Here is a 72089-nt window from a genome sequence, read left to right as displayed (position 1 = left end):
CAGCATTACAAACGCATACGTATAGTTTACAGAGTATGAAATCCATAACTTAGAAAGTGTAGGCTGATTTCGTAGAAACCGTCCTAGGGGAAGACCAATATGGGTTCCGTGTAACTGTAGAAACACTCGAAGCAATACTTATCCTACGACTTGTTTAGCAGATAGTCTCTGTATGTCCATCTTTTTAGAATTGCTTGTGTGGTTCGGCTGTTCGACAAAAGATGTCAAATTAAATACCTTTCAGCCGTCAATTTTCAACCTTATTTTATTTACCAACCAGTTTCAGCGTTTTACTAAGCCATCTTCAGGTCCCTGACCGACATGCAGGAAGAATCTACCTCGGTTGTGTTCAAAACAGGAGCCAATATTTGCCACAGTGATCACTTCAGCCATCACCATCACTAGTCGGCAGGTGATGGTTGAAGTGATCACTGTAGCAAATATCTACCTATACCAGTATTGCTGGCCCCTGTTTTGAACACAACCGAGGTAGATTCCTCCTGCACGTTGGTCAGGGACCTGAAGATGGCGTAGTAAAACGCTGAAACTGGTTCCCAAATAAAGTAAGGTTGAAAATTGACGGCTGAAACCTATGTAGCAGATAGGTTGAAGAAAGGTAAACCGAAATGTATAGCTTTTGTAGCTTTAGAAGTAGTTTATAAGAGTGTTCATTGAAATACATTCTTTGAGATTATAAAGTTGACAGGGTTAAAATACTGGGTGCAAAACTTTATCTACAAATGGAACAGAACCCACAGAATTACAAGGGTCAATAAAGATGAATGATAGGGTGGCAGTAGCTGAGAAGACTTGAGGCAGAGTTTTAGCTTACCCCTGTGCTATTTAATTTGTACATAGAGGAAACAGTAAGGGGAACTAACGAGGAAGTTGGAAAGATAACTAGATAACAGCGAGAGGAAATAAAAACTTTGAGGTTTGCCCACGATACTGTAACTATGTCAGAGATGGCAAAGGACTTGGACGATTCAGCTGAACGGAAAGGATACTGTTTTCGGAAAAGATTATAAGATTGACATCAACAAAAGTATATCGAGTGTAATGGAGTGTAGTCGAATTAAATCAGGTAATGCTGAGGGAATTAGATTAGAAAATAAGACACTGAAATCAGTAGATAAATTTTGCTGTTTGGATGGTAAAATAACTGACAATGGCTGAAGTTATGGGGATGTAGAATGCACTCTAGCAACAGCAAGGAAAGCGTTTCTGAAAGATATAAATTTGGTATTATGCTATATAAATTTAATTGTTATAAAGTCATTTCCGAAAATGATTTTGCCTGGAGTGTTGCCTCGTATGTATGTGAAATGTGGGCAAGAAACAGTGTAGACACCAGGAGAATAAAAGATTTTTAAATATGGTGTTACATAAGAATGCTGTCGATTAGATGGGTACTGAACCGAATCGGAGAGAAAAAAAGTACGCCACAACTTCACTGAAAGAAAGGTTACCGTTGACAGATTAAAGCCAAAGCATCAAGAACCTGTCAGTTTTGTGGTGTATGGACCACTCGCCTCGCAGACCTGCAACCTCTCTCACTCCTTTGATATGCAAACGGCCGAACCCAGAACGGGTTACATCAGCAGATGACAGAACTTCAATCTCGCTGGCCGACCATAGGCCAACAGGCGACACCGCGAGTGCCGCTGTAGGTCGCCAGCCCCACAGACTGTGCGCTTCTCTGGGTCACGTGACTGCAAATAGTTCTTCTAGTATCATACACGACCTGGGCATTTGGGGCGGCGCGACGCCACACCAATCGTCCGCGTCGGTAGCCACGCGGTCAGCATGACGGATTGCTAATCTAAGGAGCCCGGGTTCGATTCCCATTCCACTATTGAGATAGATGTATGGACACATCTCGAAACTCAATACATTCAAAACAACGCCACTCCAAGGCAGATTTCCGTCGAACTCCGGACCATGTGCCAGCTACAACCACAGGTCTTCAGTCAGTCTCGTTCGTAACCGTCGCTACGTTCGACGCCGTAGGGTTCCCCAGCCACCACCAACCGAAGGAATTCCCAGTGTCTGTCACCGCCATCACCAGGACTTAGCCTGTGCACCAGAAACGAGTGACCGAGCGGTTCTAGGCGCTTCAGTCCGGAACCGCGCGACCGCTACGGTCGCAGGCTCGAAACCTCACACGGGCATGGATGTGTGTGATGTCCTTAGGTTAGTTAGGTTTAAGTAGGTCTAGGTTCTACGGAACTGATGACCTCAAATGTTAAGTCCCATAGTGCTCAGAGCCATTTGAACCATTTGAACCATCAAAAACGACCAGGACTTGGATATCAGTCATCGACCTTATCTTCGTACATTGTTCTACTACCAAGTGAGTCTTATAGTGTGTCTTGATCTGCAACCGAGTGAATATCAGACTTTGACTGTTTCATCATTAAGACCTTGAGGCTAAGTTCTAACTTGTGCAAATGCAGTTCTTTTCACGAACCTTCCCAAACTACTGAAAGTGATTAGCTTTTCTCCAAAGAGGGGTTTTGGTTCATGCATTTACTAATAAAACTGTTCTACTTTGAATACTTAAGCTGTGTCCTCGTTGTCTCTCAGCCAGCACGAGACATATCAAATTCGGTAATGAAAGGAAATGTAGGGAGTAAAAATTATGGATGGAAATAAAGGCTTGACTACAGCAAGCAGGTCCAAGCGGATGTAGAGTGCAGTAACTGTGCAGGGATGATGAAACTTGCGCAGGGCAGACTAGCGTGGAAAGCTGAATTGAACAAGTCTTCGAACTGAAGACGACGATAAAAACTGAGCCGTTCAGGGAACGACTCTGGCTTTTGATTCCTGAAAATTGTCGCTGCAAGGTCGGTTGTGGCTAAGGATTCTCTTGGGAAAACGAGTAAGTGGACGTAGGGAGTAAAAATTATGTATGGAAATAAAGGCTTGACTGCAGCAAGCAGGTCCAAGCGGATGTAGAGTGCAGTAACTGTGCAGAGATGATGAGACTTGCGCAGGGCAGACTAGCGTGGAGAGCTGAATCGAACCAGTCTTCGAACTGAAGACGACGATAAAACCTGAGCCATTCAGGGAACGACTCTGGCTTTCGATTCCTGAGATTTGTCGCCGCAAGGTCGATTGTGGCTAAGGATTCTCTTGGGGAAACGAGTAAGTGGACGTAGCGACGACTGGAACTTAGTGTCAGGTCAGTCAGCCGGTGGACGCAAAAGACGGAGGTGCAACTTCAGTGCGCCTCGGGAAATCAACAGGCTTATCACATTCAATTGCTTTCCAATATTTTGTGTACTGCTACCACCAGGGCTAGACCTAAGCTGGTTGAATATACACACACGTGTAAAAGTATTCATGTATGTTTGTAATTTATGTGCTTGAGGAGCTGATTTTGAAGTTTAGTTGATAAAAAATGGAATTAATTGCTACCATTTCTAAATGTCATTCAGTGCTCTTGAAGATGAAGATTGATTTGTCTTGTCACTAATTTTACCTAAGCGCACCTTCCTATTAAGATGCAGCACTTCGTACGACTGTAATTTAGTTCTTGCTACGAAGTGTAATTTTCCAAATGTTTTCACTGACAAATTTGATTTGTTACATATTATGTTTAAAACCGTCATGTTCCACTCGCCATGTCCAGGCACTCTACCGTTTCAAAAACAACAATAAGATAGCTATTTTAATTTTACTTTGTTGTTCGAATTTTCTCCAGCCGATTCTTTCGGAAACTGTACTAGATTGTTAAGACCATAGTCATTTCATACTCTGCATGTTGCATTGTGATAGATGCAAAGTATTGCACCTTTCCACTGTAATATTGGGGGTCACATTGTAGGCCCCAGGTTGCAGAAATCTCCATGTATAGGCTGCCTCTCGCCTTTGCTTGGTTTAAAGCAAATAAAGGTTTTCCGTTGAAGTTGAAAGTTTCTGCATTGCCTAACAAAGAAGCGAATCACACAGTAGGGGAGAAGGAAACGACATGAACCTTCGAGGATTGAGAGGATATTTCATATTACTCCAGTGATTAAAAACTCGAATCAAATTTAAAAAGAACTTGACAGCATGAGTCTTCTTATCAGTATGACGTTGTACATCGTCTGGCCTGGATTCAAGCACTGATTCGGTTGGGAAAGACGTTGTATTATCTCCCGAGGCAATCTGGCCCACAATCGTTGTAAATGATCCTAGATATTCTGGATACTACTACTGGGAGGAGCTGACGTTCAAATTGGTCTCACACATGTTCTATCGGGGACAAATGTGGGGATCTTGCAATCTACGAGAGTACTTCAACATGACGCAGAGATAGAGGCACGAGTCGTGTGTGAACGAGCATTGTTCTCTTGAGCAATGGCACCATGATACTGTCCGTGAAAGGTAACACATGAGAACTCAGTATGTCCTTGATGTGCCGTCATGTCGCCACAGTTCCCTCAATTACTAGCTGTCACGACCCGAAGTCATACCCGAATGCTCCCCACACCATGATACCAGGAATAACACCGTTGTGCCTCGCCATAACATTGGAAGAGTGGAACCATTTCTCAGGTCGCCGCCTCAGTCGCTGACGATGGTCATCCGAGTTAGTGAAGAACCGCGATAAATTTCTGAACGCAATGTGACGCCATCCATCAGAGTTCATGTTTCCCGGTAACATCACCACTCCAAACGTAGTTGTTAGTGTTGTGGTGTTAACTGCATCCTACGAATGGGAGGGTAATTCCCTGGTCCGGGAGTTCTAATCTCCGATCGATGTTGTAGGATGAGAGAGAATGTCGCAGGGAGTCCATTACTTGTTATCGGATGGAAGGCGCGGTTGGGAAGTCATTGCAGTGTGCTTGGTGCATAATACGACGATCGTCCCGTGTGTTGGTCAGTCGTGGTCGATCTGAACCTTGACGACGAGTATACTATCCTCACGTTCCCGTCCAGTCCAAAATCGAGCCACTGTGATATCCAAACGCCCCAAAAATCTGGATATTGCACGATTCTATTAGCAGACCAAATGGAAAAACAAAGTTAGGTCCGTTTCAATCTCTGTCAGATGCTGATAACGCCATCTCAAAAGAGTACACGGAATGTAAGTGTCCTTCACAGTATAACTCAACATATGACCCTCTCCATGCTCCTTACAAACCCTACCCACCCTGGTAACAACAGTAAACACGAATGCACTTTGGTGGCCATTCTACCTGTCACAGAGAATTGCATTTATAATTATTTACGTATCCGTCGATGTTGTGTACGTATAGGAAGTTACACTCGCATCCGAACACATCTTGTGGGTGACTCACTATTTTTTTCGGACAATGTATATTAGTGGTTGTGTGGGTCGCAATGCTATGGTTACTCTGTCATGATATGCTTCAGATTTTGCATCATTTCTCTATCAAGTAAAAATTATGGTGCTTCATCTGTCCACTATGAGGATCTTTGGAGGTGATTAGCGATTATACGACATCAGAGATGGATCAGAACCCAATGCTGTATTTACCAATTTAGTCATTCTCTGCAGGTGGAATCTATACGATGATGCTCTGTCCAACGCTATTCCCTGTTATTTTGGTCTGTTATAGTTTCTTGCAAATTCATACGTTGTTGTAACGTAACCGTTACTGAGATATGGTACCAGATGTAACATATACAGAGTAGGTTAGGTGAGGGTAAAGGCCCGCACTTTTCAGTTTTTCTAATATTGTGATGAACGATAGATAGATTTTTTCGAGATTTTTAGCTGACGCCGTCGTGTTGGTTACTTATAACTCATCAGAATTCCAGCTCTGTCTGATTATTAATTTTTACCCCAGAAAATGAGGTAAAGCCCCGCAATGCCAGTGAGAAGTCTGATTCTGACTCTGAAGAATACTCTTCTGGCTGTTTCAGCTGTTTTCTTCCTTTTTTGGCAATGATGTACTCTGAAGTGACAAAAGTCGTGGGATACCTCCGAATAGCCTGTCGGACTTCCTTTTGCCCGGTGTAGGGCAACAATTCGACGGGGCATGGACTCAGCAAGTCGTTGGAAGTCCCCTGCAGGAACAATGAAACATGCTGTCTCTACAGCCATCCATAACTGCGAAAACATTGCCAGAGCAGGATGTTGTGCACGAACTGAGCCGGCCGGTGTGGCCGAGCAGTTGTAGGCGCTTCAGTCTGGAACCGCGCGATCGCTACGGTCGCAGGTTCGAATCCTGCCTCGGGCATGGATGTGTGTGATGTCCTTAGGTTAGTTAGGTTTAACTAGTTCTAAGTTCTAGGGGACTGATGACCTAAGATGTTAAGTCCCATAGTGCTCCGAGCCATTTGAACCATTTTTGAACCATAAAAAGCATCTATATCTGTTTATATATTCTGTAAACCACTGCGATGTGAGTGGCAGATGTTATTTAACTTGACACCAGATGTCGCAGTTTATTTCTGATCAAATCACGTATGGAACGCGGGAATATTAACTTCTTAAAGACCTGTCTGCGTAATGTGAGTAGTTTAATCTTGTGTACACGATCCCTGTGCGAGAAATAAGTAAGGGGGAAAATGATATCTCTAGGTTCATCACTTCATACTGGTTCTTGAAATTTTCTAAGTAGGCTTTCGCGGGATAAGCTGTATCTATTTCAAGAGCCTGCTAATTCTGCTTCTTCAACATTTCCATGATGCTCTCCCATTAGTCAAACAAACCATTGCGATCCGTGCCACCGTTCTTTGTATAGGTCAATACACTCTGTTAATATTATTTGCTACAGGTCTCATACACCTGAGCAATATTCTAAGATGTGGCGTACCAGTGATTTGCAAGCTGTCTCCTTTGTAGACTAACTGCATTTTGCCAGTATCCTCCTACTGAACCTGTCTTACCAACAACTTACGCCATGTCGTCAATCTATTTCCTAGAAATTGTTACATCCAAGTGTTTATGTGAACTGACTGATCATAACTGTGAATCATTGATATTGTAGTCTACATCTACATCTATACTCCGCAAGCCACCCAACGGTGTGTGGCGGAGGGCACTTTACGTGCCACTGTCATTACCTCCCTTTCCTGTTCCAGTCGCGTATGGTTCGCGGGAAGAACGACTGTCTGAAAGCCTCCGTGCGCGCTCTAATCTCTCTAATTTTACATTCGTGATCTCCTCGGGAGGTATAACTAGGGGGAAGTAATATATTCGATACCTCATCCAGAAACGCACCCTCTCGAAACCTGGCGAGCAAGCTACACCGCGATGCAGAGCGCCTCTCTTGCAGAGTCTGCCACTTGAGTTTGTTAAACATCTCCGTAACGCTATCACGGTTACCAAATAACCCTGTGACGAAACGCGCCGCCCTTCTTTGGATCTTGTCTATCTCCTCCGTCAACCCGATCTGGTACGGATCCCACACTGATGAGCAATACTCAAGTATAGGTCGAACGAGTGTTTTGTAAGCCACCTCCTTTGTTGATGGACTACATTTTCTAAGGACTCTCCCAATGAATCTCAACCTGGTACCCGCCTTACCAACAACTAATTTTATATGATCATTCCACTTCAAATCGTTCCGCACGCATACTCCCAGGTATTTTACAGAAGTAACTGCTACCAGTGTTTGTTCCGCTATCATATAATCATACAATAAAGGATCCTTCTTTCTATGTATTCGCAATACATTACATTTGTCTATGTTAAGGGTCAGTTGCCACTCCCTGCACCAAGTGCCTATCCGCTGCAGATCTTCCTGCATTTCGCTACAATTTTCTAATGCTGCAACTTCTCTGTATACTACAGCATCATCCGCGAAAAGCCGCATGGAACTTCCGACACTATCTACTAGGTCATTTATATATATTGTGAAAAGCAATGGTCCCATAACACTCCCCTGTGGCACGCCAGAAGTTACTTTAGCGTCTGTAGACGTCTCTCCATTGAGAACAACATGCTGTGTTCTGTTTGCTAAAAACTCTTCAATCCAGCCACACAGCTGGTCTGATATTCCGTAGGCTCTTACTTTGTTTATCAGGCGACAGTGCGGAACTGTATCGAACGCCTTCCGGAAGTCAAGAAAAATAGCATCTACCTGGGAGCCTGTATCTAATATTTTCTGAGTCTCATGAACAAATAAAGCGAGTTGGGTCTCACACGATCGCTGTTTCCGGAATCCTACAGAGTAGATTAAAAACATGTTCAAAATTTCTACAACAGATCGACGTCAGAGATATAGGTCTATAGTTTTGTGCATCTGTTCGACGACCCTTCTTGAAGACTGGGACTACCTGTGCTGTTTTCCAATCATTTGGAACCTTCCGTTCCTCTAGAGACTTGCGGTACACGGCTGTTAGAAGGGGGGCAAGTTCTTTCGCGTACTCTGTGTAGAATCGAATTGGTATCCCGTCAGGTCCAGTGGACTTTCCTCTGTTGAGTGATTCCAGTTGCTTTTCTATTCCTTGGACACTTATTTCGATGTCAGCCAGTTTTTCGTTTGTGCGAGGATTTACAGAAGGAACTGCAGTGCGGTCTTCCTATGTGAAACAGCTTTGGAAAAAGGTGTTTAGTATTTCAGCTTTACGCGTGTCATCCTCTGTTTTAATGCCATCATCATCCCGGAGTGTCTGGATATGCTGTTTCGAGCCACTTACTGATTTAACGTAAGACCAGAACTTCCTAGGATTTTCTGTCAAGTCGGTACATAGAATTTTACTTTCGAATTCACTGAACGCTTCACGCATAGCCCTCCTTACGCTAACTTTGACATCGTTTAGCTTCTGTTTGTCTGAGAGGTTTTGGCTGCGTTTAAACTTAGAGTGAAGCTCTCTTTGCTTTCGCAGTAGTTTCCTAACTTTGTTGTTGTACCACGGTGGGTTTTTCCCGTCCCTCACAGTTTTACTCGGCACGTACCTGTCTAAAACGCATTTTACGATTGCCTTGAACTTTTTCCATAGTCATAGTCATAGTCATAGTCATAGGATACTACGTCTTTTTCTCATTTTGGCCGGCCGAAGTGGCCGTGCGGTTAAAGGCGCTGCAGTCTGGAACCGCAGGACCGCTACGGTCGCAGGTTCGAATCCTGCCTCGGGCATGGATGTTTGTGATGTCCTTAGGTTAGTTAGGTTTAACTAGTTCTAAGTTCTAGGGGACTAATGACCTCAGCAGTTGAGTCCCATAGTGCTCAGAGCCATTTGAACCATTTTTTTTCTCATTTTGTGTAGTGCATGATTGTACCTTTCTGTACATTCAAAACAAGTTGCCAAACTTTGCACCACTTTGGAATATTACCTGGAAATGATTGAGTAAATCTGCAGCGTTTTTCAAACGGTATTCCATTATATATTACTTCATCATTCGCAAAAAAGCCTGAGGTTAGTGATGATATTTCCTGGAAGGTCATTCATACACAACATGAACAGTAAGTGTCCGAACAAACTTCCCTGGAGCACGCCTTAAGTGACATATCTCTGTTGACGACTCTCCATCCAAGATAACACGCTGTGTCCTCCGCATAAAAAAACCCTTATCTGGTCACCAATATTGTTTAATACCCCATACAGCAGAATTTTTGTTAATAAACGTTATTGTGATACATAGTCAAATGTTTTTCGGAAGTCAGTGCTGCGTACACATGATTGCCTCCATTCATGGCTTTCAGGATGTCACGAGAGAAAAGTGCCAGTTGAGTTTCGTACGACAGATGTTTTCGGAATCCGTGGTGGTTAGCATGGAGGAGGTAATTCTGTTCGAGATATTTCATTAGGTTTGAGTTCAGAATATGTTCTAGGATTCTACAAAAAATAATGTTAATGACATTGGGCAGTGATTTTGTGGATAACGTCTGTTACCGTTTTTGCAGCAGGATGTGTCCCGTTCTTTTTCCAGTCACTGGACACAATTGTTTCTTTCAGGGGATCTGCGATGTATTTTGGTTACAATGGGGGCTAACACAGTTGCAAGTTCTGTATAGACTCTGACAGAAATCCCATCGCGCCGTCGAGCCACGTGTTATTTAGCTGACGCTAACATCCATATTACTCACCTTTGCAGTTGTCCGAGAAGTAAACTAAGGCAGGACATCTATATCTTCCGTAGTACAGAAATGATTGCAAACGGAGTTCATTATTTATACTTTTGTTTTTAAATCCTCAATTTCGGTTCGTGTGCTCTTCATGAGAATGTGGACCTAACTTGGACGATGTCCCTGGCAGCCTTTAAATAAGACAAAAATTTCTTTGAGTTTTGGAGATATTTTTGTAAGATTCTGTTACGGTAATCACTGAAGGCTTCCGGTATTACTCTCTTCAAAGCCAAACCCATTTCATTCAAAATTCCTCCATCTATAGCCGTATGTTGCGATTTACATCTGTTATACGGAAATCACTCTTTCTCTAGAAGTTTCTTTACGGTGACTAATACGATAGAGGGTCCTTCCCATCATGAACCGTTATATACATTGACGGAAAAGAAAGGAGTTGTGCGAGATAAAGCAAGGTTGGTAGGAAATATGACATCTATTCACATTTCGCGCAGGTTGCATAAGAGTGGAGTAAATAGGACCACTATGAGAATGCGAATCAGGTTTGCCTTAAATACGTGCTGTAATGGTCGTGAGCGTTAATTAACTTTGAGATTGGACGTAGTTTATTGATGTTAGTCAATAATGCCTTTAAGCCGACGAAGAAGACGAATTCGTGTAGTAGGACTACGAGAAGTTGAATGTCCGCGATACTGCAGAAAGACTTGGCAGAAATGTAGCGGTGGTCACGGAAAGGTATGGTGGCAATACGACCGGGCTCCGGTCGACCACGTGACACTTTCGAGATGGAAGACGGTCGTGTTCGGCGAATCTCTTTGGCGCATTGTACTGCGTCTGTAGTAGCAATCCGTGCGGCAGTTGGCACCACAGTATTGTCCTGCCATTCACGAATAGCATTCCAGGGGGTGTTTTCCAAGAGGATAACGCTCACCCACGTACCTTTGTTGCAACCCATAATGCTCTACAGAGTGTCGACTTGTTGCCTCGGCTTGCTCGATCACAAGATCTATCTCCAGTCGAGTACGTATAGGGCATCGTCGGATGACAACTTCAGCGTCATCCACAACCAGCATTAACAGTCTTTCTATTGACCGACCAAGTGCAACAGGCATGGAAGTCTACCCCAAAAACTGACATCCGGAACCTGTACGACACAGTGAATGGACGCTTGAATGCTTAATTCAACATTCTGGTGGTTTCACCGGTTATTAATGTACCAGAATTTCACATTTGCAATGGCCTTTCTCGCGCTTACGTTAATCTGTGAACTGCAACGTTAATCACTTACATATGTTACTTAGATGAATGTATTCAGAAAATTTCATTACTCTGTATTAATTATTTCTTTGTGTTGGGATTTTTTCCCGTCATTGTAGCTTACCAATCATGTAAATATACTTACTTATTTTAGATGCCCTTCTACTGCTAATAAATGTGTGATATGTACAGTAAAAGGTATGTTACAGACTGAATTTAAATTCCGAATACTTTAGCAGAACATCTCCGAGTGTGTAGTATTATGATGCATTTGAAGAAAATGTAAAATTAAGCATACTTTCAATGAATTCATTCCTTCTGAGAAAATGTAAAATCAAGCATACTTTCAATGAATTCATTTACTGATGCACTACTTTTGTACAGAAAGGAGTAGGTGTTGTTACAATGAAAAGACGAACAGAACAAGTTGCATGATTTAGATCACACATTTTATTTTGCTTCTTTAGACTATACACCACTGAGTACAGTTTGTCACGCCATAATATGTCCTTTCCTTATGCATACACAGTTTGGGACTTGATTCCTTAGGGAGAAATTAAAATTAGTGAAAAGGATAAATAAGTGATTGCGGCTGGTTTATCGGCGTCGGCGGCCGAACCTGAGGAAGACGTGGTCCACATCGGGTCGCTTGTCCTCCACGAACAGCTCGGGATCCCGCACTGCTGCTGCGAACACACAACCAACGTCACGCTCCTGGCTGTACTGCTGTCAGAAAACCTCTTACAGAGACGCAGGCCATGTCTGATCAACTGTACAGAGCATCATGTCAACTATATTGACAATAATAAAAACTAAAAAACTATATTAGTGCAGTCTGGGAGCTCAACTGCTTGCGTATGAAATCACCCCATCATCTTAATGTTTAAGCCGATAGACTAGCTAATAACTTGTTTAGGGTTGAACAGTTTGACAGTGGTATTTTATCCCGTTCCCAGAATGAAGCCTGTGACTAATACTAAATCTACAAGGGCTTGCTGAAAATGAATGCCTCCGAAACTCTTATGTGAAAATTCTTAAAACACCCTAAACAAAACAATCGTTAGTAACATTATAAATATTTATTCTTCATGTCTACATACTTATTTCTCAACATGACCACCCTGGCGATGAACGCATTTGTCCCAACGAGAGACCAGTTTGTTGATACCGTTACTGTAGAATGGTTGACTTAGTTGACGGAGCCAAACTCTGTGATTGAACCGCTTCATCATTGTCAAGTGAAGTGCTCGAAAGTGGTTTGAAAACAGACGAAAATCGATTGGGTCCAAGTCTGGACTGTAGAGGGGATGACAGATGACAGTGAACCCAAGGAGTCGGCTTGTTGCACATTTCGCAGAGCTGGTGTGTGGTGTGTGTGCTCCATGTGTGGAGGAATTCTTCGAACTAGAAACTCGATTGTAGCAAGCTGTTTCTCACGAACCGATGTAGTTACGTTTCACACCGCCACGTTACACTCTACAATTCGTAGTGCTCTAGCGGCAGAGGGCTACAAATATGAGGACACGAAGAATAAAGATGTGAAATGTTAACAACGTTTGTTTTATAAAAAAACTTTTAGAGTTTCGTCATAAAAAATTGGGAAGCATTACTTTTCAGCGTGCCCTCGTATGCTCCCGATTCTCATCAACACAGGAAGAATTCAGCCTAGTGAATAGTAAAGCAACACAGCGACTGTCCTATAAATACGTTCCTGAGTGCTGTATGACAGTTAACAACACAGTTCTTATTTAATTATTTACTACAGATGCAAAACTGACTCCTATTCCCCATTAGTATGATTGAATTTCACTCTTATCTGTACCACAGTTCCAGGCTGTTTGCACTGAAAAGCTCCGGAAAAACTAAATACATTTACACTGAAGGATATCCAGAACGGGGCAGTATTAGTTACATCTCCTATGGTGACGCAAACCAAATATGCAAATTTCTCCCAGCACACTTAATCGATCACACATAAAATCGTTTGTACATTATGCGTAATGCCTCTTTTCTCCTTGTAAACACACACATACACACACACACACACACACATACACGCACACACACACACAGATGTGTACGTAGATGGCGACAGATAGGTAGCTGGACAAATAGATAGGCAGGCAGACAGAGACGAATTTATTTTAGTGACTTGTTACAGAGTTCTTTTTTTCAACAGTTTTTATTGTGTGGTATGCTTGGGAATGTTGCTTCAGTGATTTTCAGTGTTTCTACATAGGTAATCTTAGGAAGACTCAGTGTGTTTTGTAACATATGATAACAGGGAAATGGTTCCACCTCAGTAATACGAATTTCCATGGCATTACATATGTCATTATTGACCTCCTCGATGTTTCAAACAGATGGGCACAATTTCAGATATTGTTTCTTATGTGGTTATTATAAGTTTCAGAACGTTTCTTTCTTTTGTTATACAGGGTGATTCAAAAAGAATACCACAACTTTAAAAATGTGTATTTAATGAAAGAAACATAATATAACCTTCTATTATACATCATTACAAAGAGTATTTAAAAAGGTTTTTTTTCACTCAAAAACAAGTTCAGAGATGTTCAATATGGCCCCCTCCAGACACTCGAGCAATATCAACCCGATACTCCAACTCGTTCCACACTCTCTGTAGCATATCAGGCGTAACAGTTTGGATAGCTGCTGTTATTTCTCGTTTCAAATCATCAATGGTGGCTGGGAGAGGTGGCCGAAATACCATATCCTTAACATACCCCCATAAGAAAAAATCGCAGGGGGTAAGATCAGGGCTTCTTGGAGGCCAGTGATGAAGTGCTCTGTCACGGGCTGCCTGGCGGCCGATCCATCGCCTCGGGTAGTTGACGTTCAGGTAGTTACGGACAGATAAGTGCCAATGTGGTGTCGCTCCATCCTACTGAAATATGAATTGTTGTGCTTCTTGTTCGAGCTGAGGGAACAGCCAATTCTCTAACATCTCCAGATACTGTAGTCCAGTTACAGTAGCACCTTCGAAGAAAAAGGGACCAAAAACTTTATTGGCTAAAATGGCACAGAAAACGTTCACCTTAGGCGAGTCACGTTCATACTGAGTTGTTTCCCGCGGATTCTCAGTGCCCCATATACAGACATTGTGACGGTTGACTTTCCCGTTAGTGTGGAAAGTTGCTTCATCACTAAACACAATCTTTGAAACGAAAGATTCATCTGTTTCCATTTGAGCAAGGATAAAATCACAGAAATCGATTCTTTTAATCTTATCAGCTGCAGACAGTGCTTGAACCAATTTCAGACGATAAGGTTTCATAACTAACCTTTTTCGTAGGACTCTCCATACAGTTGATTGTGGAATTTGCAGCTCTCTGCTAGCTCTGCGAGTCGATTTTCCTGGGCTGCGAACAAATGCTTGCTGGATGCGTGCTACATTTTCATCACTCGTTCTCGGCCGTCCAGAACTTTTCCCTTTGCACAAACACCCATTCTCTGTAAACTGTTTATACCAACGTTTAATACACCACCTATCAGGAGGTTTAACACCATACTTCGTTCGAAATGCACGCTGAACAACTGTCGTCGATTCACTTCTGCCGTACTCAATAACACAAAAAGCTTTCTGTTGAGCGGTCGCCATCTTAGCATCAACTGACGCTGACGCCTAGTCAACAGCGCCTCAAGCGAACAAATGTACAACTAAATGAAACTTTATAGCTCCCTTAATTCGCCGACAGATAGTGCTTAGCTCTGCCTTTTGTCGTTGCAGAGTTTTAAATTCCTAAAGTTGTGGTATTCTTTTTGAATCACCCTGTATATTGCGTGAAATTTGTTTAATTTTATTAAGAGCAACAGTTTAGTTATATAAATGGCATTTATTTTAGCATAATTTCAAAGCATCGTTTACAGAGACGTTATACATATGGTCTAACGGGCTGGGAGGTTATCGCCGCTTGCCGAATCTCAGGAAGACGTGGCCGACGTCTTCTCGCTTGATGCCGGCTGGCAGCGGGCGGACCGATTGTCGGTGCGCCTCCGCAGCTGCAAGCACAGGACACGCCACTGCTACCAATATCTCATCGGTTCTTACGTACCATGCAATACTTCAATGCGTTATAATCATTGAGATAAACTGAAAAAGTGCAAAAGCTATGGCTGGGAACTGAGGAAACAGAACTGTATTTCGAACAAGCCGGCAGTTTTACACGAGTGCGTTCGATTCCCAAGGAGTGCAGAATGCAGGGAGGAGGAAGTCCACACGAGGACGCGTGATATACCTTGAAGGCGAGAGTTTTCTGCGAGCATCACCTCGCCTGTTGTGTTCAGTCGCATGCGATTCTGTTCTAACGTGCAGCTAATATGCAAGCAAAGAAAAGAAAAACTCGCTGACGGAATTACAGCTCCGTCAAAATGTGTATAGGGAAAGAGAGATAACAGTGTATTGCATCAAGGCAAGGTCACGAATCCTACATTATTTTATACATAAGCGGACCAGTCATGACGAGAGTTAAAAGTGTATAACGAAAAATTGTGTAAGTGCACATGTCTAAGATCAAACAATATCAAGACGACGGCATTTGTCGGCAGTACCGAATTTGTTTCTCTAAATTATTTATTTCGAGGTCACATTCAGATACTCTACGAATAATAAACGAATTCGTAGCCAAGACCGCAAGTATCTTTTGTACGTGGAAACTCAGTCGCCACTTCGGTTAATAAAACCTTAAAGGTGCGTGGAAAAAAAAAAAAAAAAAAAAAAAACGGTTGGGGTAAACATCTGGAGTGATTACTAAAGTGATCGAGGAAGACCCTGGTGTATCTAAAAACAAATAATAATGATACAGCATCAAGGTCGACACAGGACAAATCTCCCTTTATTTTTCTGCATACACGAACCAACGAAGAGGAAAGTTAAAAGTGTATAACGAAAAATGGTGTAAGTGCACATTTTTAACTCTCGTAATACCAACTGGGCGCTGATAACCGCGCAGTTGAGCGCCCCACAGACCAAATATCATAATCATCATCATCATTATCATCATCGTAATACCAACGTGAGGGGGAGAGGGATGGGGTACTTTGTGCGAGGGGGCCTCCTGTCGGAGGTTCGAGTCCTCCCTCGGGCATGGTTGTGTGTGTTCTCCTTAGCGGAAGTTAGTTCAAGTTAGATTAAGTAGTGTGTAAGCTTAGGGACCGATGACCTCAGCAATTGGTCCCATAAGACCTTACCACAAATTTCCAAATTTTTTGTGCGGGGGGGGGGGGGGGGGGGAGGACTACTTTATGCCCACCTTTTGTTTTTAATGAATTCTGTGGTGTCACCGCCAGACACCACACTTGCTAGGTGGTAGCCTTTAAATCGGCCGCGGTCCGTTAGTATACGTCGGACCCGTGTGTCGCCACTATCAGTGATTGCAGACCGAGCGCCGCCACATGGCAGGTCTAGTCTAGAGAAGACTTCCTAGCACTCGCCCCAGTTGTACAGCCGACTTTGCTAGCGATGGTTCACTGACTACTTACGCTCTCATTTGAAGAGACGACATTTTAGCATAGCCTTCAGCTACGTCATTTGCTATGACCTAGCAAGACGCCATATTCAGTTACTATGTATCCTGAACAGATAATATTGTGAATCATGTACCGTCAAGAGCGACGTTCATCATTAATGGATTAAAGTTAAGTATCAAACTAATTACGTCCGCTTTCTGAATTCTAATTCCTTGTCATGTTCCAGACCTCACGTCAGTATAGTTCTTCCCTCCTCACGCCAGCCTGCATGAGCTAAAACGCGTGTATTTCGGCCTCCTCTAGTAACACGGTGTTGGCTCTTCTGCCAACACTTACAAATTCTTCTACCAGATTCCATATAAGTTTTAAATTGTTCAGTTAAACTTAACCCAAAACGTAATTCTCAGTAGTAGATGCCACTTTCCCCACGAAACGTCGTACTCAATATTTCCAGGTTTAGGGCCTTGCTTATACATCAATATCTCTTTAAAAACTATGTTGAGAGCAAAAGTCAACAACAATGAAGCAAATTTGCAATTTCTAGATTTTTTGTGGTGACCATAAAGTCGGTAGTACACGTTATTAAATGTGCGTTGGTACTGCTAAAGGTATTTTCACATTCCGAGCCCTACTTACATATCAGTACCCCTTTAAAAATAGCGTTGTTAATATAATTCAACATGGATTTGGCAGGCATTGTCGTTTGAACCAATATAATTCAACAACAATCGAGACCCCCTCACCATGGTAATGCGCGTTATAGAAAATGCCTTGATATTGCTAGGTTCAATGTCAAACAATACTAAACTTTTTTCCGTAATTTATTTGGTTGAGAGGTCACATTTAGATACTCTATGGATGATTAATGAATTTCCAACTGAGACTAGACGCATCTTCCGTACCAAAGAAACTATAAACTCTACTCAACCTCTAAACGCCGAGTGTCACGAATTCGCATCATACCAATGCGACGCTAAGAAACAAATGGAAGGTTAACAGTTTTTAAGCTCCAGTAGCGGTAGATACATATTCGACACAACGCTTCTAACACTTCTGAAACGTGCTGCCATTTCCTGAATGTTTCGGGTGTTTCTAAGGCGACACACTTTTTTCTTTTTTTCTTTCATGTGGCAGTTTATTTAGGTATTGGTAGGCTAATAAAATGAAATGGTGTGCGTATAAAAGAAAATAAAGGAAGTGAAAATGTGTAGCGTAGTTACCAAAATGATCGAGGTAGTCCTTGGCGGAAGTGGCGAGCTCGGAGAAGGCTTCATACGCCTGGCACACCTTGCGGATCTGCGGGGAGACGTCGTCGGTGGCGCAGACGATGGGCCGCGTCACGGGCACCGCGTTCGCCTGCGCGCCCCACCACGCCAGCTGCGCGCTCACCGCCAGGGCTACCACAATCACCATACAGCTGCGCATCCTGCAACACACGGGGCCACTCAAAACCTCAGCCAGTCTGCCACTTGCGCTGCACAGACGTGCAGGGGTTATACAAAAATATGGCAACACCGCGAGAAATGTATGCTTCAACATAAATGCAGTAATTAGCCGAGCCTGCAGGTGGCGCTGTCCTATTTGACCACGAATAGCACTTGTGCAATGCCGACAACATGTTGCAAGTGTCAGCCGTGGCTAGAACAGTGTTCTGCGTAGTTGTCAGAGCATTACGTGTGCTTCCGTAACCGAGGTAGCAGAAGAGTTCGGTGTTTCAAGAAGCACCGTATCGATGATTTGTACAGGATACAGGGAAAGCGATAAACATCATGTGCTAAGTCACAAAGCGGAAAAAAGCGTGTGTTACAGTGAACGTGAGGGGCGGTAATTGAAGTGCATTGTGACGAAAAATAAGAGGATAATAGCTGAAAAAGTAACTGTAGAGATGAATAAAGTATTCGCGATCCCTATCAGCATCAAAACAACACGAAGAGAGCTTCAGAAACAGGGAATTACAGGGCGATCTAGAATTAGAAAACCAGTCATCAGTGTGGAAATGCCTGTAACAGGAAAACGTGGAGCCGAAACCACAAAACACGGACTGTGGAGCAATGGATGAAAATCATTTGGACGAGTGAGTCCTGCTGCAAACAGTTTACAACTTCTGGTCGAGTTTACGTCCTAAGAGTGAAACATGCTGCAGGTTCTGTTAAGATTTGGGCAGCCATTTCATAGTATTCCACGGGCTCTGTTGTTACTCTGCAAGCCATTTTGGGTAATGAGGTCTATCTGATGCTATAATGTCTGTTCCTCAATCGCGATGCTGTATTCCAAGATGACAGGATTCAGTTCACACAGCTCTAGTTGTCTAGAACATGTTTTGTGAGTACGAGAATGAATTGTCGCATCTCGTCTGTCCACCACGGTCACCCGATCTCAACGTTATTGAGCCTTGGTTGTCTACTTTGGAGAGAAAGGTGTGTGACTGGTATTCACCAGCATCATCGTTACCTGAACTTGCCACTATTTTGCAGGGAGAACGTTATACGATTCCCTTGAAAATCATAGAGGATCTGTATTTATTTATTCCGTGACTGGAAGCTGTTTTGAATGCCAACGGTTTTCCTATACTGTATTAGGCATGGTAATGTGTTGTGTTTTTAATGTTTCTGTATTTTTGTTCACCACCCGTACTTTATCGACTGAGGTGGTACAGCGTCTATCACACTCAACTCCCATTCGGTACGACCAGGGTTCAAATTTCCGTCTGGCGATACCAAAGGACCCTCCATCTCAATCAGTTTGCCTCCTGGCGCAACTAGTGGCTGCTCATGTTCATCTCTTCAAGACCTAGGCAATCACTATAAGACGGACCACCCGCAGCTTATGCTCCCACGACTTCTACCTCAACATTTACATCCTCCTATCAAATTAAAAATGTCGTGTTCTGTCCGTGCTTCATGTCATCTGTTATGACAGATGCTAAAGAATTCAATAGTTGGTTTTGGCCTGATGAGACAATATTCCATGTTGATGGATTTGTGAATCTCCGCTAAAGTTTTTCTTGTAGTGGTACCTTAAGAATGGCTGCAGACAAAATTCACCTCCACACTACTCACGAATTACAAAAAGGAAACGAACGATATTTTGCCGCAATTTCTCAACAAACATTACTGCTGGTTTTTAGGAACATACAGCGACGTATCAGTTGCTTGAACCGCTTGACATAATCACTCTCAGGAAGTTCAGTAACTCCAAAAGGGTGGCTTACTATTTGAACATCCAGTAGTTATCACTTTCGATCTTATCGCTAACGCAATGGTAACGTAAACGACAAACGATAATTGACATATTTGAAAGGGTGAATGTTATTGAAAGTGAAGAAAACGAAAACTGTGCCAACCAAAGGGGCTACACACGAATAATTGTAGTGGCATATAAAAGGGATGAAATCATTCGGAAGAGCTATATAATAAGGGAGAAATAAACGTATAAGGTAGACGATATGTCGAAGGCGTGATCAACAGAAGTGTTCAAATGTGTGTGAACTCTTAAGGGATCAAACTGCTGTGGTCATCGGTCCCTAACTTACACACTACTTAAACTAACTTACGCTACGAAGGACACACACACCTTTGCCCGAGGGAAGACTCGACCTCCGGCGAGAGGGGCCGCGCAATCCGTGACATGGCGCCTCAAACCGCGCGGCTGGCCAACACAGACGTAGCAGTTATCCAAGGATAAGGAAGGAAACCGGCTGTGACTTATTGCATTCGCTTGAAGTAATTTACAGAATGAAGGCTAACCTCGATCAGAATGACCGGACAGGAATACGAGCAATGTGTCTAGTGCTTTAACTGCTGCGTCATTATGATTAGTGACGTAGTAAGGAGACTAAACAATCGAGACAGAATTCGAGAATTTGAGCGGCACGCCCATCTGCCTTTTCTTTTTTGTTGTTGTAATAAGTTATTTCACAGTCTACCGAGGAAAACAGTAGTTCTAACAGATATAACTGTGCTTATTGAAGAGCCTTTGTAAAAAAAAAATAGGCCCTACAGCTCCCTGACTGTACTCAGATTAAAGGAACACGATGCGATTAAGTTATAAAGACAATAATGCGCTCTCTCTGTCCTGTGATTATTATTGTAGTAGACGGATGACCTTGAAAATACTATATCCTTACAGTCTACGATGCTGTAACTTAATCCAAGTATGCAAAAGCTAAGCAAATTAAAGCGTCTGGGTGCCCGTTTTTCTCATTTTAGATGCGTTTTTGTTTGAAAACTGTAGTTAAGCTATACAGTTACATGCAAGTGGTGCGTAATCCGTAACTTCTTATCAACTTAGTTATAGGGTAATGAAAACTATGTAAAATGGACTTTTTGTACAATTTTAATTTTTGCAATTGGAACGTGTTGTGACTATTTTTTATGTGCCTTTTAATTATATAGTGAGGATATGTGGTCTTAAACGCCAAAAACTGCAACTCTCTTTCTTCTGGAGAGAGCGAAAGGCGGTCTTGAGTACTCTATTTCTTCTGGAAAGTGGGGAGATGTGGTCTGGAGTACTAAGAACTGTACGCCGATTTTTCTGAAGTCTGGGAAAATGTGATCGCGTGTACCAATAGTTACAATTATTTTCTTCTAAAAACTGAAAATATCCTTCTAAAGCAGCAGTGATGTTCAATTATATAAACAAGCCAGAAAAAATCACTCGTACGCTATCCTCTTTCACTTTGTTCGATTTTTAGCGTGATTTTAGATTGAGGTACGGCAACTTTATTACTCGTTGATTGCTCATCGGCTCGCGTTCTAAGAGTGTTGTAGCAATGGATCAGACATGAGTCCAAGGTTGCTCAAGGCACCTTGAGAAATCCATTACAGTAATTGGTTATTCACGTATTCCTGGAAAGGTCGGTATCATTCTATCTTCATTGTGTGTTAGACAAAGGAAATACGTTGTATTTATTATCAAGTCTCTTTCCTTACAAAGATATATTACACAGCTATCGGCGCTTCTGTTGGTGAATATTATTTGAAGAAGCTTCAGTAAACTTAAGTTGTTTGCGGAGGTATCTGTATAGTTTTACTCTTGACGAACAATGTATAATCGTTCAGTAAGATAAAAAGTGTGAATTGCGGGTGTTAAGAAACCTTTTTTTTTGCACGTGACTGAGTGTTATGTCAATAAAGAATGGCCCATGATTCCACGATTCCCTACTCACTGATGAAAAGGGCGAAGTTGCGGTGTGACGAGTTGGTGGGCTGCGCAACATGGGTTAGCAAGGCCGTAGCTGCGCGGTACGTATCCTCTTCAGCTGCTTATCTGAAATGAGGTCTAGGCGCCTGCAAAAGGCGACGCTCCCAGCACAACCGCTTGCTGCTAAATAAAACATAGGTCCCAGGCTGCTTCTATTTAGCCACGCTTTGTCTGTGCGCGATGCATCTGTAATTACTTACCGTACTAAAAATTGCCTCAATTTTCCCATGTCCGGTGCAGGGTGACCATATGTCACCACAAATTGAATATGAGTCAGTTTCCTAATCGGCTTGTTGAACACCACACTCCACTGCAATTTTCGCATCTTCGGATCAGTCATACTGATCATGATGCTTCAAGTTTATGAATTCTGCTGCCGGCATGTTTGTTTGTAATTTCTCAACTTTATCAGAATACGGTTTATTTGAGGCAAGAGTTGTATGTTAAAATATTGTTAATATCACTCAGTTCCTGGTCATCATAATTTATTCGAGAGTGCTTATACCTCAGTACTGTGTTGAACTTTCTATACAGGTATCCATTCACCATTATGTGCCCAGGTTTCAAGATGGCTTCACTTCAATCATAATGAAAGAGCCCAGGAATCAACGCTACTTTCTTCAGATTTATAAAGACGATTTCGGTCTCTTCTGTCTCTCTTTATATGATTGCTACTAAAGCTCAAATGAAACTGTAGAAGCAGGTGCTTGGTTTAAGTAAAAGTGCCGCTCAAAAAGTTTCCGGTCGAAGGCCCTACAGTCCAGAATCGGTATGCCAATCAAGCAAAATCACTGTGAGCATTGAGGCAACCACGCCACAGATGCACCAGGTTGAAGATATCCGTTTGGTAAAACACCTTATCCTTCTGCGTGAAGAAGTTCATAACTGCCTCCTGCATATCCTCATGCGACAGGAATCGTCGACCCTTCAAGGCCTTCGATAAAGAGCCGAAAGCGTGATAATCGCATGGAGAGAGAAGAGGACAATATAAGCGGGTGCTCGCGTGTCTGCCACTTGAGTTGGCGTAACTTCTGCGTTACAACATTTGCGATATTTGGGACGTGCGTTATCATGAAGCAGCAGCACCCCTTGTACCATTCCACAACTGTGGGTTTTGAGAGACACGCTGCCCCATACAAATTATTCATTCTCTGATAGATGTCTACCGGACATCGGCAACTAAGAAAAAAATAACAACACGTTTGTCCCTTTTGGACGCATTTGATAATAACGTCGCAATAACTCACGCTTCCGCATTTACCGTACGCACGTTGTAAAACACGAATGCCACACTAATCCCTTGCCTAGATGGTGGTGTCGGAAGTTCCATGCGGCTTTCCGTGGATGATGCTGTAGCATACAGAGAAGTTGCAGCATTGGAAAATTGCAACGAAATGCAGGAAGATCTGCAGCGGATAGGCACTTTGTGCAGGGAGTGGCAACTGGCCCTTAACATAGACAAATGTAATGTATTGCAAGAGTGATAGCGTTACGGAGATGTTTAGCAAACTCAAGTGGCAGACTCTGCAAGAGAGGTACTCTGCAGAGTCTTTCAGAAATATCTCAAGGACGTATGAAAAGGACGTTAATGGCTAACAAGTTTCGTTCAGACTAATTACGAAGGTAGCAGCTAACGTTCTCCGCGAAGTGTTTTCCACCATACACAGCCGGCACCGCCAACAGAAATGGAGAAGCCACAGATCTTGAACACAGTACTGTATTACATGACGTAATATTGCCCTAAGTTTGACGGCGGAGTGCCGCAAAATGCTTCATGGCGCCTTTGTGACAACGTGCGAGCGATTTCGGAAATGGGGTTAAGTCTGAACCTGTTAACTTTACGCCTGTCTCAAGAATGTCAGACTTCATTAGCAGGCTATAATTGCGTTCTAAAGTAGCTGCCAAAAGCCCAGCTGATTGAAATTAGAAGAGAAGGGTTGGCCGCGGCGGCCTTAACAGTTTCGGAACTGTTTGCTGCTACTTTGCTATATCAACATACAAAGCTTCCCGCAAATGTTGCGCAACACGTGCGACACTGCACCAAAAGCAGAACTCTCAGCTTAATGCTGGCGTAAAATATCCTCAGGCAGGCACGTGGAGGTTCCTTATTTAACCTAGCTGTTGTATTGCTTGTACAACAGTTCATATCGCAACCAAAGAGACGCTTTGTTTCTGAAACATGTACTTGCAAATTTTTGAGAACTTCCAATCGCGGTACGATGTGTTAACAGAAAAATATGCTTTTCCACCACTGAATCTGTAAAGAAAGTTTTTCAGAATGATCGAATCTCAAAACAGGCTGCCATAAGATTCGAAAATAGTATAGCCTGTCTTCTACAGAAGTCCTGCAGTGAAATGGTATGGTTTGACGCATAGGGTAAGAACAACCTACAAAAACAGCGTTTTCGATCTGTATGATATTCAGGGTATCCCAGGAGGAATTGGCAATATTCAGAAACGCTCGTCTGAATCAAAAAGGTTCATATGGGCATATGCCCTATTCAAAAATGTTTCCAACGTAGAACACATGTAACTTTTTTTTGGGTTATTGGTGCGCACGTATGTGTCTTACCTTAATCGCTGGATTGGTCGAGGTAGTACAACTAATTGACCGCCAAGATCGCCAGACCTTGCTCCATTAAATTTTTGTTTGTGGGGTTCGATGAAGTCTGAGGTGTACAAACAGAAGGCGAAAACGCGAGATGAACTGCTTGGTCTCATCATGGACGCTGTTTCGCTCTTTAGGGAACGAGCGGAGGTACTCAAACAAACAACGTGGTATGTTCACCTATGAGCACACAAATTCATTGAAGATGACGGTGGGATATTCGAACATTTATTGTGAGCTGTACGACAGCTGTAATGTGACGTGTACGATAATGCTTAAAGGACATTGTGTTAAAAATACGTATTTCTCAATCGATACTCCGTAAAACGCATGTTGTAATTTTTACTAACTGTTGTATTGGGGGTAAATCCGACAATGTATTGAATAATACAGAAAGTAAATAACAATGAAAATGCGTTCTATCGGGGAAACCATTTGGAGTAGGGCCTATTGCCTGTTTCTATTTTGCAGGGCAGAGAAACAAAATTGACTGAGTACTGACATGGCAAGAGATAACAGAGTAGTCAGCGCTTAAGATTCACTGAGACAGTAGTCACTGTTCCTAGCGAAGTGCAATTAGCGTACAGAGAGCACAGAATCGCGTGTCGGTGTTTCAGCGTCGGCTGTCGGACACCCTTGAGAGTACCGCACTTACGCAAGGGGCAGGGGTGCTGCCGCTGACAGCAGTAATTCAGTACCTGCCAGTCACATCGTCACACACACGCCAACGCCACATGAGGCTATCACGGCATTTGTCAACTGTATGGTAGCTGCGATGGCCAAGAACTCTGCCAGTTCCTCGTCAGTTCCGTCGGTCTAATGTGGTTTCCTGTATTCTTGTACCAGGTTGTCATGCTGGTTTGTCAAGCGGGTTTTCTATTGTTAGGCGTATGAAAATGTAATAAACATTCAACGGAAGTGATATACGCCACTACATTTCGGCTTTATCGTAGACATTAGAAACGTAGCGGTAGAAATCGTGGGGGCAGATATCGGCGGTAGCCTAAATGGCTGAACCACCCCAACATTCACTCAGAAGTAACCCACAGAATATTCCGTCACTATGGACGGCATGTGATTTCAGTCGTACTCCACTGAAATAAGAATCCGTTCCTATGACCATTATGGCACTTTTATATATGGAGAGCCGTTGCTTAAGGGGTGATATTATTGACGTGAACATTTCACCTAATGCATGTGCGTTAAACTAAATTAAAGGCTTACCCCTTCTCTGAACCACTACTTCTACTTTCAGACGCATTTGTGCACTTGATCTGACGCTTTTATAAACATTTTTACGGCTACCCTATGCAACTTGAAGCTCTTTCACTGTGCTATAAATCAGGTAATGTTCAAATGCTTAATGTTGCTGCCTTTGATTTCACGTTGTGATGACTCTACATGATTATATATCATTTAAAGCTGTTATGCCTTCCAGTGCTGCATCAACTGACAATATACGTATAGATAGGCATATTTAGGGACTAATAACAAGAAAAATTTACAGTTATTTTTCAAAAATTAGTAGCTATATTTCCGACGGTCTGCCCTCTCTCAGGCTGACGACATTCCCCATAACACTGTTCTGTTAGAGGGAAGACTGTCTGAGAGACAATATCATATTCATAAATCTATATCAAGAATCATTTAGTAAAATTGCTTTAAATAGGATGTGAAAGGGTATTACAGAAAATATGAACCATTTACATTATTAAACAAATTATTATTTAAAATTTATTACGAAACATCTAGAACACAAGGCACGTTTAGTAAAAGATGAGCGGTTACGGTCATCACATGATCATCTTCAGACCTTCAACCATATTGATGGGCAATGGCTGTGCATGGAGCAGGAATCTCTGAATGACGATAGTCAACTGCACATTCAGCGGTTTGTGCTCCACGTACAGCTATTGTCCACCAATATGTTTGAAGGTCTGAAGATGATCATGTGATGATCGAAACCGATCACCTTTTAATAAATGTTCCTTGTGATCTAGACTGCTTTATAATTAATTTCAAATATTACATTGTGTTTGTTGACTTTTTCCAACAACGTTTTCAAAAATAAAAAAGTTATTATTTAGTCATTATATCGTTATGGGGCGAGGTGGCGCAGTGGTTATAGCACACTGGACTCGTAAATGCGAGGACGATGGTTCAAGTCCTGTCCGGCCACCCAGATTTAAGTTTGCGTGATTTTCCTAAATCGTGTCAGGGAAATGCAAGGATGATTCATTTGAAAAGGACGCTGCAGATTTCCTTCCCCATCCTTTCGTAATGCGAGCTTGGGCTCACTCTCTAATGACAGTTCTGTCGACGGGAAGTTAAAGTATCTAATCTTCCTTCCTTTTTTTCATAGTATCGTTCAAATGGTTACATAGAGTAAACCATTGTGAATGAAAGCTACTGCAGTCAAATCCAATTCCATTTATATCCTGCACTGTTTGGTGGTCATTGGGTACTGATAACATTCTGTGGATATCACTAACTGTTCTTGAAAAATGCGTACGACAGGAAGTACGATAAATGGTCTAAGTCAGAAGCTGTTCGAGAACTGTAAATTAATATTGCTTACATAAGCTAACCGCTTCCCTCTCCAAGTGAGGTTAATTTAAAGGGAGCTGTCGCTATGTTGTAGCCTAGGAAATATTTTTCTGTACTAGTATGGGACGGTGTTTGTCCATAGACATTACAGAAATTGTGAATGTGACAAAACTCATCTAGAGCTGTAGAATTTTATGTGCCTGATCCTTTTCAAATGTATATATCATACCATCTGAACGCAATTGACGTTGCTTTGAGTGCGCCGTGATTCTTAAACTGGACGACGAACACTATTTTATGGAAAACAAAATATATTTATCAGCGATACTAAACGTATACGCTCATTCTACCTCACCGTCGTATTCGAATGCTACCACAGATGTCAGCACAGGTTTATGGTCGTAGCAAATCGCAGGGGAACATTTTAAGCGTGGCAAATAAAATGTGCGCGTACGTGCTGCCCATCTTAACGTCTACCGGCGCGCACTGCTGCCGGTCACTAATGCAATCGTGCGCCGGCGGCGGTCCCCGGGGAAATATATTTACAAGTACACTCCAAATAATTACTAGGCCACTTACCGAAGAAAACGGCGCCCTATCTTTCATCACTTTTCGTGGCTGGGATAGCAGGTGACGTACACCCTGCTGGCACTTAAATCTGTCCTCTTCCGAAATTGCACCTCGCATTATATTATGCTATATTTACGGAGAAGAGCTTTCTTGCGGAGTTCCAATTTCCGCGCTTCTGTGACATCTAGATATTCAAGACATCCTACATAATGCTCTCAGTGCTTGGTTTTCTACAACAGAGAACGTAACTATGGCGACGGTCTGTCTCAATAGAAGACCTGTGCTATTGTAACTGAATGAAACGAGACATGAAATATAAGCTCTCTATTTCTTCGGGGAGTTGGTAGACTACGTCCGCTTTTTACCAGTAGATATAAATGAACCATGGTTATGTGTTATTGTCGTGTAACAGACACTGTAGAATGAATAATGAAACTTCTTTCGAATTCCTTACTGCTTCAGGCACCAGTAAGAAATCCACTGATGTACGAAAACATTGTGACCACCTGCTTAAAAGCGCGTTGGTCCATTTCTGGAACGCAGTCCAGCAGTAATTATGTGTGTAACGAATTCGACAAGTACTTGAGAGGTTTCTAGAGATTTGTGGCACCAGATGCCTATGCGCAGGTCACACGCTTCTCGTAATTTACGGGCAGTTGGTTTCTGGGCGTGGAGCTGGCACTCGATAACGTCCCACCTCTTGACACGGACAGTTGGACTGTGCGGCTGGTCCCGGCGAAGGTTCGAGTCCTCCCTCGGGCATGGGTGTGTGTGTGTGCGTTCTTGGGATAATTTAGGTTCAAAATGGCTCTGAGCACTATGGGACTCAACTACTGAGGTCATTAGTCCCCTAGAACTTAGAACTAGTTAAACCTAACTAACCTAAGGACAGCACACACATCCATGCCCGAGGCAGGATTCGAACCTGCGACCGTAACGGTCTCGCGGTTCCAAACTGCAGCGCCTAGAACCGCACGGCCACGTCGGCCGGCGATAATTTAGGTTAAGTAGTGTGTAAGCCTAGGGACTGATGACGTTAGCAGTTAAGTCCCATAAGATTTCACACACATTTGTACATTTTTGAACGACAGTTGCCGTCCTGGAAGACGTCATCGCTGTTTAGGAAGAAACATAATACTGCTCCCACCGGCCTGCGTCCGTGACGAGCTGCATATTTCGAGAAGCCGATCGCCTGGATGGCTGCGTATCTGGACACGACCATCGACCTGGTTTGTCAATAAACGGGATTCATCCTAACAGACGACACGATTACATCGATCCACGGTCCAATCTCGACGATCCCGCTCCCACTCTAATCACAATTGACGATGTTGTTGGGTCAACATGAGAACACGGAGGGGTCGTCCTCTGCGAAACACCATGTGCAACACTGTGCGGTCCAACACAGTTGTGACTGCACGAGCACTGTACTCTGTCGTCAGATCACCGCCTTTCCTGGTTTAGAGAGCGGCAAGCCTCCGAGCCCTACGTTCTGTGATGAGGTATGTACGTCCAACTTCTTGTCGTCTACTCGTGGTTTCGGCATTCTTCAACTACTTTCTATAGATGCTCACGACAGTAGCACGGGAACAGCCGACTAGCTTCGCCGTTTCTGAGATGGTCGCCACAACAATCTGGCTTTTAACTATATATACACTACTGACCATTACAATTGCCACACCACGAAGCTGACGTGCTACAGACGCGAAATTTCACCGCCAGGAATAAGATGCTGTGACATGCAAATGATTAGCTTTCCAGAGCATTCACACAAGGTTGGCGCCGGTGGCGACACGTACAACGTGCTGACATGAGGAAAGTTTCCATCCGATTTCTCATACACAACCAGCAGTTGATCGACGTTGCCTGGTGATACGTTGTTGTGATGCCTCGTGTAAGGACGAGAAATGCGTTCCATCACGTTTCCGGCTTGGATAAAGGTCGGATTGTAGCCTATCGCGATTGCGGTTTATCGTATCGCGACATTGTTGCTCGCATTGGTCGAGATCCAATGACTGTTAGCAGAATATGGAATCGGTGGGTTCAGGAGGGTACTACGGAACGCCGTGCTGGATCCCAACGGCCTCGTATCACTAGCAGTCGAGATGACAGCCATCTTATCCGCATGGCTGTAACGGATCGTGCATCCACGTCTCGATCCCTGAGTCAAAAAATGGGGACGTATGCAAGACAACAACCATAGGCACGAACAGTTCGACGATGTTTGCATTAGCATGGACTATCAGCTCGGAGACCATGGCTGCGGTTACCCTTGACGCTGCATCACAGACACGAGCGCCTGCGATGGTGTACTCAACGACGAACCTGCGTGCACGAATGGCAAAACGTCATTTTTTCCGATGAATCCAGGTTCTGTTTACAGCATCACGATGGTCGCATCCGTGTTTGGCGACATCGCGGTGAACGCACACTGGAAGCGTGAATTCGTCGTCGCCATACTGGCGTATCACCCGGTGTGATGGTATGGGGTGCCATTGGTTACACGTCTCGGTCACCTCTTGTTCGCATTGATGGCACTTTGAACAGTGGACGTTACATTTCAGATGTGTTACGACCCGTGGCTCTACCCTTCATTCGATCCCTGTGCAACCCTATATTTCAGCTTATTATGCACGACCGCATATTGAAGGTCCTGTACGGGCCTTTCTGGATACAGAAAATCTTCGACTGCTGCCCTGGCCAGCACATTCTCCAGATCTCTCACCAATTGAAACGTCTGGTCAATGGTGGTCAATCAACTGGCTCGTCACAATACGCCAGTCACTACTCTTGATGAATTGTGGCATCGTGTTGAAGCTGCATGGGGAGCTGTACCTGTACACGCCATCCAAGCTCTGTTTGACTCAATGCCCAGGCGTATCAAGGCCGTTATTACGGCCAGAGGTGGTTGTTCTCGGTACTGATTTCTCAGGATCTATGCACCCAAATTGCGTGAAAATGTAATCACATGTCAGTTCTAGTACAATATATTGTCCAATGAATACCCGTTTATCATCTGCATTTCTTCTTGGTGTAGCAATTTTAATGGCCAGTAGTGTAAATCATCGCCCTAGTTCATTTTGTTGCGGAGAAGCTTCTTCCTTGAAACGTATAACCAAAAGAGAGCAACCTATGGCTTCAAGTACACAGTCAACTGCGAATATTTCGACATGGGCGCGAGTGACGTTCAGTTTTTATGGGCGTCTACACTGTTTTAAAATAGCTCAGGTCCCTTTTTAGAACAGCTTCATAACTGACTGAATATGGTTTGTATGTATGCTTCTTAATACTAGCAGCAACTGCTGTTACGTATCCGCTTAGCGGTAAAAATGGTTTCATGTTGTTTGTAGTATTACATCTAGTAATTCAGTTCTGTTACCTCACTGAAAGTATTTATGGAAGCCTGATATCAAGTTTTAGCATTTTATAAAAAAATACATTTTTCCAAACGTCACTCACACAAAAGTACTGCTCGTTAAAATTTCGAGGCAGAATAACTGTGAAGAAAATCTGTTGGGTACACACTGTCTAATGATGAAACCTGCTACTGAAATTGAAACCCGCATGGCCATACCGATCAATAATTTTCTTACTTGCGTAAATCGCAGGAGATCAAACCTGAAAGGATTCTTCGTGTAATGCTGCAGCCAATTCCTGTATATATTGAAGAGCTGGAGCTCGAAACATCTTTTTGCCGATGGGACATTACACGCTGAAAAGAAAATTTAGAAGACTGCGCTCCGAGATAAGGATTTGCGATAGCTCACATTACGTCCGTATCTCGTTACTCTGCTAAGGAGGGGAATATACCGCCCATAATTTACGCGTCATCTGAAATTCCCCGCTTGGTCAGATGTGTACCTTCGGATTTTTTCCGTTCGAAGTGAATTTGGGCGGGCAGCGGCTGGCTCCTTATCGCAGCCAATCACTTTTGTTTGAGTGCGGGATCTGCGCGCTCTAAGCTCCCCTAATCCTGTCCGAACTTCGCCGTTTAGTGTCCACATGAATGGTACCGTCGCAGCTTCAACTTGTCGCCGAGCTCGTTATCTGCAATACATGCGGTCTCGTTAAACAGTTCTAAAGCGCTTCTCAAACAGGAGCGTGAGATGTGTTAGTCCCGCCGAATTTAGGAAAGCGTTTCTAATTTAGAGCTAAAACAGTATCCGCAGCCATTTGGAAATGCTTCAGTGTCTCAGACAATAACGAAAAAAATGTGTGGCGACATTATTACACTCCGCTAGGTTATATGAGGATATCAAATCTGTGCAGAATTTGAGCCAATTGGAATAGTGAAAATCGTGCCACAGGGAATGCGCAAGGAACCGCAATTTGTTCTAAATGTAGATATTAGCTAGTCGTATAGACAATCAGGAAATTCGTAAATGTAATTATAGGTGATTCGCAGAATGTTATAAGGAATCGATTAACAACCCGTCGACATCGAGACCATTAGAGACGGAGCACTAACTCAGTTAGGCGGGGATGAGTAAATAAATCGGTAACGGTTTGATAGAGGAAACTTCCTTTACGTTCTTTCGACGATACTTTTCGTTTCCTTACCTGAAACTTTGTGCTCCATCGAAGTGGAGGTCATTAATATATGTTTAACTGCTTTATCTCTCTTTTTACTTATTAGGAGTAGAATTTGAGTTGCGGTGTGTGAGATGGGGTGACTGTGCGAGTCAACGCGAGTGAGATGGCAGTGAGTGAGTCAGTGTCATTTTGTAGATTTTCACATCTCTATATGACAACAACGCGCGACCGCTACGGTCGCAGGTTCGAATCCTGCCTCGGGCATGGATGTGTGTGATGTCTTTAGGTTAGTCAGGTTTAAGTAGTTCTAAGTTCTAGAGGACTGATGACCTCAGAAGTCAAGTCCCATAGTGCTCAGAGCCATTTGAACCATTTTTTTCTATATGACCACATTTTAACCCAGTTATCCACATTCGTTCCTTTTGCCATTTATAAGGACGCTGATAACCTCGCAGTTGAGCGTCCCCATAATCTAAACACACACATAACACAAGGTTGGTTAGTTGGTTGTTTGGGGAAGGAGACCAGACAGCGTGGACATCGGTCTCATCGGATTAGGGAAGGAAGTCGGCCGTGCCCTTTCAGAGGAACCATCCCGGCATTTGCCTGGAATGATTTAGGGAAATCACGGAAAACCTAAATCAGGATGGCCGGACGCGGGATTGAACCGTCGTCCTCCCGAATGCGAGTCCAGTGTCTAACCACTCATAACACAAGGAATTTTGGTCATATATTAATAAAAGTTGTGACATTTCTCGATTCCGCGTGTTCCACCTTGAAGAATTCGTAGTAAAGTCAGTGGGAAGTAGATAATTTCTGAGTGACATTTGAATTTGCACATTGAGATGAGGCATGGTAATCCAGTTGGCACATTAATCCAAAGAAATTTAAGTGTTTTCTCCTTAGCTGTTATTGTGTTCTCTGGTATCTGTACAGCAAAATTCATAAAATAAATACGACGTAATTAAGACGTTTAAAAATAGATGGTGATACTGTTAGCTACCTTTCTCTCTTGTTTTTGCCGGATGCTGATACTGTTGAGAGGTTGATGTTCTGTGACGGTACCAGTGAACATAAGCCATGCTGAGATTGCTAACGTTGCATTCATGATGATCGCGCAACGTGTTCAACATCCCGTTGACGTTATTGTCGTTATAGCCGGAGGACATGTTCAAAGCAGCGAAGAATGAGGCACAAAATTAAGCAAAACCTTCTTCAGTGAGATGGGAGTGAGTGAGTCAATATTTTGTAGATTTCCTCCTCTCGATATGACAACATTTTAACCCATTTATCCACATTCGTTCCTTTTACTATGTAATACTATATAAGGACGCTGATAACATCGCATTTGAGCGCCCCCATAATCTAAACACACACATAACAACCGGAATTTTGGTGAAACGAAATCAGTATTGGCGGCGAACATTTAGCCTACGCTCCTTTCGAATAACGGTCCAGTATTTCTACAAACGCACCATCACTTTTAATAGCTCAGTTTCGACGGCAGATGTGTCGGAGATCCGTTAATGATTGTCACGAAAGATCTGACGGACATGGAATTGGAGCTACTGAAATATCCGACGAAAGGCGTCTTAAAGCAAGGCGCCAGCAACTTTGCCCATACTTCGGAGATGGATTCGAACTATGCACGCTGAAGCGGTGCGTATGCAGTCACACACGATTCGCACAGTTACTTGAGCCAGTTAAGTAATTATATGTCATAGACCTTTCACAGCGAAACTTAGAAGGGAAGGAAGGAAGACTACGAGGCCGTTCAGAGACGGAGCACTAGGCTTAGGGTAGGAAAGGGTGGAGAAAGAAATCGACCACGACCTTTATAAAGGAATGACAGTGGATGGCCGGATGGGAATTTCAACAGTCGTCTTCTCGAATGCGAGTCCAGTGTGCTAACCATTGCGCTATGTCTCTCAGTAAGTCTTACTAGGACGCCAGAAGTTTGTTACTGTCGGCAATATTACTTCTTAGTACATAGACCGGAATTCTCAGAGGGAAACAATTGTTGGTATATGTTTCTGCAGCTATTTCTCGTTGAGATCTTCCATTCTCTAACTAGAAAGCTCCTAATTATTATCAATTTTGGTAATCAGAGAGGGAATTCCGTGGACTGTCGAATTGGATATAATGTTTTACTAACCTGCAGTGCCTTGTCTTGCTAGAACTGAACAATGAGGTGTACTATTTAAGATATTGGACTTAAAGTTGTTCGGAACGGGAGTCACATTTCCATCTACATCTACAACTAAATTCAACAATCATACGGTGTGTGGCGGAAGGTACTTGAAGTACCACTAATATTTCCCTCTTTTCTGTTGCACCGATGAATCATACATGGAAAGAACGATTGTCGACGAGCCTCAGTATGAGCTTTAATTTCTCTGATTCTCCCATCATGGTCATTTCCTAAGACGTATGTCGGAGTAAGTAATATATTGCGTGCCTCTCCCTGGATCATCTGCCTTCAGAAGTTTAAGAGTAAACTCGTCTGTGGCGCACAACATCTCTCTTGTAACGTCTGCCACTGGTGTTTGATGAACATCTCCGAAGGGGACATTCGCTTGCCAAGCGATCCCGTGACGAAAAGCTCCATTCCTCTTTGGTCCTTCTCTACCTTCTTTATCACTCTAACCTGATATGGTTCCTAGATCGGCTAGCAGTGCTCAAGAATGGGTCAAACGAATGTTTTTCGAGCCACTTGTTTCGTAAATGAATTACGAGAGAGTGCTGAAAATTAATGCCCCCGAATTTTTTATGTGATAACTCTTTAAGCTTTTTAAATAAAACAAACGTTATTAATATTCTACGTATTTATTGTTCATTGTTATATATTTTTTATCAACATAGTCACCCTGGCAACAAACACATTGCTTCCAAAGAGAGATCAGTATGTTGACACTGTCACTGTAGAATGTTTGACTTTATTGACGGAACCACAACCATACCTCTGATTACTCCGCTTCGTCACTATTCAAGTGAAAATAGAATGGGGCCAAGTCGGGACTGTATGGAGGATGATCGATGACAGCGAACCCGAGGCATCCGATAGTTGCAGATGTCGGAGCACTCGTGTATGGTCTGGCATTGTTATGCTGAAGTAGAGGGTGCTTCATGTGTGGACGAACTCTTCGAATTGGAGACTCGATTACAGCAAGCAATGCCTCACGCAAGTTACATTACATACCGCCATGTTACACGCTACAATTCGGAGCCCACTAGCGGCATAGGGCTGCAAATATGCAGACATGAAGAATGAAGATGTAAAATGTTAATAACGTTTATTTAATTCAAAGATAGCTTTTAGAGTTTTCACGTAAAAATTGGGCTGCGTTACTTTTCAGCATGCCCTCGTACAATTCCTTGGTACCATTAAGGAAATCGCAGACTACCACCCAGTTTCACTACAACTAATTTTAAGTGGTCTTTCATGTTCAGGTCACTCTGTACGGATACTTCCTTGATATTTTACAGTTGTTATTTTTTCCAGGTCTTTATCGTCAATAGTGTAAGTGAACAGTAATGGAAATTTCAGCTTACTGATACGCAAAACTACAGATTTATTTGTGTTGTGAGTTAACTACCGAACCCTGTACTAAACGTTGATTTTCTGCAGGTCTTCCTGTTATTTTGCTATTTTCTTGTGTTGCAACTATTCTGTATAAACCAGCATCATCCGCCGACAGCCTCACGGAAGTTTCGAAGTTATCTACTAGGTCGTTCATATATAGTGAATAGTAATGGTTGTATTACAGTCGCTTGGGGTACGCCCAAAGTGACTGTTAGGTCTGATTTCTCTCCTTTACGGATGACATGCTGTGTTATGTTTACTAAGAACCCCCCAATCCAATCACAGAGCTAGTCTGACATAAGCTGGAATTTTATTCGTCTGGCAACAGCGTGTTACTGTATCGAACGTCTTCTGGAATTCAAGGAACACAGTATCAACGTGGGCGCCGGTATCTACCTTCTGGGCCTCCTGGACGATCAGAGTGAACAGGGTTCCATACGTTCTTTGGTTGCGGGATCCATATTGATTCCTACAGAGGAAATTTTCTGCGTCCACAAATTTCCTTTTCCTTTCATCTCCAACGGAACACGTGCTGCATTTCTAATGGCGTCGGCTTCGAAGACATACCAGATTCTAACTTTCCATATAATTTTACGCATTACTGAATCTTGTTAGTTATTTAGTATGGACTTCCCCGTGCTTAGTGGCGCACAATCTTTTACAGTTCTATAACAGAAACAGAGGGAGTATCGTCGGACATACTTGTGAAATGCAGACGTAACTGAATATCAGTTAGAATACAGCAACAAAATCGCTAGTTGTACATGTATCTTAGATGGCAAGTATATTTTGAATGGTTTCTCCGTTACAGGCAGAAAAAGTAATTAGTCCTAACTAAGAATATCTCGCAATTAAATCTCTTCAGTGTAGCGTGTGAAATCCTTTCATTCCACGCCAGCTGCCGTTACCATTAGCCGGTCAGTTTCGTGTCGTAGATGGAAAAAATCTCAGCCAAAATTCTGCAGTCTGACTACAGCCACTTCTTACAAGCTTCTGTGAGCAATGGCTGGAAATGAAGCGTCTCGTGTGTGGGGCTACGAGAGAAGGTAAGCGGATCTTCCTGCTCCCAGGAGACGTGCGGTCGCCGTATCTGCTTCTGTAGGAGACTGAATGGTCGTTGCTCTGTCTGCGTAGAGAAACTGTCGCAGAACTTGCGCGCTGAATATGAACGAGGTTCACTGCTGCGGTGTAAGTTCTGCCTCTTCTAAATGAGCTCAGAGAGATGCGTGCCCCTAAATAATAATAAAAAACTTCTGGACATCTCGTTACATATTTCTCCGCTTGTTGAATAGAATTTTAACGAGCTTTCTTTTTTCTACATGCAGCAATTAACTCCATAATGATATTAACGGAAACAGAAAAGGATTTCAAATGCGGCAAGCAATTTGTGAATGATTAGTTCTGAATTAAATATAAATTTTTCTGATGTCACGAAGTATTCCCCAGACTCTGCAGGTCTGCGGAGTGAAACGACTCTTTAGCCCTTCTGTTAAACACTATTTTCTGCCCCCTTACACAGCAATATAAAGATCCCACAGTCAAGATTCTCAAAATTAATGCAACGTTTCACGGTAGTTACACACACATTTAACCCATATTCCGCAAGGTACAGTTTATTGTGAGGGTACGTGACACAAAAACTAGCTTCTCCCTCTCGTGTTTTATCACTGAACGGAGCAAAACAGAAAATTTTGCCTTTGCGTGCTTTCTTGTTTTCGTTTCATTTTTCTTGCAGGATACGTCTGATAGGAGTAGCAGCAACACCTCAAGATGTGTAACGGTATAAGAAATTATGACAATAGCCCTTCGTGAGGGAAGCAATGTCTTTCTTACAGTTTCTAAAGAATAATCAGCATCCAATGACTCTTCTTACGCGCAGTCATAACTTTCATATCTAACACTCATTTAAACGAAGCGCTACAAATGTATTGCCATTGTGGTTCACGAAGTGCTGCAACTGCCAGACACAAATAGCACTCATATGATTTAATATTAAATTTTGGCACTTCGTAGACTGTCCCATTGACATACCGTAAATATATCTACCGTAACGGAACCAAATGCGTGTTGTTGGCACACGCCCTGACTTGAGTTAAAAACTTACTTCAATTTTCGTTGGTATTTTAACTATATATCTCCGTCATTTTACTGTTTCAGTAGGAAGGTGAACTTGTTGTTTTCATAGTGCCTGATTCGTTTGGATCCGTCGCGAGGATTGTGCCTGATCTAAAAATTGTCCACGTGATTGGAGATAAACTCTGTCCACAGGGTGGCAGCTGTAGGGGTAGAACGTCCAGAGAGCACACATTCGCTCGGCAAAATTGCGGAAGTTAAGCAGGTGTGGCAAGTCCCATGAGAGACAGTGCTGTCTTCATTACTTCCAACAATACGTCTTCGGGCCTCAGCGCCAAACAGTTGCAGGCGAAGCACAAGAACTCACGAGTAGCTTTTCCTAAAATAAATTCAAACCATTGAGGTAGCAGTAGGGAATCTGTGAGATTAAGCCCTGTGTTATACTAAGAATATCTGTGACTATACTGGATGAAATTTTGACGCACAAGGAAAGCAGCGCATCTGCGATAGGGATTTGAGTCATTCCAAATCAATAATTTGATTCAGTTTTTTTTTAAACATTTGAGATCTGCCTTTTGCATAGAACAACCAGTGATAAATTAATACCTCACATCTTGTAATCCATCACGGCGAGGAAGTTTCGTAAGTCATTCACATCCCGCACTTTTCATATGGGTTCTAGCAGGTATACTTACTGAAAAGGCGACTGCTAGAATACATTCTTCATCCTCTGTGCCGTTTGCGAAAACGTGTATACTTTTGGGCAGCATACTCGTTGCAGCCTCTTCTCCATCGAGCGAGGTAGTATAGTGGGCTCGCATTGGAAAAGACTGTTGTTCAGATCTCGGTCTGACCATTAAAATTTGGTTATGTCGCGGATTTCCAGTTCATGTTTATCGGATACCAGAATGATTCATAGTCCACTGGCGAAGGAGTTTTCAATGAAAAACAATGATGATCTGCGTTTAAACATGTATCTGTTATTAGACATTTTATTTCCATGGGTATATATTCAAAGAGCTCACCGCTTTCTGAGGAGAAGTTGGCTTTCTTATAGGAAAGTGTAGATTACGTTTCCTTCTCAAAAATGGTTCATATTGCTCTGAGCACTATGGGACTTAACTTCTGCCGGCCGCGGTGGTCTAGCGGTTCTAGGCGCTCAGTCAGGAACCGCGCGACTGCTACGGTCGCAGGTTCGAATCCCGCCTCGGGCATGGATGTGTGTGATGTCCTTAGGTTAGTTAGGTTTAAGTAGTTCTAAGTTCTAGGGGACTTATGACCACAGCTGTTGAGTCCCATAGTGCTCAGAGCCATTTGAACCATTTTTGAACTTAACTTCTGAGGTCATCAGTCCCCTAGAACTTAGAACTACTTAAACCTAACTAACCTAAGGACATCAGACACATCCATGCTCGAGGCAGGATTCGAACCTGCGACCGTAGCGGTCGCGCGGTTCCAGACTGTAGCGCCTAGAACCGCTCGGCCACTCTGGCCGGCTAACTTTTCCTTCTACTGTTATATTTCTGAATATCGCAGAGGAATTGGATGTTGACAACAAATTTCATCAGAGAATAAAGTTCTCTATTTATTGTATTCCCAGCTACTTAAATAGATGGCTATAACATTTATACTTGTGAACCTTACACATAAACTCGATGATCCTTTTTTTGGTCTAAATGAAAATATGTTCCTGGCTTGACCACTTAAAGAACATGCATATTCCATCATGTTTTCGTATCGCTATGAAATGAGGATTAGTTCACTTGATGATGTTTAAACTGGTTTAAACTTCCCGTACATGATTGTTACAGTATATCTGTCGCGCCAATCAAATGGTGACACGACATATAACTTTTAACTAAAATCTCTCTTCGACTCAGTCATTTGATCATCAGAGTGACGATAGGCTCTACGTTTAGTTATTTATACCATCACCTGATCATCTTCTAGTCCGTGAGCTCTAGAGAACACATCATTTTTGTCTCTCACGCTCTTTCTGTAACTGATGACGCTACCTACGCCCTTTCTGTAACTGATGACCCTACCTACATGTGGATTCAGCATGTGACGTTGCTGTACGCGCAGTGCTTTTCTACGTTACAAATGATTGTCGACGTGGAGGAGTCTGTCGGCTGATTTGTTATAGACAGACGAAATTCTCAACTTATGACAGAATTTTTTTCTCTATTCAAGTGTTACGTACAATAGACTGTGAGTCCACTGGAGAAGAACACTCGGGCATTGTGCGGACTGAGTACGAGACCAACACGGACAGTCCTTAAATATTCGTATGTAGTATTCATATTCGCAATACCCTTAACTAATTTACGGAAACTGTGGAAAAAGTCCAGAAAGTGTGGAGAAGCTTTGGTACCATGTTCTTCCTTGAAAAGTAACAACCAATGAATTATTCTTGAGGCTGGAAAAAGTTTAACATTCTAGAAGGAAATTTCTATCGGTAGAACAATTATTTTTAAGTACGTATGTTTCCGTAGAAACACTGGAACACGTGAGGCAATACTGACCTTACGACTTATCTTAGAAGAAAGATTAAGGAAAGGCAAACCTACGTTTCTAGCATTTGTAGACATAGAGAAAGCTTTTGACAATGTTGACTGGAATACTCTCTTTCAAATTCTAAAGGTGGCAGGGGTAAAATACAGGGAGCAAAAGGCTATTTACAATTTGTACAGACACCAGATGGCAGTTATAAGAGTCGAGGGACATGAAAGGGAAGCAGTGGTTGGGAAGGGAGTAAGACAGGGTTGTAGCCTCTCCCCGATGTTGTTCAATCTGTATATTGAGCAAGCAGTAAAGGAAACAAACGAAAAATTCGGAGTAGGTAATAAGATTCATGGAGAAGAAATAAAAACTTTGAGGTTCGCCGATGACATTGTAATTCTGTCAGAGACAGCAAAGGACTTGGAAGAGCAGTTGAATGGAATGGACAGTGTCTTGAAAGGAGGATATAAGATGAACATCAACAAAAGCAAAACAAGGATAATGGAATGTAGTCTAACTAAGTCGGGTGATGCTGAGGGAATTAGATTAGGAAATGAGGCACTTAAAGTAGTAAAGGAGTTTTGCTATTTGGGAAGCAAAATAACTGATGATGGTCGAAGTAGAGAGGATATAAAATGTAGGCTGGCAATGGCAAGGAAAGCGTTTCTGAAGAAGAGAAATTTGTTAACATCCAGTATTGCTTTAAGTGTCAGGAAGTCATTTCTGAAAGTATTCGTATGGAGTGTAGCCATGTATGGAAGTGAAACATAGACGATGAATAGTTTGGACAAGAAGAGAATAGAAGCTTTCGAAATGTGGTGCTACAGAAGAATGCTGAAGATTAGATGGGTAGATCACATAACTAATGAGGAAGTATTGAATAGGATTGGGGAGAAGGGAAGTTTGTGGCACAACTTGACCAGAAGAAGGGATCGGTTGGTAGGACATGTTCTGAGGCATCAAGGGATCACCAATTTAGTATTGGAGGGCAGCGTGGAGGGTAAAAATCGTAGAGGGAGACCAAGAGATGAATACACTAAGCAGATTCAGAAGGATGTAGGTTGCAGTAGGTACTGGGAGATATAAAAGCTTGCACAGGATAGAGTAGCATGGAGAGCTGCATCAAACCAGTCTCAGGACTGAAGACCACAACAACAACAACAACGTATGTTTCAGTTTAGTCATCAACTTGTAACCAAATTCTTATTAGAAAACAGTTTTTGGAAGCTTGGTGGATGTGGTGTCATTGACCAGACTAGATAAGAGTTTTTTCACTTCATACCTAATTGAGCAGTTTTCCTATACGAACTGTGAGTGTTTAGTCCTATCTTTGACTGTTTCTCGTAGGTAACTCTAACGAGTACTTATAGAATGCGATTTCGTGCTTATACAGGATGGGGCAAATGAAAGTGGCCCGGACGAGTGGAAACGACTGGACGTGAATGTATGTATATAACAACACCCCAACAGGATGGAGCAACTGCCCATACAGCCGGCCGAACCTTGGAGCACATTTACACAATCTTCACGTCTGACAGATTTGTTAGCAGAGGTCAGTCTAGTCGTGGCCCTAGCTGGCCACCTAGGTCACCTGACCCGTCAGCGCGCTATTTTTTTCTGTGGGGAACCCTCAAGTCTAACGTGTATCGTAAGAATCCTCATAGTGTTCATGAGCTGCAGCAGAACATTTTGGATGAGATTGCAGCAATTCCAGCAGTCTAGCTTCGATCTGCCTTCAGCAGCTTGCTGGTCAGAACCCAAAAGTGCCAAGAGATGAATGGTGGTCACATCTGATACGGTCAGTTTAGTACTGTATTTCCTTTCCTCTTCAGTGATTCCTTGTACCCTGTAGCTCTGATCTCAGGGGCAAATTTTTATTTGTCTCACCCCGTATTAATGACGATGAAGTGGGGATGTAGGTACTTGAAGTCCCCATCCCACAAAACGATTAAAGTAAGCAACGTCACATACTGATCATGAAAGATTCTTCTATCACAAGAACTTGAACGCGTTAACCACATATCTTGCGCCATTATACTAATATGCGTCTAGCGACCTCATCTACGAAAGCAAGTTGTGAAATCGTGGTTCTCCCTGCGAACGAACTACTGCTTGACGTTACAGCACATCAGTTATTTACTGCTGTAACGAGCGAGTAGAGACAGTGAAATAACTAAAGACAAATATAATTTTCAAATGATGGAAGGAAACTTCGTGTTTCACCCGTTTGCCAGTCAACACTTTACTTTTCACATTCAGAGTCGAAATGAACCCCATCTGTTAAAAAATGAAAAATAAAGGCTGTGTCAACTGTTCCCCGTTTCCTCAAACATAATCAAATAGTGGGACATTTTAAACTGCTTCCTAAATTCACCACTTTTGTTTATGAAGGTGTGTTGGTGTGCCAATGTTTGAATGCCCTTATGAGCTAATATCGTTCGTGAATGTGGGCAGCAGATGTCCGTTGATTCGAGGTTGACAATATTCAGCGAGTTTTCCTGATGTCTCGTGCAGCAGGAAATCGGATATTTGCACATACGAGACTGGAAATTACTTTATGCGCAAACAACGGATATCGCGTGCGCCCGGTAGGCGACGGACATCGATTGAAATGCGTTTGAAGTATACCTTACGTTAAATATATATGACGTATTTTTCCGTAAATACGGGACACAAACTTCGAGAAAAAGCAATATGTATTTGTTGTTATTCGATGTTTCATGGCAACAGTGGAACGATAGCAGCTGTAGTATTGCAACAAAGCGAGAGTAACGGTGATCCATCGTAATCGAAAATACTTTTTGCGACAACGCATTCCTGTCTTCACCGTGACTTGCATTATTAGCTACTTTGTATCCGAAACCAACTACTGTTTATAGTCCATCGTGATTAGTGAAAATTTTCTGATGTATTAACAGACGTTGCGTCTTGTTATATTATGAAATAATTCGATACGTCGCCGTCCTCTGCTAACATCAATGTCGAGTGTCAGTGAAGGTGAGAAGTCGAAATAAGGAGCCATGTTTGACTGAAGAAGCAAGATTTGACAAAAAAGCTCGAGATGCTATCTTCTCGAAAGCTGCGGAAATACAATGTAACAACGAAAAAACGATTGTGGCTTGTGTAGTGTTCTGAACTAATTGGTGCAACCAGTGAGAGGATTTTAGCAGCATTAACATTCACACCAAATCTTGAGAGTCAATTCCCTTCTTGTAGCTCTCTCTGCTAGGGTCCGACCAGCGAGGGGAATCTGCAGTATCAACATGCTGCTCATAACTGGAGGATTATTTTTACAGAATATGGTACAGACTACGTCACTCTTCCTCTAAATTCCTCGCTGTCCTCTCGGAGAGCTTATTAAGACAAAATGGCTAAATAAACTTGGAGGACAGTGCCTACAAAATATGTTGGTTGCACCAATATCCTTTGTGCAAATGATCAAATCACATTTATCAGCAGGACTAAACATTCCTATTTTCAATAAATATAACGGAATCATAACGAATTGTGAAAATCAGTTCCGCTATTATACTGGAGTCAATCTACTTTTTTTAAAAAAATCTTACTGTCACCTTAAGTTAGTTAACTTGACAATTGCATTCTTTGGACAGTAAGCTACCATAGCTTGTTCCATGACATTTAACAATCCTGAATATGACATTTTCACGCATCTGAGGCCTTGCTAGAACCCTAAAGCAATATTGTGAAAATAACTAATGAATTTTAACTCATGGACTGTCAGTTTCGTAAAGAAAATAGAGGTTACTAGTTGTTAATACAGTGACTCGACTGATCCTTGTTCTAAGACCAAAGCTGATGCGTTTCTTCATCTTGTGGTGATATTTCTGTGGGAGAGCTCAGTATTTGCGCCTACGTTTACTTGAATAATAAATATGTTTTAAAGACTCCGCCTTGAGAAAAACGCAATTGCTTGTTTCGTCTTCATGAAAAATACTGAAAAACGATAAATTGCGCTTTGCTTAAGATGCGATGTTTTGAAAATATTTACTATTGCGTTTCTGGTGAACTGCCTCTGGTAATATTAAGAGCTGTGTCCTCACTGTCGAGACTGTTTTAATTAGTAAAGAGTGCGCTTGGTCTTTATTTATAACCATGATGTTGTGACTCATTCTCATTGCTGCATGTGGGACGTAGAGAAATGTGAGGGTAGGGTAACTGTTCATTCCTCAGTGTAATGGGTCCATTGTTTGTGCTATATGGGTATTTGCGCACTCTAGTGTTGTGCTCTTGCTTTTATGGATAGGTAAGGAATGAAACGAATGAAGGGCGAAACTTGGTGTCAGTATACGGTATAATGATCTAGAACAGCGGTAAGAGGACTGACAATATTTATAACTCCATGGTGGCTCAGGTCCTTCACCATGAGAAACTGGGGGTAGTTCGGGGATTGAACGTAGATATTGGCTGATCGTGTGGTGCTCTGGAATTTCGTTGCACTACTTCTAACCACATTTACAGACAAATACTGACGATATTATTTGTTCTATCACTAGTAATTCAACGACTTAGCACTGAGTATTACGGAGGTAGATATTAACCCATTGCGTAACGGAAGTATCCCATCGTCGCTCGACTTGAGTACTGCTGACTCAAATACGTCAAGTGCCGTAAGATAAATAGGAGTAGTACCTGTGCTTTCAAGACAAGGTTAAAGCCCTTATCTTGGGCTGACGGGGTTCCAGCATAGAAATGCTTCGAATTCCACGTTGAGGTGGAATTCTAGTCGACCACACAGTTTTGTCTTCAGTCAGCATCAAAAATAAGCCGTAGTTCAGACCAAACGTTAATTCTGTGTTGCAACATCCATAAAATAGCTGCAGAATTACTTTCAGGTATCATGGCTCTTGGGCGTGTGTTGCAGCCTATGATAAGCCACACATCACAAGATCAAATCCCAGGTATTGCATTTCGCGTAATCACCACGAAGATAAGATACGAGCAATTAGAGCTCAATACGGAGGCATATAAACAGTCGTTTTCCCCTCGCTCTTTTTGTGAGTGGAACGTGACAGGAAATGACTAGTAGTGGTAGAGGGTACTCTCCGCCACGCACCGTACTGTGGCTTACGGTGTATTTATGTAAACGTAGATGTAGATGGTGCGTGGGACGTCACGGAGGACCCATACAACAGTGCAAAGAAGTTTCTTTTAATGAAGAATGATGGCACGCTGTATGGAGTCCTTATGGGAGTGAGCGAGCTTGGCGAGTACCTGGTGAACGATACCTATCGCCTGCGAAGTGCCTTCTGTGGTGTCACCGCCAGACACCACACTTGCTAGGTGGTACCCTTTAAATCGGCCGCGGTCCGTTAGTATACGTCGGACCCGCGTGTCGCCACTATCAGTGATTGGAGACCGAGTGCCGCCACACGGCAGGTCTAGAGAGACTTCCTAGCATGCGTCCCAGTTGTACAACCGACTTTTCTAGCGATGGTTCACTGACAAAATACGCTCTCATTTGCCGAGACGCTAGTTAGCATAGCCTTCAGCTACGTCATTTGCTACGACCTAGCAAGGCGCCATTACCAGTTACTATTGATACTTTGAATCATGCACCGTCATGAGCGACGTTCACCATTAATGGATTAAAGTTCAGTATTCCACCAGCTACGTCCGTTTTTTCTAAATTCTAATTTCCTTGTCCTGTTCCAGACCTCACGCCAGCCTGCCGTTTTTGTTGTCTTCGGTCGGCGTACACACGTACCGTGTGATAGTCAAATTATTTCCCCGACGCGACGTGGCAACTCTGTCCTACGACGAAATTTTGTCTGCATTAGATGCATATTTCAAAGAATCAGTCAATGTAGTTGCCAAATGGTATACCTTCTTTCATACAAAACGTACGGCAGGTCAGACTAATCGGGAGTGGGTGGCAACCTTGCAAGGCCTTACTAGGGATTGTGCTTTTGAGTGTCAATGTGGACTCCCTTATTCAGATATTATGGTACGTGATGCAATTGAACAGAACGTTTCTGATGTTCGTATAAGGTAACAGATTTTGAAACTAGTCAATACCTCCCTTCAACAAGTGATAGACGTATTGGATCAGCAGGACACACTTGACTTTGCTCAGGAATCATTTGCAACTTCGCCACCCGTGTGTCAGGTTAACCGGCCCGCTAGGCGAGCTGCACGGAACAGTAAACAGCCCTTGCGCCCGGCGGCGCTGCTGCCGCCAGGCTCTCAGCCACGTGTACCGCGCCGGCAAGCAAATGCAGTGCTAAAATCATGCCCGCGGTGTGCTACTAGACATTCACGTGAAAATTGCCCGTCATGCCAAGCTATTTGCTTTTACTGTAATAAAAAAGGACATGTTCAAAGTGTTTGCCAGAAAAAGCTCAGATCGGAAACTCAAAATCATTCCAGACCCTTTGCTTTGCACCAGAATCGGCATCGAACCAAGGATACTCTGGCTCGTGAAACTTCGCCCATGGAAATTCATATAGTTCATTCCACTCTGCCCAGTGCCACTCTCTCTAACAGTGACTGTGTTCGTCCCACAACTAGTGTGCATCGACATCGCCGAAACTCCTGTCAAATCGCAAGTGGTTTTGTACCAGTGTCAGTGCATGTTGCACGAGACAGTCGCTCTTGTCGTCAGCAAGACAATAAACTTTTTGTGGACTTGGACATTAACGGCAAAGTGATATCATTCCAGCTCAATACCGGGACTGCAGTTTCACTGATCAATCAAGACACTTACAATCTGCTGGGCACACATCCGTTACATGCCGCGACTGTTAAGTTAACTAGCTATTCAGGTCAAGAGATCCCTGTGTTCAGACAGTGCAGCATTCTTGCAACATACAAGGGACAAACAAAACTTGTGTCATTTTACGTCCTTCGTTCTTCTTCTGCAGTGAACTTGTTTGGTATCGATTTATTTCAGTTGTTTAACTTGTCTATAGTAAATCAGGTCCTATCAGTGAACCAGACTGTGCCTTCCGACAGTGTTTCTCGTCTTTGTGAAGAATTTGCAGACATTTTTGCACCAGGCCTTGGTTGCGCTAAGAACTATAAAGCACATTTGGAACTGAAAGTAAACGAGCAACCGAAATTTTTCAGAGCGCGCAATGTTCCCCACGCATTGTGTGATGAGGTCGCAAAAACATTACACGATTTGGAATCACAAGGTGTAATTGAACGTGTGCAGGCTTCTCTCTGGGCATCACCCTCAGTAATTTTGTCAAAACCTTTGGGACAATTGAGACTTTGTGTAGACTTCAAGGCAACAGTGAATCCACAACTAGTGACTGCAACTTTTCCTTTACCCCGCCCGGAAGATCTTTTACAAACTGTGCCCGGGTAAATATTTTTCGAAGTTGGACCTAGCAGATGCGTACTTGCAAATACCGGTGGACGAAGACTCCCAGCGCGTTTTGGTGGTTAACCCACATCTTGGTTTGTATTGATTCAAACGACTGCCATTCGGGTGTGCATCTGCCCCTGCATTGTTTCAGCAATATCTACAAACTGTTTGTGCGTCGGTCCCTACTGCAGCAAACTATCTGGACGATATTGTGACCTCCGGAAAGACGGAAGAAGAACATTTAGCCAATCTCAGAACGTTATTTCAGGTCTTGCGGCAAAATGGTCTTCGCTTGCGGAAGGACAAATGTGCGTTTTTTGCTCGTGACTTGCCCTACCTGGGACATGTACTCAATGCCCAAGGCATACATCCCAGTCCCGAGCACCTCCGTGCCATACAAGACTTGCCTTCGCCACAGAATTTGAAGCAGCTACAGAGTGTGCTGGGAAAAATTAACTATTATCACAGATATGTGCCGCAGGCCTCTTCCATTTCAGCTCCGCTTCATCGCTTACGCCATCAAGGTGTTCCGTTCGTCTGGACGACGGCATGCGAACGCGCCTTTCGCCAGTTGAAATCGGCGTTGCTTTCTAGTACTTGCCATACGCCATTCGATCCCTAGAAGCCCCCTTTGTTGATGGTGGATGCATCAGATTTCAGGATCGGTGCTGTGCTTGCGCACAAAGATGGATCGCACGATCGCCCTATTGCCTTTGCGTCCAAATTGCTCTCGTCTGCGCAAAGAAATTATTCACAGATCGAGAAAGAAGCATTGGCTCTCGTATTTGTTGTTACAAAGTTTCATGATTTCTTGTGTGGTCGTCACTTTACCATCCTCACAGACCACAAACCTCTGACATCGCTTGCCGGATGGTGTGGCCAAGCGGTTAAAGGCGCTACAGTCTGGAACCGCGTGACCGCTACGGTCGCAGGTTCGAATCCTGCCTCGGGCATGGATGTGTGTGATGTCCTGAGGTTAGTTAGGTTTAAGTAGTTCTAAGTTCTAGGGGACTGATGACCTTAGAAGTTAAGTCCCATAGTGCTCAGAGCCATCTGACATCGCTTTTTCATCCGACCAAGCCTGTACCTCCACGTACAGCGCAGAAAATCATTCGCTGGTCTATTTTCCTCTCGCAGTACCGCTACGATATCTTGTATTGGTCCACTGCTAAGCACGGAAACGCCGATGCATTGTCCCGTTTCCCTGTTGCTGAGGATAGAGCATTTGATTCCTCCGAACTTGCTTGCATGTTCATTGATTCGGAAACCGATGACGTGGTCGAATCGTTTCCGATTGATTTTCGTCGTGTAGCTACAGCCACAGCTGCCGACCCTGTCCTTGCTACCGTTCTGCGTTTTGTTGCTACGCAATGGCCCTTGTGAAAGTCACAGATCGGGGATCCGTTAGTTCGCCGATTTTTTGCTCACCAGGAGAGACTTTTTGTACGACGTGATGTTTTGCTGTTGCGTTCTGATAATGATCAGTCAAGGGTCGTGGTCCCACGTTCGTTACAGTCCTCTGTCTTACAGCTTCTCCACCAAGGACATTGGGGTATAGTGAAAACGAAACAACTTGCTCGTCAGCACTGTACTTGGTTCGGAATCGATGCCGCGATTACGAATATGTGCTCTTCTTGCATGGTGTGTGCTGAACAACAATCAGCACCATCGCGGAAATTCTTTGCACGGCCAAAAGCCACTTCCCCTTGGCAACGCTTACACACCGATTTTGCTGGTCCATTCTGGAATGCTCGATGGTTGGTTGTGGTAGATTCATTCAGTAATTTTCCTTTTGTTGTCCGGATGTCTTCCACGACGTCATCTGCCACCATCCAAGCGTTATTTGCTATCTTTTGCATTGAAGGTCTTCCACAGACTATTGTTTCCGACAATGGCCCACAATTTCAGTCATTCTGCAAGGCCAATGGTATTCAACATCTGACGTCCGCGCCGTTTTCGCCACAGTCAAACGGTGCCGCTGAACGATTGGTCAGGACTTTCAAGTCACAGATGTTGAAGTTGAAAGAGTCTCATTCTCGGGAGGACGCGTTATTGCTCTTTTTGTCCTCGTATCGCTCTCAGCCCAGAGATGGTCGCTCGCCGGCTGAGTTGCTCCACGGTCGCCCTCATCGAACCTTGATGTCTTTGCTACATCCACCGCATCAGGTTCCTGTGCAGCGGCAGACACCTGCTTTTGCCCCAGGCGACGTTGTCTACTACCGCCACTATCGAGGTTCACGGCGTTGGCTCGAAGGGCGCATTCTTCGCTGCCTCGGCCGCGCTGTGTATCTGATTTTGGGGGCCTCTGGTGAGGTGCGTCAGCATCTCAATCAGCTGCGCCTCTGTCGTCGCACGGGATCTGCCGCTCCCCGTCTGCTTTCAGCGACGGTGCCGTCCGGTCAGCGCCGTGGGGACCCATCTACTGGCTCGCCTCGGCCCCAGGTGTTACCGACGCTGCCTTCCATTTTGCCCTATGGCGACGCGCCGCCGCCGCCGCCGCCGCCGCCGTCGCCTGTTCTCCCGCCGGCGACGCCCGCAGTGGACGCGTCGCTGCAACCGCCGGGCGCCTCCCTGGGTTACGCGCCGCCGATCGCTTCCCGTGACCAGTTGTCCTCCGACATGGAACTCTTGCCCGCTGCGGACCATATGTCGTCTCCGCCCGTCGGGTGCCCCGGCCCGGTGGAGGTCGACCCTTTGGCCCCTCCTGTCTCTCTGCGGGCGCATACACCGCATGTTGGCGTGCACCCTGGAGTAGGTTTTCAGGCGTTTCCTAGCTCCCCGCGGTCCGAATGGCAGGGTGCGGGTGGCACAGCCTCGCCTGTTGTTAGGCTCCCCACCTCGTCGCATACGTCAACATGGGGTCATCCCCACGGCGGGCAGAAGCTTTATGCCACAACCGTACGCCGATTTGCGGGGGAGGAATGTGGTGTCACCGCCAGACACCACACTTGCTAGGTGGTAGCCTTTAAATCGGCCGCGGTCCGTTAGTATACGTCGGACCCGCGTGTCGCCATTATCAGTGATTGCAGACCGAGCGCCGCCACACGGCAGGTCTAGAGAGACTTCCTAGCACTCGCCCTAGTTGTACAACCGACTTTGCTAGCGATGGTTCACTGACAAAATACGCTCTCATTTGCTGAGACGATAGTTAGCATAGCCTTCAGCTACGTCATTTGCTACGACCTAGCAAGGCGCCATTACCAGTTACTATTGATATTTTGAATCATGTACCGTCAAGAGCGACGTTCACCATTAATGGATTAAAGTTAACTATTCCACCAGCTACGTCCGTTTTTTCTAAATTCTAATTCTTGTCCTGTTCCAGACCTCACGCCAGCCTGCGTGAGCTAAAACGCGTGCCTTTCGGCTTCCTCTAGTAACACGGTGTTGGCTCTCCTGCCAACCACAACACCTTCAATGCATTTTAAATGTTAGGCAAGCACATCGGTGACCTGTACTTCTTAGAAAGATCTCCAGTATCTTGCTACTGGACAACAAGTAAGTACTGACGTTTCGCGGATAGTGTGACGACGTATGTGATGTGTAAAGCTGGGGACCTGTTTGTAAATTGGTAGTAAGGCATAAAAATGGAAGATCATTCATTTGTATTTCACAGTATGGGATAATCATTTACATACCTAAAGCGTTGTGGTCTGCTCAGAACTTTAAACCTAATTGAATATTTAAATAATTTAGCTTGCAACACATTCTTCATACTAGACCACAAATACCAACACAGAAAACCCCTGTATATGATAAATTGCTTTCTATTTCGTGCAGAACTGGTATCGAACGAATGGGGAATTAGCTTGTGATAGAAGTGAATGGTATAAATTTAATAAATGATCCAACAACAGTCTTCTCGTTGAAATGGACCTGTGAGGAAATTTTGACTGCATGGAGGCTGATGGTGGCTCACTGATTAAAGCCATCGACACAGAGGACGAGGCAGTTAACGTTGATGTACATACAAACGAGAGATCCAGCTTCACGAGACACAGCGCCGTCGGCACGTGGGACGATCTGGTTAAAGTGATTTTGCGCTCTTAGCGCTCTCCAGTGGGAGATGCTGGCTTTATTTGGCTCGCAAAAAATACAATTTGTCTACGAAAACGACAAGCGTAAAATTCCTACATTAGTTCCATTGAAGCGCACATTTTCTCCCTTGTTCATATGTTAACCATGTTGTGCTGTCTATGAACTATGTAATAAATAACTGCAATATCAGTGAACATGTAATAAGACAAAAAGTAAAGCTACATGTTCAGTCAATAAAGACATCAGCCTACAAAAATTTACGAAATCGAACAATCTCACTCCTAACAGAGAGCGCGCTTACACTGTATTTACATACATCAAGTATTACAGAAATTATTTACACTAATTTTGTAAAAAAGTTCCATCTTTTAGAAAACTCGAAAATGAAAAAAAATTAGATATAACTGGCGTTGATCCCTCTACAGACGTACAGCGCATTCTGTACATGACGCCTCTACTCACTATGCTGTAGCTTTCTTGGAATTTTCTATTTTATAACATTGTTCTAGAGACTTTATTCGCCAAAATATTATTATCTGACATTTAATTATAACAAATCCTAACAAGAACGACACGTTTTTCGTGACTTTTCAATGTGCTCTAGCCTTAAAACGGGTTATTTTTATAACACGCGAGTTATAATGCGAAAATAACCAACTAAATAAGAAAATTCTTTAACATCAATATGACGTTCCCCGTCATTTTGTTACAACAAATCGTACCAATAATGATTCGTTCCAGAGATATTCAATGTGTTGGTGCTTAGAACAGCATATATTCGTAGGGTATAACATACAAGGAACCGAATATAGGCTTATACTGAAGACGACAAATACAATATGGTGTCTTGCTTTCTGCGGGCATCACGCTTCCTGTTCGTGACATAGGTAGCGTTCCTGCTTCCTGTTGGTTCTACTTTACGTGACACGCTACTGAAAAGAACCGAATATAGGCTTATACTGAAGACGGCAAATACAATATGGTGTCTTGCTTTCTGCGGGCATCATGCTTCCTGTTCGTGACATAGGTAGCGTTCTTGCTTCCTCTTGGTTCTACTTTACGTGACACGTTACCGAAATATAACAGAACTTATTTTGTGGTTCAAATGGCTCTGAGCACTATGGGACTTAACTACTGAGGTCATCAGTCCCCTAGAACTTAGAACTACTTAAACCTAACTAACCTAAGGACATCACACACATCCATGCCCGAGGCAGGATTCGAACCTGCGACCGTAGCGGTCACGCGGTTCCAAACTGACGCGCTTAGAACCGCACGGCCACACCGGCCGGCTTATTTTGTGTTTCACGTGACGAAATGGCACCTCAACGTGAAATAGCACGAAGTGACGTCACAAAACTCATTGAACACCACGTCTACGTTAGCAAAGTCGGCCCATGTCGCGACGGTTTATGAAACTGGACTCGTACGTGTCTATAGTAGAGTTCAAATCCTCACCCAGATATCCAGATTCAGTTTTTCCACCGTTTCCAGAAGCTGCAAAACGCAAATTCATGAATGACTGCTTTGAAAAGTGCGAAGCTAATTTCCTTCCCCATTCTCCTCCTATACGAGTTTGGGCTCCATCTCTAACGACCTTGTGGTCGACGTGACGGTAAATTTTAATTTTCCTTCCTACCTTGCTGCAGCTTCATGCGCACGTGGGGGTGTTTTAGTCAGATAGTGTGTATATCAAAGAACAGCACAGATGTATATATTTACTCTAACAGTCGACAATGAAGAAATGCGTGGTAGATTACAAAAACATAGTAAAACCGCTTGTAGTCTACGGAATCTCTCTGGGAAGACAAATATACATATTTCAGTCCGCAATATGTTCTGAAATAGCACTGCTCCTTGAGTAGAATTTTCTCTTCTTCAAGGAAGAAATTCGACGCATTTCTGCTTGGAATACTTTTTAAAGATAACAATTTCCTTGACCCGCAACTAATGCTATTTCTCAAGCGTACTTTATGACAGACGACAAGACTTAAAGCATGCTGTAGAAATCGATGTCGTTGAAATCAGAAGTTTGCTTTGTGAAAGGACTAACATAGTATCTGGTAGCAACAACTTACGTATTTGCGTAACATCTAGAGTAAATCAGAATGAACGAGAACCCTACGACGCGCCCTCTCAGTTACGGTTCCAGTAATTTATGTTAGCTGCAAATATTTGGCGACAACTATAACGGATTCAATGTTGAAGTGTTCTGTTTTAGAGCCTCATCTACGAGGCAGGTGTCTTATCTGTCGATTGCACCCTTCAAGAAATGACATCAGTTGGAGTGAGCTGTCCATGAACCCTTTATCAGATCATCCCAACTCCTGCAGGCTTCAGTTTACAGAAGATATTCCGCACTACCTCATCTGGTAGGTCGCAGCAATTTGCCCTAATGTTGTTACGTTTCGTTTCAAGTTGCAAATCTACAAGTACCAGTCCCTTACCAGTGCGAAATACATTCCAGAGGACATTGTCCCTGCTGTCAAATTCACTAGTTTTACTTTCCATTCACGGAAGGACTACGGGGGAAAACTATTGCTTATTCACCTCTATTTGTTCTGTAATTAATTAAACCTTATCTTCGCTATACCTGAATAAGCGGTACGCGGACAGCTGCTCAGTATCCTAACATTCCCAAGTGAAAAGTGACCCTAAAATTTTATATTTAATCTTCAGCCACTAGTTCTTGCTCTAGACACATTCCAGCTTTTTCAGGGGCAGAAAACTAAATTGTTATAAACTGAAAATACTGTCTGCCATTATAAACCGACTCTCAATTGTATGCAAGGCAGCTAAGAAACGCGACAATTTCCCAAAATTCATCTTGTACTAAAAGAGACGGAGACATTTAGAATGCTCTATCACAAGTTGGAAACATGATAAACCAGTCGGTAGCTCGTCGATTTGACATAACCATGAAAATAACAGAATGAAAGTTTTTGACGAAGTCAGGGAAGGTCATGCGCGTGCATTAAACCCGCTGATCTTTCGTGATTCGGAATGTTGCAGTGCCAAAAGAACTCAGCTTTTAGTTACAGACTGGGTCTAGAATGTATTTCGTTCGAACTCGTTCCATCGACGTATTGATTGTATTTACTGTTGTGCAAGAAACGAGATATGATAGAGAAAGACAATAAGTGAAATCTACAACAAAAAGAAACATTGCTTCCGATAAAAGTAATAGCAAAACACACTGTACTTCAGTGCTAAAATACTCCGACTTGGAAATCGCCTCGATCGTCTTCGAGGTCTGAGAATACGTTTTCTAATTTCGCAGAGTTTTCAGAGAAGTCTCGAATCAGGTATCCTTGCACAGAATGTAAGCGTAATTTTCTCTCGACTGACCCAGTAAAATCATGAAGCACCTCAACAGTGACAAATACGGCGGATACCAACTACGAACCTTCTAGCAACCAGTATAGAGTCAATTACTTCGCCGACCGAAACATGTTTCTGGTGGCAAGTAACACACCGCGCCTGTAATAATGTGACTATTACATTTTATTTAACTTCATTTTGATCCATCGGTACTCTACGGTTTTGTTTGCTGTAAGATATTTCTTATAAAAGTGCAAAATGATTTTGTTGCAGTTACCTAGTGCGAATAATGTTTTCTATGTATACGCCAAATTATCAACCACTTTCAATACATGTTCCTGCAGAAATATTTATGTTAAGGCAATTATTATTACAGAAGGAAAATTTCTTGCTAGTGAGTGAATTCTACCTGGTGTTTAGAAGGTTGGAATGTTAGAACCGATCTTCGTATCGACGGAGAAAGCATGAAAAGGCAAACGTATGTTGCGCTAGGACTGGGTCCGAACCTTTCTGTTCCCGAGTATTAATCCAGTATCTTAGTCACTGCTTCGCCATTCTGTTCTTTCAGATATCTCATAGTGAGATGCAAAACATCTCGAAACGTAGTGACATACTGAGAGTTGTAATTCTGACGCCTCAGGAAATGCCTGTTGACAACATATGGGATGAGAGGGAGAGGACTAGGTTTTCCCTTCTCAAATGCCATCTCCTAGCAGGCTGCGGTATTACACGAGCATGGGTGTTGTGACATTACAGCCTCTAAGCCTTGTTTTAGGTGCTTTCTTGGAATGTGGTTAGCAAGTTAGAACGGCCATTGTTTCCGGGGAGAGAGATAGGGGTTGCTCAGGTGCTTGTACACAGGACGTGAGCATTAAGTGGCGCATTGGCCAAATCTGTTTGAAAAGCTTTAAACGTGATGCAGCTAGAGGTGCTATGAACAATTACAATCGGACTTGAGCATTTGTTTCTGTACGATGGATGCACGAGATTGAGCATCTTGCCGATGTTCCAGTCACCAGCAGTTTAGAACAGACTCTGAGTATCGAATATATGTTTGTTTTAATTTAGAAAATTGCATTTATCTGTATCATTTCGTAGCTGTGCCTGCATTTGCTTATATCATATGACAGACAGTGGTAGAAAGCCGACAAGATTGTCGGACTCTTTTCAAAGATTTTTGCGGACTCTTAGACGGTAGATTGATCGAAGTCTGACTATTTGGACAGTCGAATACAAATTTCCCATTGAAAACAAATCGAGTTGTTATAATAAATATTATTGACGAGTGTTAGGTTTCATTGTTCAATGCACCTCGAAGTACGCTTGAGTTTAATTCATTTTATAATGTTCGATTAACACGAATGACATAATTTTCTAAAATATTGTTGTTACCTATTGATATTAGGAGAAGTAGCGAAGAACGCTGTCACTATGTCCGGGCAACTGTATGGACCCACAAATCGCGATATCGATTTCCGTCAACCACCAGCGTTTCAGGCTGACAGTTGTTTGCAGATCCCTGCCCCTTGACGTGAAGAAACGTTAAAAATAATCAAATTAATAATTCGTTAAGGAACTTCAAACGTACCTTATATAGCAGCATAGGATTGAGGTGGAACAACAACGTAAAGATGTCATCTACAGATATGTTGCGTGTCAGAGCTATTGGAGGAGGAATAAAAAAAAAGTGTTCTTGTTCCATCCCATTCGAACTTACCTATTCAGGAAGTACCAAACAAGAATTTATCCTAGTTCAAATACGGATTTAGTACTTATAGTCCAGATTGCTAGTAAAGCCTGCCGATACTTCAGAAATGAAACATAATGCTACTGGCGAACATCATATAGACTTTTTGAAACTGATTTTACGTTACTTTATTGCGAAATTATTTAACAGAAAATCGTAGAAGGAACATTTTACATTATATTCAACGGGTGAATTTTTGCTGAAGTGTTACGTTAAAGTCTTAGATGGCGCGCGTGTTTCTGAGTTTCTGCGATCATAACTATCGAAGAAATTTAAAAAAGTTCTGGCAGGCTGACTAGGTTCTCTGGGTTTCCTTTAGCTGAATGGTCGCTGGCTAGAGTTCTGGTGTGTTTACGGGAGGGATTTTAATCTGTCTGTCCTACGCCTCTGTGGCGCTATGTGTTGTCTTATGGCGGCGTCGATACGCAGTGGTGACTACAGGGGCTTGTCGCCTCGCCCTTGTACAGCGCCGGCTACAAGAGGCACAGAAGTACCTCGCGGGAAGCTGCTGAATACAATATAGCATGCGAAGAGCGCCTAGTAAGTACTTTACATGAAAATTATCCAAAGAGCGAACTGAAATGTACAATTTGAAATTAAAATGAACATTTTAAACACTATCTATTTTTGCAATATTCTATTCAAAACTTCTTAATACGTTCAGAAATTATCTAACATTTAAGGTATATTATACATACATTTAAAAATCGTGAACATTTGATAAAAAAATTCGTTATCGAGAAAGAGGGATATTCTCACTACAATGAACAAATTCTCAACATCAAACCAAAATGAAATAAATGTTTCCAACAATTTATACTATAAAAATATGTGCAAGATGGAGAATTCGACAGTTCAACAAGGGAAATTCTGTTGTATATGGAACAGAAAAATAAAACTGTCAGACAGTTAAGAAGCGCAAAGGGTTCCCCAAAACAGAATATTTGACAAGGACATGCCAGAAAGTATCTCTTCCATTAATTTTTTCTAGCTCGTACGCTAACTGTGCTTTACGACGTACTAAAGTAAGAAGAGTTCTAAATGAAAGGTAGAAATCGAAATTTTAAAAATCATGAATACTGCCACGATTGGTGATATGTTACTTGTCATAAAAGTATCGTAAATATTAGTCATAGTATTTCAAGTTTCCGACGTAAGTTATCGAAGTGTATGTGTTGAAATTTTGTGTCGAATGGTCTGGATTGCTAGATGCAGTCGTGTTGCCTAGGAAAGTGCTTCGTGCCGGTGGAGATCTTCGCACTGCGAAGAAAAAATTCTTAAGATCGAAATGAAATGAGAAGAACACTTCCGACAATCAAGACCTTGAAAATATGTGCAAAAACCAGAATTCGATACGTCGGAATGGATTTTCAGTTGCGTATAAAACCGAAAAAGGGATTTGTTAAATGTACATGAGAGCTGAAGGTTCTCCAAAACAGAACATTTGAAAAGGCCGTGACAGAAAGGATCTCTTTTATTCATGTTTTGTGACTGGCAAATTAAATGGAAGTTACTGTGTTCTAGATCACGCTAACGTAACTGAGAGGCAGAAAAAAGTTAAAAACACGGGAATACTGCCACGATTAAAATTTTTTTCAGAATTTCTTTGGAAAAATGTTATGTGTCAGTTGTCACTAATATTAGTCGTAATGTTTTTAAATTTGCACGAAAATGTATGTAAGTCCATGATGGACTGCTCGTCAAGGGCTGCGTCTGTGTAGGTGAAATTATTGGTATATTGATGGAGTGACTTTTATTTTTACTTTAAACACCACTGCGCTTTTCGATGGTTATGCCGTCATTTTCAGGTGGATTACGGTATTTTTATATGTTTGAATTTTTTTCGTGACATACAGATGCGTCGTCTATCTGGCACAGCGCTGTGACGGGGAGCTTATGTGTCGTCTTGCACGAGTATCTGGGCGAATATGTATGCTGCCATAGCGAACTCCACGTGTTTGTCACTACAGACTTCCCAGTGTTACAGTATTTACACATAATTGTTGAAGCACTGGAAAGTATGTGGTGTCAAACATATACAGTTCGATATGACAGCTTACAACAATCATATTCGTCCAGATATTCATGCAAGACACGTAATATACCTGCCACAGCGCTATCTGCCAAATAGCCGACACACAAGTACCTTACAAATAAATTCAGCTATATATAAATATCGCATTCAACCTGAAGCTATTGACATTACCAGTGAAACACGTAGTGGTGTTTCAAATAAAAAGGAAAGGACTGAACAGAATACCAGTAATTGTGTTCGTCTTAGGGTGAGTAAGGAAACTGTGTCGGGAGGTCCAGGTGCCTAGCGGCAAGGAGCGGCGGGCCAGAGGCTGCTCACCTGCGTGTAGAGAAGCAGCGAGAGGAATGGAGTTGGCGTCGGCGTCGGCGTCGGCGTCGGTGTGAGCGTCGGCGGCGCGGCGCGCCTCTTATAGGCGCCGCGGGCTCGCCCCGCCCACCCCCACTCCGCTGCCGCTGCCGCTGGACCGCCACCCCCGCTCACCACCGCCGCCCCGGCCGCTTTAAATACCGTCATCTCCATCGATACGCCTCCGCATGTCGCACGAGGGTGTCGAATCACGTACACGAGCAGTGGCACGAGCCGATCCGCCTTGGAAGCACGTGGCTGACGGAGTGACGCAGCGGTTGACTGGATGTTCGTGCTCTGCGTTACACTCTGGGTAGTTTTTGACCGTATAACACGATTTCTGGATGTCTCCCGTCACGGCACTCGCTATCCGACGGTATTAATTGTTCCAAAAATCTCCCAGTGTGATAACGTTATTTTAGCGTCCGCAGAACCACATCAAATAACTGGCTACTTACGTTCGCTCAGATTTACCTGTAGAGCTTTAATCGCCACGCACCGTATGGTGGATTGCGGAGTATGTATGTAGATGTAGATGTAGATGGGACTAACGCTTGTCTGTTTCTGATTTCTACGTCTCCGGAGCTACGTGACTCTTCGGAGCGGAATCTGGGCAACAGTGTGTAATAAATATGATGTGGTAACTAGGTTCAAAAAATGGCTCTGAGCACTATGGGACTCAACTACTGAGGTCATTAGTCCCCTAGAACTTAGAACTAGTTAAACCTAACTAACCTAAGGACATCACAAACATCCATGCCCGAGGCAAGATTCGAACCTGCGACCGTAGCGGTCCTGCGGTTCCAGACTGCAGCGCCCTTAACCGCACGGCCACTTCGGCCGGCGGTAACTAGGTGTAATAGAATTGTTCTGACAAGGGAACCTTTCCATTGCACCCCAATCAGATTTAGTTATAAGTTGGCACAGTGGATAGACCTTGAAAAACTGAACACAAGTCAATCGAGAAAACAGGTAGAAGTTGTGTGGAACTATGAAAAAATAAGCAAAATATACAAACTGAGCAGTCCGTGCGCAAGATAGGTAACAACAAGGATAGCGTGAGCACAGGAGCGCCGTAGTTTCGTGCTTAGCGTGAGCAGCTGCGGAGCGAGAGGTCCTTGCTCCAAGTCTTCACTCGAGAGAAAAGTTTAATTTTTTATTTTCAGTTTATGTGACAAACTCTTATGTTTTCATCACTTTTTTGGGAGTGATTATCACATCCACAAGAAAACCTAAATTGGGCAGGGTAGAAGAATCTCTTTACCCATTCGCCAAGTGTACAAGTTAGGTGGGTCGACAACATATTCCTGTCATGTGACGCACATGCCGTCACCAGTGTCGTATAGAATAGATCAGACGTGTTTTCCTGTGGCGGAACCGGTTGACCTATGACCTTGAGATCAAATGTTTTCGGTTGCAATTGGAGAGGCACGTCCTTTCGTCTACTAATCGCACGGTTTTGCTGTGCGGTCGCAAAACACAAACACTAAACTTATTACAGTGAACAGAGACGTCAATGAACGAACGGACAGATCATAACTTTGCGAAAATAAATTTTTCTCTCGAAGGAAGACTTGAACCACGGACTTCTCGCTCCGCAACTGCTCACGCTAACCACGGGACCACGGCGCTCCTGAGCTGACACTGTCCTTGATGTTGCCTATCTTGAGCATGGACTACTCAGTTTGTATATTTTGCTAATTTTTTTCATAGTTCCACACAACTTCTTCCTGTTTTCTCGGTTGATCTGTGTTCAGTTTTTCAAGGGCTATCCACTGTGCCAACTTATAACTAAATCTGAGGGGGGGGGGGGGTGCGATGGGGAGGTTCCCTTGTGAGCAAGACTAATTCAGATCACGGTGTTTCCATATTTGCGTATCAATACGTTTGGGAACTGTATCTTTTGTATGAGAAAATAATTCTTTCTTCACCAATACATACGAGGGGTGCCGAGAAAGTAGGTTCCGAACGATTGCGGCCGGCCGGAGTGGCCAAGCGGTTCTAGGCGCTACAGTCTGGAACCGCGCGACCGCTACGGTCGTAGGTTCGAATCTTGCCTCAGGCATGGATGTGTGTGAAGTCCTTAGGTTAGTTAGGTTTCAGTAGTTCTAAGTTCTAGGGGAGTGATGACCACAGACGTTAAGTCCCATAGTGCTCAGAGCCATTTGAACCGAACGAGCGCGAAGTGGAAACCATAGCGAAAATCCGATGAAGCTTTGCACTGATATGTTGGGCAGCGTTTCTCGTACGCTCGTCGATCGCGTCACGTCGCTCTTCGTAGTTCTGAGTCCACAGTGATCACGTAAAGACGCCTAGAAAAAAGTGTCTCCCGCCAAGTAAAGGTGCCTGCAAGGGATTTCGCCTCATTTCACGCAACAGCACATAACGTAACTGTATGGCATTTCTTTCTTCGTGACAATTCTTGGCCGCACACTGCAGGGGAAGTGAAGACGCTCCTGCGGTGTTTTCAGAGGGAAGTGTTTGACCATCCACAATAAAGCCCGAATGTGGCTCCCTCTGACTTTCATCTATGCTCAAATGAATCACTCCTATGAAAATAACATTTTGGCACAGACTACGAGTTGAAGACCAGCGTAGAGAATTGGCGGAAAGCACAGGTACAACACTACGAGAAATGTGTAAGCCTACAGCTTGTGTTTCTTTAGAGTGTGCTTATGTGTTACTTGAGTGCACTGCGAGTTGTCAGTCAGTTAGTGTATGACAGTCCGAGCAGTAAGTCGTGAGTGAACAATGGGATTTACCACTGCAGAAAAAGCCGGCGGGGTATGGTGTATCGAGAGTGTAGGAAGAATTCAGTTCGTTCTTGTATGGTGTATGCGGCAAGATATCCCAACAGACGTAAAAAAATTGAGGCAATTATTTATCAACCTTTTGAACCAGTTACGTGAGAGTGGTACTGTAATATACGTAGACTACCTAACAGAGGGAAACACGTAACGACAAAGCAGGGGGGAAATTAACGTTCTTGCTGCTGTTGCATTTGATCCGTACGTTAGCTCTCGCGCAATCGCACGAGGAAGTGGCATGAGGCAGGCAAGTGTCCTATGCATTCTCAAAAATGGCTCTGAGCACTATGGGACTTAACATCTGTGGTCATCAGTCCCCTAGAACGTAGAACTACTTAAACCTAACTAACCTAAGGACATCACATGCCCGAGGCAGGATTCGAACCTGCGACCGTAGCGGTCACGCGGTTCCAGACTGAAGCGCCTAGAACCGCACGGCCACACCGGGCGGCCTATGCATTCTCCATTGACATAGGTTCCATCCCTATCACATCTCTCTCCATCAACAGTTGCAAGGAAATGATCACGAGAATCGTGTTAACTTCTGTACATGGGCATTAAGACAGGATACTCCAGATATATCATGCATCTTGCTTAGTGATGAAGCCACATTTAGCCATCACGGCTAGCTAGGTAAATCGCCGAAACATGTATTGTTGGTCTATTGTCAATCCCCGTCGGCTTCGTCAGGTGCAACGTCAGCATCCATGGAGTGTAAAAGTGTAGTGTGGGATAGTGAGCCATCATCCCGTAGGCCCGTTTTCATAGACGGAACACGCACAAGTGTTGCAGCCTCATTACAAATCATGTTCCACCGATGCTACAAGACGTTCCTCTGCAAGGTAGGAGGAACCTGTGGTACCAAAATGACGGCTGTCCAGCCCATAGTGTACGACGTACTACAGCGTGTCTTCACGAATCGCTTCCATATCGTTGGACTGGACGCAGAGGACCGTACCTTGGTCGGCCCGTTTTCCGGATTTGATGTCTCTAAACTTTTTTCTGTGGGGAAAGCTGAAAGACGCTGTCTACATTTCTGCTGAAATGCTAGCACGTGTGCAGCAGTCGCTCCATAACAGACTGGAAGCGAGTATTCCTGCTGTCGGTGGTCATTTTGAACACAACCTGCGATGATCAGTTGTCTCTTTACTTTTCAGAATCTACATAACCAGTGTATGCGCTTGTGCTGTTCTTTAGTGCGTGCTATCATAGGTTCTGTGAAATTAACGGTGTGGCAACTTTTCAAAATACGATATCTCTTAAACGACTCGCACTAGAATCCTGCAACGAACACCACCGACGTTCTAATTTAACACAGTTTTAGTTTTTTAATGTCAGTAAGCATTATTCCATTTAAAAAAATTTATTTTTGCATAAAAAGTACACTTTCTAAGTATTATTATAGTCTGTTGATTGGCTAGCAATACGAGCTCCTGACTACCAATCCATTGTGTGAAAACCGCACACCAACAGCACTTTCCATTTCCGCAATATTTGCGGTACAAGTTTTATGTGATCCACCCTGCATAGTCTCCAGCGATGATTTCAGGAAACCAAGTTTTGATTGCTCTACATTTCCGTGTCTGTCTGTCTCGCATCTGCTTTGTGAATCGTAACACAATCAACTTTTGAACGAAGACCAGTGAAGTTCGATTCAGGTGACCACTTTGTTTTATTATCTCGTCCGTTTACAGTAACTCAAATTTTCTTGCCCCTTTCAAATATAATTCACCTCAGCTGTTAAAACTGCCGATGAACTGCCACAACACGGGACGTTGTTAATATACTCCGATTTTCCAGAGCACAGAGAGCTAGCATCCCAAATGAAACCGGGCATGATTCAGTTAGCGTATCACATGTCGAAGCCCCTTGCTTCATACGCTACTATAATGGGCAACAGGTCTGAAATCAATAACGTGCGCGTGCGTGCTTCCACCAGCGTAATTTCATATATGCAGTATTTCGGTTACTCCTCTATCAGAATTTGCGTCATGGACCGAACTCAGTCAGCTTACGTTCACTGCTTTAGGAGAGCAGTTATATATTCGTTGTGGTAATGAGTTTTTTTTCTTTTTATGCAAAACTGTACATGCAACTGTAGGTAATAGTAAGCGGTATATTTTACGTTTCATTTATAACTGCAAAGTTTTTCTGGCAAAAATTGACGAAAGGCTCAGTTAAAATGAAATATTTTGAGAATTAAGAACTCGTGCGTTGTGATATACTGTGAACCCTAGCCACCAAGTTTTGCACGTTGTTCTAGAATATTTTCTGAGTATTTTGGTATAAGGTACACGTAGCCTTAGGTAGTTCGTTGCAAAGGATAAATGTACTCGTACTATAATTTACTTTTTTTACACGCGTTACCATTGTTTTTCTTGAAATACCTTCAAGAACAACGAAAAATAGTGTAAAGTGTGATCACCAAAGCATACAACACAAAACACGGAATAATGCAACATCTCTCAGATCTGAAATACAGAAGTAAAAACTTCAAACAGCCAAGATCGCTAAATATAACTTTATTTTGATGATTCCGACAATCTAAGTTACCCTCATCGGATCTGTAAGGCATATAGATAGAAATTATAAGGATTTTTTTTCTTTATTTTATTTCAATGCCCCATATGGGGCGTGCTGGCAGCAGCATAGGCGCCGCTCTTCAGCCAAGAGACAGACAGTACGTGCAGAACATGGAGACATTTAAAAGCAACAGAAAGGAGGAAATGCGGCGAAACAGACATATAAAAGGGGAAACATAGTGGAAGATGGCGTAAAAAAAATGGGTGACGGTAAAAATGGCGATAAAAATCTAAAAACTGTACACAAAAAACCACACACTGCGACGATTAAAATAAACACAAGGCGAAGCACAGCCGGAGCACAAAAGTAGCGATGGGCGGCGTAGTACATAACAATCACAGACATCAAAACTATGTACGATTAAAATCACAGCTCTTGACGTCAAGGGAGAACAGCACCAAGCACAACAGTGACGTAGCACACCGATGACGATGAACAAACTAATTATAAGGATAATGAGACAAGTATATTAGGGTATGGTACGTATTTATATAACATGGATATATATAATATACCTTATGCAAATACACCACAATCCATCTCCATCATACGTAGAATATGCCGTGTCACATCATGAAAAGTCAGTTCAGGACCGTGATAGATATATGTCAAGTATAAAACAAGATTTACATAATATATCATGCATGTTGGACCGACGACACAAGCTCATGTTCGTACAACAGATAAATGGAGACAGGTTCACAAGTCAACAGAACAGATGTTACAAATTACCACCAGGTGGCACTGTATTAGCGAACAGACAGAAATGCATCGTAACATATGAAGCATTAGGGGGAAGCTACATCCAAGGAATGTACAAACCAATGTAAAACATAGATTTTTATATGTACATATATAAAGCAAGTATTTAAAATCAGAGTGTAATAGAATAACAAAATTCCTTTTTTCAAACCCAAAATTTTTTATAATTGAAAATTTTAGCAACATATGAAAAAGGTGTCGCGTGCAAATTGTAATATTTTACTGCATAGACAGGGTGGTCCATTGATCGTGACCGGGCCAAACATCTCACGAAATAAGCGTCAAACGAAAAAAATAAAAAGAACGAAACATTTCGAGCTTGAAGGGTGAAACCAGATGGCGATATGGTTGGCCCGCTAGATGGCTCTGCCATAGGTCAAACGGATATCAACTGCGTTTTTTTAAAATAGGAACCCCCATTTTTTATTACATATTCGTGTGGTACGTAAAGAAACATGAATGTTTTAGTTGGACCACTTTTTTCGCTTTGTGGTAGTTGGCGCTGTAATAGTCACAAACATATGACTCACAATTTTAGACGAACATTTGTTAACGGGTAGGTTTTTTAAATTAAAATACAGAACGTAGGTACGTTTGAACTTTTTATTTCGGTTGTTCCAATGTGTTACATGTACCTTTGTGAACTTATCATTTCTGAGAACGCATGTTGTTACAGCGTGATTACCTGTAAATTCCACATTAATGCAACAAATGCTCAAAATGATGTCCGTCAACCTCAGTGCATATGGCAATACGTGTAACGACATTCCTCTCAACAGCGAGTAGTTCGCCTTCCGTTATGTTCGCACATGCATTGACAATGCGCTGACGCATATTGTCAGGCGTTGTCGGTGGATCACGGTAGCAAATATCCTTCAACTTTCCCCACAGAAAGAAATCCGAGGACGTCAGATCCGGTGAACGTGCGGGACATGGTATGGTGCTTCGACGACCAATCCACCTGTTATGAAATATGCTGTTCAATACCGCTTCAACCGCACGCGAGCTATGTGCCGGACATCCATCATGTTGGAAGTACATCGCCATTCTGTCATGCAGTGAAACATCTTGTAGTAACATCGGTAGAACATTACGCAGGAAATCAGCATACATTGCACCATTTAGATTGCCATCGATAAAATGGGGGCCAATTATCCTTCCTCTCATAATGCCGCGCCATACATTAACTAGCCAAAGTCGCTGATGTTCCACTTGTCGCAGCCATCGTGAATTTTCCGTTGCCCAATAGGACATATTGTGCCGGTTTACGTTACCGCTGTTGGTGAATGACGCTTCGTCGCTAAATATAACGCGTGCAAAAAATCTGTCATCGTCCAGTAACTTCTCTTGTGCCCAGTGGCAGAACTGTACACGACGTTCAGAGTCGTCGCCATGCAATTGCTGATGCATAGAAATATGATACGGGTGCAGTCGATGTTCAAAAATGGCTCAAATGGCTCTGAGCACTATGGGACTTAACATCTGTGGTCATCAGTCCCCTAGAACTTAGAACTACTTAAACCTAACTAACCTAAGGACATCACACACATCCATGCCCGAGGCAGGATTCGAACCTGCGACCGTAGCAGTCGCGCGGATCCGGACTAAGCGCCTAGAACCGCTAGACTACCGCGGCCGGCTGCAATCGATGTTGATGTAGCATTTTCAATACCGACGTTTTTGAGATTCCCGATTCTCGCGCAATTTGTGAGCTACTGATGTGCGGATTAGACTCGACAGCAGCTAAAACACCTACTTGGGCATCATCATTTGTTGCAGGTTGTGGTTGACGTTTCACATGTGGCTGAACACTTCCTGTTTCCTTAAATAACGTAACTATCCGGCGAACGGTCCGGACACTTGGATGATGTCGTCCAGGATATCGTGCAGCATACATAGCACACGCCTGCTGGGCATTTTGATCACAATAGCCATACATCAACACGATATCGACCTTTTCCGCAATCGGTAAATGGTCCATTGTAACACGGATTATGTATCACGAAGCAAATACCGTCCGCACTGGCGGAATGTTACGTGATGCCACGTACGTATACGTTTGTGACTGTTACAGCACCATCTATCACTAAAAGAAAAAAGTGGTCCAACTAAAACATTCATGTTTCTTTATGTACTACACGAATATATAATAAAAATAGGGGTTTCTATTGGAAAAAAAACGCAGTTGATATCCGTTTGACCTATGGCAGCGCCATCTAGCGGGCCAACCATAGCGCTATCTGGTTTCCCCCTTCAAGTTAGACGAGTTTCCTTTTTGTAGTTTTTTCGTTTGATGCTTATTTCGTGAGATATTTGGCCCGGTCACTATCAATGGACCACTCCGTATAGTCAAGCCAGTTTTATGGGAGTACATGCAGAAAATATTTCGCCAGAGCCAATGAAGCTCATTCATAATGTATGTACGCAACCAAGGTAACAAATAACTGTTGCACTCTTGTACTACCAGACTCAGAGCACAGCACATCCAAAAGTGTAGGTGCTACCTGACATGGCGAACGACGTCTACGTTTAGTTTAACAGAAGGTATAGGTACCAAAAGTTTGCGTCTGAGTCACCCAACATCAGTGTCTCCATGAAGGATCGCGTGCTGCTGGTAAAGTTCTTTTACAAAGCGACGACTGTCGCCAGTAGCCCTGCTGAAGTTCCGGACATTCAAGGATATGGAAAAAGGGCACTGGTCCGATGTCTGCTAAGGGTCTGGAGGAAATGATTACAAAAATCGAAGAGACGGGTTCTTCTGAAGTGCATTGCGGTAGAGGGAGGAAAACAACTGATCCGACATCTGTCGAACATGTGGTCAGGGCATTACAGCAGGGACGAGCCTTGGTCTGCAAACATACAGTGCACAGAAACTGTGCAACGTTTTACGTGCCTGCGAGCAAGGTGCATAAAATCCTACGAAATTTCCAGCTTTGCTATCCATAAGAAATTATCCGTGTTCATGAGTTGTTAACCTTCCAGCGAGACGAATATTGTCTCTGAAATTTGTTGGTTGCATTGAAGTGGATAATGAATGACCATGGAACATACTGTGAACAGATGAAGTCCATTTACATCTCCAAGAACATGTCAATAGGCAGAACTGCAGAATAAAGGCAACGGAAAATCCACGCGACCATCAACCGGTACCAATTTGTTCCGCGAAGGTGACTGTGTGGCACAGGTTGACGACATTGTTTATCGTAGGACTTACGAGGAGATGATTCCTATCTTCTTCTCTCTCTCTCTCTCTCTCTTTTTACCACACAAGCGGCTTATAGTGAAATTGCGTGATTATGGAATATCGTCTGTGTTATGTGACTGGATTCCTGATTTCCTGTCAGAGAGGTCACAGTTCGTAGTAATTGACGGAAAGTCATCGAGTAAAGCAGAGGTGACTTCTGGCGTTCCCCAAGGTAGTGTTTTAGGCCCTTTGCTGTTCCTTTTCTATATAAACGATTTGAAAGACGATCTGAGCAGCCGTCTTAGGTCGTTTGCAGATGACGCTGTCATTTATCGACTAGTAAAGTCATCAGAAGATATGGAAAAAGGCAGTAAACTCAACGAAATACCTAGGAATTACAATTACGGACAACTTAAACTGGAAGGAACACACAGAAAATATTGTGAGGAAGGCTAACCAAAGACTGCGTTTTATTGGCAGGACACTTAGAAAATGTAACAGATCTATTAAAGAGACTGCCTACACTACGCTTGTCCCTGCTCATTTAGAATACTGCTGCGCGGCGTGGCATCCTTACCAGATAGAATTGACGTGGTACATCGAAAAAGTTCAAAGAAGGGCAGCACGTTTTGTACTGTCGCGAAATAGGGGGGGGGGGGGGGGAGGGGAGTGTCACTGAAATGATACAGGATTTAGGACGGACGTCATTGAAACAAAGGAGTTTTTCGTTGCGGAGGAATCTTCTCACGAAATTCCAATTACCAACTTTCTCCTCCGAATGCGAAAATATTTTGTTGACGCCGACCTACACAAGGAGAAACGATCGCGATGATAAAAAAAAAAAGAAGGGAAATCAGGGCTCGCACGGAAAGATATAGGTGTTCTTTCTTCCCGCGCGCTATACGAGATTGGAATAATAGAGAATTGTGAATGTGGTTCGATGAACCCTCTGCCAGGCACTTAAATTTGATTTGCAGAGTATCCATGTAGATGCAGATATGTTGAAAATGCTAGAATCTTCAGCCGTCATTTCCTTTCAGCCTGGCCGTCCACATCACCTGAGCTTAATCCATGTGACTTCTGACTGTGGGGCTATCTGAAAGATGTTGTGTTCACTGCTCTAATTACGAATGTAGCTGAATTGAAGGCACGCATTGCGGAATGCATTCTGAACGTGACCCCCGAGACACTCCGATCTGTTTTGGCATGCTGTTTCTGAATTTCAGTTTGTGGCCCAGCATATTGATCATGTCTTGTGCCAGTCTCACGACAGTTAGAAAACTATGCCATTTGCTTTATATGCAGTTTTTGGCTCTAGAACAATTAAAAACCAATCTCATTTCGATTATTATACGGCATTTGACGGTAGGACAATTAAAAAGCGATTTTTCCAATACGATGTGGTACATCTCTGCCGCGGTGGATGGGCTTACCTAACTAAAAATGCCACAACTGTTGACATTGAACGGTGCGGATGCCATAATGTGCAACTCAAACCATAGCCGTCGTACTGCGAGTCATCTGTCATTTGTAGCCAACCCTATTTAAGTTAAGGCGCTTACAGCGCAATCTATTGGTTAAATTTTCGTTAAATGTTTTTCTGTTCCATGACGCTTTTCCCTTGCATCAATAATATGCCGTTCAAATCTGACGTCATTCTGAGCAGTGGTTCTCTTTCTACAGCGTTTTGGTTTTTAAAAAAGGCGCTTTGTTATTCCATTACACTCTGGTTTGGATTTCTTGCTTTGTATATGTACATACAAAAACGTGTATTTTTCTTTGGTTTGCATATTTCTGGATGTAACTTCTCCCTTATGCTTCACATGTCACGATGTATTTTTCTCTGTTCACTAATACCTGATGACAGTACGTAACATATTTTCTGTTGACTTACGAATCTCAGTCTTTATTCATATGTTGTACGAACACGAGCGTGTGTAGCCGGTGCAATGCGCATGACATTTTATCTAAACCTTGTTTTATACTTAACATCTCTTCTTTCATGTTCCGGAAATTACTTTTTATGGTATGGCACGCTATAATGTACCGGGTGATCAAAAAGTCAGTATAAATTTGAAAACTTAATAAACCACGAAATAATGTAGATAGAGAGGTAAAAATTGACACACATGCTTGGAAGTACATGGGGTTTTATTAGAACGAAAAAACGTATTGCTAGGCGCGTGAAAGACCTCTTGCGCGCGTGGTTTGGTGATAACCGTGTGCTCAGCCGCCACTTTCGTCATGCTTGGCCTCCCAGGTCCCCAGACCTCAATCCGTGCGATTATTGGCTTTGGGGTTACCTAAAGTCGCAAGTGTATCGTGGTCGACCGACATCTCTAGGGATGCTGAAAGACAACATCCGACGCCAATGTCTCACCATAACTCCGGACATGCTTTACAGTGCTGTTCACAACATTATTCCTCGACTACAGCTATTGTTGAGGAATGATGGTGGACATATTGAGCATTTCCTGTAAAGAACATCGTCTTTGCTTTGTCCTACTTTGTTATGCTAATTATTGCTATTCTGATCAGATGAAGCGCCATCTATCGGACATTTTTTGAATGTTTGTATTTTTTTGGCTCTAATAAAACCCCATGTCATTCCAAGCTTGGATGTCAATTTGTACCTCTCTATCTACATTACTCCGTGATTTATTCAGTTTTCCAATTTATACTGACTTTTTGATCACCCGGTATATATAATGGAGATGCATTGTGGTGTGTTTGCATAAGGTACGTAAAATGTATATCCGCGTCCGTAGCTGGGTGGTCAGCATAGATGGTTGTACCGAGTGAGGTGGCGCGGTGGTTAGCACACTGGACTCGCATTCGGGAGGACGACGGTTCAAATCCTTGTCCGGTCGTCCTGATTCAGGTTTCCGCGATTTCCCTAAATCACTTTAGGGAAATTCCGGGATGGTTCCTTTGAAAGGGCAAGGCCGACTTCGTTCCCCATACTTCCCTAATCCGATGGGACCGATGCCCTCGCTGCTTGGTCCCCTCCCCTAAACCAAACAACCATTGATGGCTGCCATGTGGATGGTCCGGGTTCGATTCTCGGTACTACCAAGGGTTTCTCCTTTGTGGAAGGACTGGTATGTGGTGCATTAAACCTCGTGAAACCAACTGAGGAGTTCTGGAAAGTCTGCAAAACGGTCTGGAGAGCAGTGTGCTGACTACATGACTCTTCATACCACATCCACATGACGCCGCGAGGCACATGGTTACACGGCGGTCGGCAGACAACCCTTGGGTCTCCACGGCTTGGCGAGAACGTCGTTTTTTTATGTTATATCTTTCCATGTTATGTAAAGATGTATCACGTCTTGTTATATTTGTCCAATTATTCTCGTAATTTTGATCTATATGCTTTAAAGATCCAATGAGGGCAACTTAGATTGCTGAAACGGTCGTGAGAATGAAGATGTATTTAGTGATTTTAGCTATTTGACGTTTTTACTTTTTTCTTTCATATTATTCTAGGTCACCCCCATACTTGAATAATGTTAAGCACATACAAGCCTCAAATAGATGCAAATGTTGTACTACCATGTGGTTGCCGTCGCTGGGCGCTTCAGTC

The 72089-nt window shown here is 43.1% G+C and overlaps 1 protein-coding gene across 1 annotated transcript; it reads right to left on the bottom strand.

Annotated features, from left to right (window-relative positions):
* Positions 1-15080: 15080 nt before the first annotated feature.
* On the bottom strand, positions 15081-59188 carry LOC124556656 (myosuppressin). The gene is made up of 3 exons (XM_047130625.1): positions 59141-59188; positions 17954-18159; positions 15081-15266 (listed from the first exon to the last, which is right to left on the bottom strand). The coding sequence occupies exons 2-3, from the start codon at positions 18156-18158 to the stop codon at positions 15169-15171; spliced, it is 303 nt and encodes a 100-aa protein (XP_046986581.1). The 5' UTR covers position 18159; positions 59141-59188; the 3' UTR covers positions 15081-15168.
* Positions 59189-72089: the final 12901 nt, after the last annotated feature.

Source organism: Schistocerca americana, chromosome X, assembly GCF_021461395.2.
Source record: "Schistocerca americana isolate TAMUIC-IGC-003095 chromosome X, iqSchAmer2.1, whole genome shotgun sequence".
Lineage (NCBI taxonomy): Eukaryota > Metazoa > Arthropoda > Insecta > Orthoptera > Acrididae > Schistocerca > Schistocerca americana.
This window is presented reverse-complemented; position numbering and strand designations above follow the sequence as displayed.

Coding starts and splice junctions, on each gene's coding strand:
- LOC124556656 (XM_047130625.1), bottom strand. CDS start 18,158: ATGCGCAGCTGTATGGTGATTGTGGTAGCCCTGGCGGTGAGCGCGCAG. Junction 15,267..17,953: donor GGACTACCTCGATCATTTTG/GTAACTACGCTA, acceptor CTGTGCTTGCAG/CTGCGGAGGCGCACCGACAA.